Source organism: Heterocephalus glaber, unplaced genomic scaffold (genome assembly GCF_053883595.1).
Source record: "Heterocephalus glaber isolate CG9 unplaced genomic scaffold, H.glaber_assembly_v1.0 deba00001805, whole genome shotgun sequence".
Classification (NCBI taxonomy): Eukaryota; Metazoa; Chordata; class Mammalia; order Rodentia; family Bathyergidae; genus Heterocephalus; species Heterocephalus glaber.
Window position 1 is genome coordinate 1,317,134 of NW_028258480.1, and position 71,914 is coordinate 1,389,047.

Sequence of the window (71,914 nt, forward strand, 5' to 3'; positions counted from 1 at the left end):
TTTTAATCCACTTTTTAATCCATGACCTACTCACTCTATTGTGTCAATTCTAAAAGGCATATTTATTGCCTATTTTAATATTTGTGATATTAAGATTATCTTAAAATTTGCATGTCCATGTATAGGACAATGAAAATGGTCATGAAATTGATGGTGAATCTTTCAGTCTTTGTATCAATCAATCTACCTATAGCCACCCAATAAATATAGTGAAGACAAGACATTATTAAAAGCTCAGAACCAGCATTCTCTATAATATAATTCTGAAAGTACATTTTCAAAGAAGAGAGCTGGCTAAATGCTTCTCTAAAGGTAATTAGAGATCCCAGAGAAGAGAGTAGACTACCTAAAGTACAGTCAGCCCTTGGTATCTAGAGATTCAGCCAACCATAGGTCAAAAATATCTGGAAAGGTTGCACCTGTATTGAGCAGGTATAGACTATTTTGTCCTTATTCCCTAAACAATGTAGCATCACAATTATGTACATCGCATTTACGCTGGGTTAGAGTGTTGTAAGTGTTACAGAGGTGATTGAAAGTTTACAAGATGAGGTGCGGGTCATATGCAAATACTACACCATGCTAAATAAAAGGCTTGAACAACCATAAATTCTGGTGTCTGCACAGAGTCCTGTAACTAATCCCCCATGGATAGAGCAACTGTACTTATGAGAAAAGAATATCTTCAGATACTGAATGCAATAGAATATTTTACAAAAATAATGTCCTATTTAGTCATCACTACAAATGTTTTTTAAACTTCTGCTGGGATCCATGTTATGTAGCTTGTTCTTTAGTTGTGTTGTTTAGCTTGTTATTTGCAATTATTGTGGATTAAAACATCTTTATTTCTTTAAAAAGTGGCTGATGAGTCAGGCTGGCCAGTTCACACAATCTACTTGTTTTGATGAATTCTAGTCCTTGAAAACACATATTGATGTCATTATTTACTAACTTCTGTGTGAGTCAACATTCTCCCCTGCCAAAGGGAAATGTCTGTAAATACTTTCTGGAATCTCAGCTCATGTTTACCCAAAACGTGGAAGTGAATTCCGGATGTAGAGCTTCGGTTCCGAGCACAGCTGATCACCCCATCCCTGACCACAGTATCCTTGTGGCCTCGAAATTTCCTTGGCTTTCCTCACATACATGTGTAATGGTTTAAATACTAAATTTCCTCCAAGAATTCATGAATCCGACAGTGACATTCAGAGGAGGGGTCATGAGGAGTTTAACTTCCTGGGTGGATTAACCCAGAACAGGTAATAATTTGATGGCATCATTGGGAGTGATGGATACAGCCATGGGCCTAGTTGAAGAGAGTGGGTCATGGAGCTTGTCCTGGGGACTCTCTCTTGTCCCTGGCCCCTTCTTCTGACTCTCTTACTCTCTGTTTCTGCCACCATACCCTTCCACCATGATGTTTCTGCCTCACCACACCCTACAAGTAAAGGAGCTGCTGATCATGGACTGAACCCTCTGAAACTGTGCCCCAAAATAAAACCTTCCTCCTTTAAGTTGATTTTAGCCACTGTTTTGCCACCAAAAGGGTAACAAAACATGCGTGTCTCCAAATCTCCATTTTATAATGCTATCAGTCACAAGGAATTAGGGCACTCTCTTCTGATCTTATTTTAATTCTGTTATCTCTTCAAAGACCTGTATGGCAAATAAAGTCACAGGCTGACAGACTGATGGTTAAGACTCCAGCACTGGAATTTTTGTCAAGGATACAATCGACCCCCTGATACTGTCTATACTAAAGACTGTTCAACTGTTCAGGACCCCAAGAACATTGTAAATATCTAGATCTAAGCAAATCCATGTCAATTCTTTACTCCCTTTTCCTCTCCCTGAGAACTGAGCTCTTACAAATTCTCAGTGGAATTACCTGAACATGGGGAAGATTATAGGAGGCAAGAGCCCATTGCTATAAAACACAGCTTCAGGTTAACCTCAGTGTCCAGCAGCACCAAGTCTGCAATATAAAATCCTACAATAATATCCTATAAAAGTGATAACTATAGTAAACATTTATTGAGCATTTATGATGTCCTTGGAATAGGGACTTCATGTGTATGATTTTATTTAATCCTCACTGTCACTGTACAAGGTTGATACTTTAAATATGGTAAGCAGAGCACTAAACACAGACTCGATGTGTATTTAAGGATACAAAGCTAATATTCTTCCCCAGTTTACACATCAGAGTGCTAAGCTTCAGAAACTCCTAGAGCTGTGGTGGGAATGAAAGGTGGAGCCTACGTTTGAACCTAGGTTACGTTAGACTCCAGAGTTTGTGGTCTTATCAAGTGAAAAACGCCACAGCCCATTTTTATTCCAGTGCCACAGAAGGCCACGATTATGTAAAGCCTGACAACAGCCATCACATGCTCTGTCTTTCCTGAGTCACTGAAGCCTTTTATAGATGCCCCTGTTTAGTCTCCAGAGCTTGCTATGCACAAGCACTTTTTCAGGATTAGCATAGAACTTCAGAAATAGGACTTGTGACTTTCGTCTTTTTCTAAGCCTCTTTCTCCCCAGATTGTTCCAAGATCTCTTTGAACGTCACCAGGAATGGTCCCGGCTGTCTTTCTAGAGCCTGTGTCACTCTATAGCCAAGGGTTCAATGGTTGGTGAAAGTAGACTGTTAGGGTTTAGACCTAGAATGTCCCTCAGAAATCTCACATGTTCAGAGGTGGTCTTTTGGGTCATGTGGATGCTATGCTCATCAGAAGACTGGCTCATCGATGAGTCAGTCCCCAGCTAATGTTCTGTTAGGAGCTGGGGCTTGGGGCGTGTCTTTGAAGGTATGTCTCCCTTCCCAGCTCCTCCTCCTCTCACTCCACTTCTTAGCTCCATGAGGTGAGCAGCTCTCCTCCACCACGCCCTTCCACCATGCCACTTCTGCTTTGCTGCTAGCCAAGCATGAACTGAATCCCCACAAAACATGAGCCAAATTAAACCTCTCCTGTAAGTAGTGGGTGCCAGGTATTGTGTCTCAGCAATGAGACATTGATCCAAAAGAAACCCAAAAGCTATTTCAGCTGTATCGTTTGCATATATTCCAGCAGTCAGCAGTGTAGAAGTCTCCAAATCTGGGGGCCACAGATCTGCACCCTGTGTTGGCCCTGTGTGCTTGTTTTTCTGAACTCGTGATAAACAACAGCTGTCCCTGGTGTCTTCAGAATTAGCTCATTTGGGGTTCTTCAGGTTGAGAGGAATCTCAGCCAGGTTCCTCCAGTCAGGAAATCCAGGGGCCTTACCTCCCCATCCCAAGCAGCTCAACAAAACTGACACACAATGGTACACTGTGGCCTGCTTAATGCAGCAGAAGAAACTTTCAGAGCTACATGCTCTTTGTTAAAACCTCAAGATCCCTTAATAAATCAGAATTAAGTAATTGAGGATGGACCCTTTACTTGCTTCCAAATCAAATGGCTCTCCTCCAATTCACATTAAACCAAACAGTTGCTTTTCTCAATTTCTGTACCAGAAATATGGAGTATGCCCAGAAAATGAAAAGTGGTTTTATATACATTGTTTGATCCTCACAGCAATTCTATAAGTCCTCTCTGTATCATTATCCCTTTTTACTAATAAGGAAAATGGTGGGGGTCAAATGGTTTCCCTACGTCCCTCAGCCAGGGGACGGGGTTTCCAATTGGTTTACTTGTCTTTCTGACTTCTTTCTACTGTACCCCCACAGTACCCCTGACTCTCAGTGTCGTTACTCAACTCTAACGTCTGGCATCACTGGCTCAACCAGTCTAGAATTTGATCAAAGATGCCAAAGATGCAGTACCAAAAGAGCTACTCCAAAACAGAGGATAAAAGTCCTTTCATAAGGAAAACTGAAGTCAGAGTTTAATTCCTGGAAGAACCCATTAGGAAGATTCTTGCGTGCTTGGAGAGGTGACTGAAAAGGCTAAAGTGAGCCAGGCTAAAGAGGACACCGCGCCTTCTGTCTGCAGCAGCTGAATGTGTGATGACCGGCTCGTTAGAACATTTTAATCTTTCCTTTCCACATGAAAAATCGCAGACTGAGCCAAACAGAGTTGCAGCTGGGGTCTGTGTTTTTATAACAACTTTATTCACAGCGCCATGAAAGCCAGAGCCAGTCTGACTAATAGGGCTAAATCACTATCTATGCTGCACAGTAGAGCTGGATCAGTGTCTACGGTCCGTGTCACACATCCCTAAATCTCACAGGGCCTTCATGTTCTCATCTGGAATACAGGGCTAGCATAACTATCTAAAGTGGTCATGAGGAGAATTGTCTGAGCAAAGGCAGTCAAATGTGCTATGAAATCTAAGGATAGAGCCCCTCTTGGATGCCCTTTGTTATGGTTTGTGCTTAGATGCCCCTCAAAGCCTCAAGCAGTCATAGGTGGGGCTTTTTTGGGTCTATAGTGTGTGATGCTGGAATTGATCCACGGTGCAATGCTAGGCCCAAGGGCACTAGGATTAAGGGTGTGAGTGCTACCCACCCTAAATAGTCTGAATAAAATAAAAGGAGCAGAAAGACAGTTAAGGCCCCTTGCTTGTTTTGCTACCTTCTGGCTGCCATGGACTGTTTCTCCTCTGCAATGCCCCTCTGCCATGTGCCACCTGCCTTGGAAGCAGCTGACTATGGACTGAAACCACTATAAACTGTGAGTCAAATAAACCTTTCCTCCTTTAACTTTGGGCATCAGGTATTTTGTCTCAACAACAAGAAAAGTAACTAAGACACCTGTTTTAAGGTTTTCTTAGGAAGGAAGTGTTGCCATTTTTGGACTAATGAGAAAATTCTCCTAACTGCTTTGAAAAAATAGGGTTTGCCCTTGCAAGAGTCCATTCTTCATGGAAGAGTCACTCTAATTAGCACATTTCGTTTTGCACATTTCAGGCCAGTATTGTTTGTTTGTGTCTAAGACCAGAGTAGCTGAAGTCACCCAAACACACAGGCATCACACTAAGCTGTGTGGCTGAGTGTGTTCTCCATCCATCATCCTCCACATTCCCCTTCATCCCTTAGGGCTGTGGTTTGGACAGGGTTTGAGGTCCCACCAAGGGCTCATGTGTCAGAAGCTTGGACCTCAGTGGGGCAACGTTGGAGGTGGTGGCACCTTGTGAGGTGCAGCTGAATGCAGTCATGAGGTCCCTGGGGAGGCCACACTCAGAAGGGATTAATGCAGTGCCATGGGACTCTAGTGAGTTCCCACAAGATAGTTTGTGTTAAAGAGAACACAAGCTCTTCCCTCTCCCTGGCTTTCTGCCTGTCTCACTATATGTTCTCTGTCCCATACATATGACCCTGTGCCATGATGTCTACACCATGTGACATAGCCACGGGGCCCTCACCAGAGCTGGACCATGCTATTTGCACATTCAGCCTCTAAACTGTGATCTGGGTGAGCCCTTTTTCTTTATAAGCTTCTTGGCCCCAGTTATTTTGTCATAACAATAGAAAACCAACTTGTATTAATAGAATCCCAGAGTCTGAGTTGGATCTCTGACCCCCGACTTAATGACCACATCCCCTAACCTCCTGTATAGTCACCTGTGGTCATGTGTGTAAATTATGGCCTGTGATATGTGAGCATAGTGTCCAAGAAAAGATGAATGCACCCTTCACTTTGTATTCACACCTTCCCCCAGGCTGGAACAAAGATGCAGTAAAAGGAACTATAGGAACCAACTTAGACCACAGGAGGGAGACATGTGTCTGGGTTGGACAGGGACAGGAGAGGAACAGGAAGCCCTGCCACCAGGGAATTGCTGTTTTCATAAAAGAATGTTTATCTTCCACCTATCATATGACAGGAAAACACCTCTTGTTACTCTTGTTCTGTTTGAGGAAGATTTCTGTCATTTTAGTCTTTCTTCAGGAGGTAAACCTGAATTTTGACTTCTACAGAATTTCTAGCTGCCATATCAAACCTAAATGTGGGACAGTGGCAGGCTGTCAACAGGCAGAAAGGTTGTACATACTAAAAGCCAAATAGGAATCTGGTGACTTCTCTCCTACCATAGCAAAATGTTTTCTTAAAGCCTTACCTACAAATCATGTGCTTACAGAACTTGTAGTTCTAATGAACGTGTTAGGAAATTTTTTAGTGTTTTTGTATATTATGTGCTTCTTGCTGCTCTTACTAAATTCTAGAGAAAAATAATTCATGTTGGTGAAGGGAGGTGGTCATCCTTTCTCCACATCTCCCTTACACACTTCTCAGATGATCGTGGGAGCCACCTCATGCCTAAGGAGCTTTACTTTCACCTTGACATCCTGTTTTCAATGGTCTTAAGATAATTATCAAAAATTGCCAAGGAGTAGGGGGTAGATCAGTGGTACAATACTTTTCTAGAATGTTTGAAGATATGGGTTCAATCTCAGCACTGCAGTAATAATAATGATGATGATGATGATGATGTCAATTTGTGTGTGCATTCCATTGCCAATAAAAGCCAGGCTTAACACCTAGGTCTAGATAAGACCTTTTGTTATCAAAATTGACACATAACAAAGTAGAAGTAAAATATCTCGAAGCCTACTTCATCTAGCACACAATTTCACATTTCAACATTTCTAAAATTTGGATGCATCCTCTAATTAATGTGATAAAGCACCATGTCAAACATATAATTAGAGATCTTTTTCTTTCTTAGTGATATGTAAAACAGTAATGTGGAATCAATGCCATATTAAATTCAGTGCAACGCAGCTAGGTGTTGAAGTAATGTTGTTGTTGCCAAAGAAACTACAGCCTGGCCCATTGTTTGAGTCACTTTCCCACTGCTGGGAAAAAACACCCAACACTCAAAACTCACAGAGGGAAAAGTTTATTTTGGATCCCAGTTTGGGTCCATGGCTGGCTGGCTCAAAGGCAGAAGCATGGCCGACCGGCATGGTGGGAGCCTGGAACCAGAGGGAGAAGGGAGGAGCCAGGGACAGGAATCTGGGTCACTCCCCACTGATCTCTCCAACCGAACCCACCTCCTAGCAGCACATTCAGCTGTGAGCTCGTCAAGGGATGGATCCACTAATGAGTGTGAACCGCTCCCCCAAACCAATTACCTTTCAGACACATGGGACTTTTGGGGACCTTTCAGATCTGAATGATAACACCTCTGTAGACCAGAGGAATCCCAGAAATGCAGACGAATTTCATGCAGTGGGCCGCAAGAACGCAGTTTCTCTAATGCCAAGTTCAGGTATAGCCCAGAGAGGACAACAGACTTGCAATAACAGCATAGAGCAGGAAACGCGAAGAGCAGTGTATAAAGGACTGCCTGCCAGAGAGCAGGACCAGGAGCTTTTTGCACATAACAATATCATTGCACACTCAGTGGCTTAAATAGTATACATTTACTAGCTGACAGCTTCTGTGCATCTGGGTTCTGGGCACACCTTAGAGAGACTTCTGCTTCACAGACTCATATAAGGATGCAACCAGGGTGCGGAGCAGGGCTGTGGTTTCATCTCAAGGCCCAGCTGGGGCAGAGCCTCACGGGACTGTTGGCAAAATTCAGTTTCTTGCAGCTGAAGCCCGAGGCCTCTGTGTCTACTATGGGTGGTGTCACGTCCAGCCACCCTCATTCCTGGCCACTGGAGCTTCCCAACCCAGCTTCATCAAAGCCAACAAGGGCCAGAGCCAGGCAGCAAGAAGGACATCACCATCCTGTGCAGCACAACCCCAGAAATGGAGCCACCCTTCTCTATTCTATTAGGTGAAAGCAAGTCTCAAGTCCCACACACACACAAGGCGAAGGTGTTCTACAGCCTCCTGAATATCAGGGGCCCCAGCTACCACGGGGACCAAACAAGGCACTCAACCCACTGCCAATACACCTCAGGTCTGCTCTTTTCAGATCGCACCCTTCTCAGGTCTCCACTGCAGGGAAGAAGGTTCAGGTGTCCCAGCCCGGAAGGCTGAGAGTCTCGTGGGAGGAAAGGATCCACATGGATAAGTGGGTAGCCCATGATGGGGATGCAGTAGCAGCTCATTGCCTGGCAAGCACTGGCCCCCTCTCCTCTGTGAACACAACCCCTGCATTCTGGCTAGAGAGTTGGCCATCTGAAGGCCGAATTTTCCAAACACCTCTGTGTGGCCTTCCACCAAGTGCCAGCCCATGAGCTGTCAAAAACAGGATCCACCCAGCTTCCAGGCCATGCCCTTAAAGGGAGGGACTTTACCTTCCTCTCTGTCCTCGCCATACAGGAGAGCTACCTTTGTGAGCTGATGACCACAGATGGAGGATGACAGCAAGGTGGGGGAATCTTCGCCAACACAGTGGACCCTCAGCTGCCTGTGCTCCAAGCCAGGAGTGACTCTGTGTCCTAGAAGCCCCTGTAGGTGGCTTGGCTGTGCTCACTGAGCCTGTGCCCTACTCAGCAGAGATGTTAGCTAAGCTATTCGGTAAAGTAAATCCGCCACATTCTTTGCAGAAGTGTGCTCGCAAACACGTTTCCTTACAGAAAGTTTTGTCCCATTTACTGTATGATCATAAATTATATTGTTACTGGGAAAGGCATCTATGTGTATTTTTCCAGGAATTTTCTCCCCGGAACCAGCAGCCTGAGGGTTTTTGTTTTTCTTTACCCTCATGAAGGCAGCAGATTCAGTTAAGGAACTGCATTTGGCACCACGCAATCTATTTTTTATTTTTTCAGCCTTCCACCTGGGGTCTTCCTTCAAATTCATAGTCACAAGTATGAAAAGTGTACGGTTTGGGCCACTGTGACTGTTTTCGCTGAGTCACGGGAATTAGCAACACCTAGGACGTTCTTTAGGAGGGGATGGAAAACCTCACTGTCAAACACCTAAAATCAAACAGAAAACGGGCCTCTCTGAGATGGAGCAGGAAAAACGAATTTGTTTTCTCCCCAGCACCCAAATGGCGGAGGTACTCCGAGGCGGGGCGGGGCGGGGGGGGGGGGGGCACCTGCCCTGACCCAGAAGCTGAGCGGGCGCCAGGTAGGGAGCAGCAGGCCCGGCCCACCCTGAGGTCGGACTGGGATCAGCGGGACCCGAGAGCAGCCAGCGTCCGCAGTCCCGCGTGGGGCTCTGTGCTGCCACTGCCCCTGACGGTTAGTTTCCTGTGGCGACTCGACGGCCCTAAGGGACGCTCAGACAGCCCTCGCCGCCTTGGCCCTGGGAGCGACTGTGAGGAAGCTTCCAGGAGACAGGAGCGCGGAGTCAGCAGCCCGAGCAGAGGAGGAGGCAATGGGCGATGCTGATCTGTTAGACGCCTGAGGAGAACAAGGGAGGCAGAGCAAGGTAAATGCCCTCTCTCCTTAGGCTGGGAAATCCAATTTCCCCTCTTGCATACTGGCACTTCCGGTTTGCACAGCGTCCAGACCCAGACCTTGAGCTCCTGAACTCCCAGATCCTGTGGTTTGGACCAGAACCACACCGCTGGCTTCCTGGGCCTCCAGTTTGCAGGTGGCCCCATAACCTCCTGAGAAATCCCTCAGGATAAATCCCTTCCTGTATTTTAGGTATTTTATATATCCTCTTGGTTCTGTTTCTCTGGAGATCTCTTACTGATGCAATCTCTTCAGCACCAGTCCCAGTCGTTCGTTTAATTAACAAATAATTATGTTTATGTGCTTGGGAGACACAGAGAACCAAACTGACAAAGATCCCTGCCCTTTGGAAGTTGAACAGAGCAGAAAGAAGCAGCCAGTAAACACCGCAGGTAATGAGCAAATAAAATACATTAAGGCTGTATTTCCATAATTTAAAAAGAGGATGAAGGGGGGGGAGTGGCTTGCAAGAGTAAATAGCCGTTTAGGTAAACTGCCTTGAGAAGCTGACCTCCGAGCGGAGTTGAACCATGCGAGGCTTCTGAAGGAAAATAATTCCAGACGGAAGAAGCAATGAGACAAATGGGCCAGGCAGGAGCATTTCATGGTTTTTCGGAAACACGAAGAAGCCACTGTGGCCAGACAGGAATGAGCAACAGGATGGATTGACACAGACCCTTGCAGGTCCCAAGACCTCTGGTTTTTCTCGGAGTCTTACAAGGAGTTACTCAAGGTCTTGAGCAGATAAGTAGCATGGTCTGGTTCGTGTTTAGCAGGATCATTCGAGGTTATTGGCTCAATTAGGCAAACGCTCCATGGACTGAAACTGGCTTCACTAAGTTTGGTCCAAAGGCTCAAATAACATTATCCAGGCTTCGCTGCTGTGCTCTGCTCAGCCCTTCCTCCTCCGTGTGCTGTCCTTGGATGGTCCAACAGCACATGGCCCGAGCAACTGAAAGCCTTGCACAACCAAATCCATAGAGGAAAGCAGCACTTCCTTTCCACAAGTCCCAGGGAGTACCGCTTTGGAGCTCAGTGATTCTGCTTCGCTTGTGTGCCCCTTTTAGAAGCCATGGCAACAGCCCACGTCCCTGAGTCCGAAAGTGGGACCAGCCCTACCCAACACAAAACTGGGGGACAGAGCAGGTGTCCTGGGGGAAATGTGGGTACTGTTACCCTAAGGAGGGAAGTTGAACATAGGGCCACAATGTACTCCAGTTCTCTCTGGAGGCCCTGGTTCCACCACCAACCTGTCACGCCACGTGTGCCAGCATTTCTCCAGAGTTCCTCACCTCGAAATGGAAATGGTGGGCTTGAGCTCTGGCCCTTCCACCTCCGGTCCATGATAACCGTGCACCCTGAATGGGTGGTGCAGCCGATGCTCTCTTCACAGGGTTCGCTCTGATCCCTGACACCAACCAGCCACTGACTGGCCCACCCTCTCCCAGCCACGTGATAAAGGAACTTTCAGCATGAGATAATGATTTGCATTTTGACAGAAGCCCTCGGTTTATTAGAGAGACGGAAATTTAGGTACTTTGTTTTTCATCGAGTTACGTGGGGGCCCCTCCAAAAACATCCTATGAACTTGGATACCTTTGTATACAAGTAGTAGAATAAGAAAAAAACAGACTTGAGGAACCAAACTTTCAGACTTTAATAGCCATATAATGGATTATGCTTTGAATATATTGAAGATTTTTGTACAATATTTGCCATTCTTCTCTGGTATAGGGGCTCCGAGTTAGCTCTGGTTATTTCCCTGAAAAGGCCTCAGACACTTAACTGTGTAGAATATCCAGGTTGTGCTTCCAAAGTGAGACTGGTCTGGTATGAATTCAGGAAGACATGAAGGAACATTGGAAGGGATGGGGTGGGTCCCCTCATCCAACACATTGTTATAATAGCTCTTTGATTCTGGCATTGACCTTCGACTGAAGCTACTCAAGACCTGCTCTAACCTCCCTTCCTCTGGGCCTCTATCCACACTGTTTTTCCTTTGACCTGTCCTTTCCTCCCATCCTGGTCCCCTCTCTCCATTGCTCTCTTGTTCAAATCCTGCTTTGCATGTTATCTTCTCTTGGAAGTCTCTCCCATTCTCTGTGCTGGAAATGACTTGAACCATTCCGAGTGTCCACGGCACTCCAGCTCCATCTCTGTGCTGCCAGTGGCCAGAAAGTACCCTGCTAAAGGAAATCACTGCTCAGCCCTGCCTGCTCATGGGAGGGCTCGGGTGCTGGGTGACTCCAAGCCTTGACAGTGACCTTGATGAGGACTGGGCCTTGTGAATACCCACCCAAATGACGCAACACCATGATCACGTCAACCCCAGCAGAACTGCTCAATCCCATGCTGTGCCTGTGGGTGGCACCTGCTGAGATGACCCCAGGGAGTCCAGCTCCTGGTGCAGTGCCCATGGAGCCCCTGCCCTGGACACCTTAAGTGAAAGTAGAATTTGGGGAGTGGCTCCCTTATGGTGACGAGAACACTGGAAAAGTTGTGGGATGTGTTATGGTTTACGTCCAGATGTCCCGTAAGAGCTTCATGCATTCATTCACAAGCAGGGCTTTAGGAAGAGGATTAGACCTTACCATTGCTGTAGCAGACTTGCTGTTAGGAGCTGAGGCCTTCCTTCCGAGGGAGGTAGATTGCTGGGTTCTTGCCCTAGAAGCGTGTATCTCCCTCCCCTGCTCCTGGCCACCATGACTTGAGTAGCTTTTCCTCCACTGTGCCCCTTGGCCTCAGCCGTGCCATCCTGCATTAGAACCAGCCCACTGTGGACTGACAATGTGAGCCAAAATAAAACTCTCCTCTTTTAAGTCGTAGGTGTCAGGTATTGTGTCTCAGCAACTGAGAAAAGTGGCTAAGATGCCACTTCCAATCCAAATTAGCAAGATTAACATGTAAAAGAACTCTGACACCCATCCCCTCTCTCTCTGCGTCTCTCTCTGTGTCTCTCCCTCAATCTCTCTCTCCCACTCCTTCCTTCTGAGTGAAGCCAGATGCCCTGTTGTTGTAAGTTCCCCTATGCCCATGTGGCAGAGAACTGACAGATGTCTACATGGTGTCCGCAGCCAGCATTCCTCAAGGAATCTCAGCAGGAGTCGTATGTGGGAAGCTGGAACAAAAACTCTCCCCCAGGAGAGTCTGGGGATGACTTGATGACCCAGCAGTTCCTAGACAGCAGCCTGCAAGAGACCTGAGGCAGAAGCACTCAGCTAAGCCACACTTGAAGTGCTGACCCACAGAAGATAATACATCCTCCTTTCTTTCAGCCATTGTGCTTTTGTATAATTTATTACATGGTGATAGATAACTAATAGAGTAACCAATGAAAACGCTGTCTAGATTTCAAATATTTTTAGAAGGATCTTGTTTCTTTTTCCCCTGTGTCTGTCCTTCATGTAATATAGATCTGTTTTTGGCATTTGTTAGTCTCAGCTATCTACTTTTTTTAGGTAATGTGCTGGGGTAGAGAATTAAGCTCAGAATTTGATGATTCTGTGAATCATGGATTTCTTTTCGAACAAATTGTGTCAATATCCACATTTCAGATAAGTTTTTACCATTACAATATAATCCTTAAGAAATTGAGATTTTTTTTGTATTTTAATTTATTTAATACCCACATGGTTCTATATGCTGACCCCAACTTCAGATAAATGCCTGTCTCATATTCATGAGATTGGACAATGAGAAGAACAAAGTCTGTCCAAGTCAATTAAAATGTCCTAAAATAGCTAGGGATTAAGCTTGTTATGAAGCCAGAAAACTTCCAAGAGAGTCATTGGAGGACATTAGCTGACATTTTCCACATTCTTTTCACCTATTCATCAAATCCTTTCACAGGTCCCAGCATGACCACCACCCTCGCTGAGTCGCTCAGTTGCTGGGAAGCAGGGGGTCCTCCCTAGAGGAATTGCCCTTATGGTGACTTAACTCTTAAAGGTCACAGCTGCTGCTGGAGAGGAACTGCTATTGTACCTGACAGTGACAATATCAATATTTCATCAGAGTCCTGCGGGCCTTCCTTCTGTGTCTGAATTCTTTATTGATTTGCCTTCGCATTAGGTCAATTCACTCCAGCCCTCAAATTCCTAAAAATTAACCAAGGGATCATCTTATTCAAATTGACACCGAAAGTCCCTGTCTTAAAGGCTTGGTGGGAGACAGGGAAAAGGGAAAAACAAAAAGAGGACTAAAACGGGAGACGGTTCTCACAAATTCAGAATCTACACAGCCCTGAAAAAAGAAGCTTCAGCAGTGATTGTTTGCTGTGGTCTGAATGTGTCCCCCAAAACACGGGTTGGCAGTTGAGCCCCAGTGGTGGGAGAGTGTAAGGAGGTTGACCCTAGCGGAAGGTGTGAGGGTCACAGGGTGGCTTAGTGGGTCGATGGCAAAGATAAAAGGGCTTGAAGCTGCAAGCTCAGTCTTTGGCTATCTTGTGACCACTGCTTTTTTTGCCCTCCACCTGCCACCATGGACAGATACAGCAAGAAAGTCCTCGGCAGATATAAGCTCCTCAACCTTGGCCTTCCCAGCTGCCTGAACTGGAAGAAACAATTCTGTGCTTTATGAATTTTCCAGTTTGGTTATTCTGCTAACGTGCTCAGTTTGGCAGCACATATACTAAAATTGGTTATTCTGCTATCACAGCACAAAACAGACTAAGATATAATTGAAAACCCCCAAAGAGCACTGGAGTAGAAGACTGAAAGCCCCCATAGCTGACTCCACTCAGTCTCTTGCTTGACAAGGTGTACCTCTTGGCCTAGACCAGACCGCTCATCAGTGCAGCAGGAGGACTGAGAGCATCAGGCAGAAGGAAGTCTGCACCGGCCTCCGAGACTGTGACCTGAGGTTCACAAGCTCTGCCATCCCCTCCCCATGGGGGGATTTTGCTTAGGGTTTATTATGTTGCAGAAGTGAAGGTATTTGGGGAGATGTGATTACAGTTTCAGATTAGTTGACTTCGAGTTAAAAGGGATATTTTCTGACTTCATCAGATGAAAGCCTTAAAAGAGGGGCAGAGGACTTCCTGAAAGGACAGACACACACTCGCCCGGAAGGGTTAGGGCCACCATGCAGTTAGGGAGCCCAGCCGAGGATGATAAACCCAAGGGCCTCAGTCCCACAACTGATGAATTCTCCCAACGACTACCTAGCTTGAGTAAGGACCAGAGTCCCCGAAAGGAACATCTTCGTGGCAATCTTAAGCCACACCAGAGCCTGGCCCATAGGAGCAATGAGATGTGTGGATATTGTTCAGAGGGATTATATTTGTGCTACTCTGTTCCACACGTGGTAATATAAAACTAATATAGAGTCTACATGTGTGGTTCCATCTTGGCTGGCTCTGTCTCTCCCCCGTCTCCCTCTCTCCTTCCCTTCTGAGACAGGGTTGCCGCTAAGTTAATTAATAAGTCTAGTCTGGACTCAAATTTTCAATCCTCCTGCCTCAGCCTCCCACAGAGTGCCGAGATGGCTGGAGTGTCTCGCCATACCTGCCTGCTTTCTCATCCTGATGGTTGCTAATGTCTCCCTGGAGCACTGTGTTAAACAGGGTTCTAAATCTGCACCAAGGTTTAGCGGGAAAGAGCATTGTAAATGATTAATCATATCTTCCAAGGGTATTTATCAATTAGGACGCCTCTGACTGCAAGCGACAGAAAATGTTACCTAAATTGACTTAAGAGAAGAGAAAGAATTGTTAGAGCTGGCATTTACTGAGCGAACTTCCTGAACCACTGCCAAGAGCTGAGCCCTGCCCTGAACAAGGTCCTTGCCCTCGTACAGCTCACATTTAGGGTCTGATGCAAATGGAAAGTCCAGAGGTACAGTGGGTAATAGCTTGATCCAGGAGTTTAATGTATGATTTCCATGTTATAAACCCATTAGACTCCACTTTACATACTCTGTGCTCCATATCTTTTGGAAAAGGTTCTTTTTTAACCTGGTTTCTCAAGTAGTAAAGAGGACTCCTGTCTCTCCTGGTGCTAACTTCCGCCCACCATGTTGGTCTGGGTTGGGCTAAACCTAGACTCCTTGGTGGGGAGAGGAGGGCAGAGAACCAGGCTCTTGGAGAGAGACTCAGCGATGGCGAGGACATGGGGAACATCGCACATCGTGAGAGAACACGCCTGGGACCCCTGCCAGATGCCGGTCAGTTCCCCCAGAATTTACAGAATCCAGGTGCCAGGAGCTGAGGCCCAGAGCGCCCTCTCTGGTGGCCGTGTGGTGTGACAGGAGGAGCAGGGAAAGTCAGCTCGGCCATTCATTCTGTTCTTGGCTCTGCCACTACTTAATTGTGAGCTTAACTCCAAGGACTTTGTCATATTCCTTGGAGTCCCATCTCTGCAGTAATGAGGCCCACCTACAAGGTTCCGGGTGATCGGGTGAGGCGAGAGCACTCGTGGCAGTATCTGATGGGTCCCTGGAAGAGAACAAAGAATAGAGGCTGAGTCTGCACCATGCATGGGAAGCAGACTAGGCTGGGAGCTGTGAGTGCTGGGCACCAGCGACTCCCTGCTCTCAGGCAGCCTTGGCGTGAGTCCCAACTTCAGCACTTACTGCATGAGTAGCTTGCATCGTATACGTTTCATGAACTTTAAAGTTACTCGAACATTCCGTATCCCAGTTTCCCTCTCTGTAAAATAGCAACGATGATGACACCCGACTCAGGGTTACTGTGAGAACCAAATGAGATGGACAGACCTTAGGCACTTAGAGTAGTGTCTGACACATAGTTTGCACTCAATAAATGGTTGCTATTACAATTTATTATTCATTCATCCAACTTGTTGAGAATATGTGTGTCACAGTATGTTAAATGCTACAATTATGCAGATGTGTCTGTGCATGCATACATCTAGATGTGTATACACATAGAGCAATGTGTGTGCTTCTTCCATAGAGTGCAACACAAACAGATAAGCCGTTTTTATTCATTGCAAAATAAGACCATGATTACAAAGCCAGAATCATGAACAAATGCAGTGGAAGCCCAGAAGAGGGAGCCTTACATCGGAAGGAGGAGAGACTTTAGCGTGAAGGGAGATTTCAACTGTGCCTTGTGTTGTTAAGCCATGAAAACAAGATGGGCAAAGGGAATCTGGGCAAGGGAATAAAGCAATATAAAATTTAAAATAGCTATATCTTGGAAACATTATGCCAAGTGAAGAAATATCAAAATGCTACAGCACTGTACAGTTTCTGCAACCTAAAGGATTGCACAAAGAACAACTTACATTCTGCAAAAATACCTACCCTTAAACAATGCTTATGAAACACCCTAAATAGAGTGGGAAACCAGGATAGAAAAGTATAAATGGGAGAGAGAGGGGAGAAAGAGAGAGAGAGAACACCCAATGGCACGAACTGAAAGAGAGGGAGAGAGAGAGAGACCAGGAGAGGAGAAGGTAGGGACAAAGGCAAACAGACTCTGTGAGGATTTGCCCCAGTGAACTTCACCTGCAGGGCTGGAAGGGCCAGATCACTACTGGTAGAAGGAGGCATCAGCATAGTTGATCTGAATTTTTAAAAGTAACGATAAACCCAGTCTACAAATGCTCACATGCATACACACACACACGTATGGACACACACGTTAACCATGCAGGGCCATCAGGAAAGGCTGTGAGTCAGGTCTACACTTACCTCTCTGGAGCCCAGCAGAAGCAGTTAGAAACAGGAGCCTCCTCACCTGCTTAGGCTCACCTGCAGCAGGTACACACCCCAGCACGCTGAGCGCCACGTGCGGGACCCCATGCAGGATGCAGCAGGAATCCTCAGGCACAGTCTTGCTGTGGTCCTTCCCTCTCATCAAGCTGAACATCGCTAAACCACAAACAGAAAGAGGATGCATGGCCCAGAAGGTGCAGACGCCAGCGCCTCCCCTGTGGGCATAGCCAAGGTCCCCGAGCCTCAGAGCGAGAAGTGGCCGACCTCATCCCAAGCTGTCAGCTGGTGAAGCAGGACAGTGTCCCGTCCTCTTCACATGGAAGCTCTCAGTGCTGCTGCAGGCCTGGCCGGGTCCACAGGACTCTTCAGCCTCCAAGTCTCTTCCTCTGGCCAAGACAATTTGACCAAACTTTGCCTTCCTTTCCTTGCCCTAGGGTCTCGCTCAGAAGTTACACCAGGAGTTCTCAACATTGAAGAATGAGTGAAAGACACGAACGTGCAGCAGAGGTGGCGAGGGAAGTGGAGGGTGGAATTCGAGGGATTCAGGGGAGCAGGCAACTGGAAGAGCTAAAGAACAAACGCTGACCACCGTGGTGCCTGCGAAGTTCACTGTGACAGCCGTGCACGGTACCCGGGCGAGGGCCTTTGCAGCCCAGGGTGCATGGGGTTTTCCCACAACCCTGGAGAATTGGTATGGAGATCGTGAATAGCGCTAAAGGAAGACTTACATCTCGAGGGGACCCGGGCCAGGAGACCAAGGACTTTTAACCAGAAAGGGTACAGTAGGCAAAGCCACGGGGTTCTGAGGGTCACAGATTTTGTAGCCACATGGGACTAGGTTCTAGCTGGCCAGAGGAGCTTAAACAAATACCATTGTAAGTTCATTTCCTCATTTACAAAATAGAATTCAAGAATAATGATCACATTAAAGGGTTACTCTGAGGGGCAAATATTTACAAAGTGCTTAGCAAATGCCTATCACATAGTAAGTGCTCAATAAATAGAAGCCACTATTCATTTGTGTGTTCAATAAACATTCCTGGGTGCTTTGTTTGAGTCAGCCATGGTCCAAGCCCAGGGGTACAATGTTCTGCAAAAAACAGGCACAGCATTTGTCTTCATGAAGCACTGGCCCAGTGGCATACATAAGCAATGATGAAATCATTGCCTAAATAAATATAATTGTGAATTATTCTGTGTACGATAAAATTACACAATGCCAAAGGAGTGTAAAACTGAGTTTGTCTGGGGAAATGTAGTCTAGGGGTTCAGGAAATAATTACCAGTCATTGAAAAGTTTGAACTAAGATCAGGAAAATGAAAAGAGATAACAAATTGGAAAATAATCTAAGGAGAAGGCTCTGTATGTGTAAATGCCCAGTGGTAGGAAAGGGTGTGGTCCAATCTAAGGGCTAAAGGATGAGTGTGGCGGACACATACAGGTAGAGAGAAAGAAGAGTCCCCGGTGACACTGGGGTAAAGAGGGATGAGGAGGAGCCAGGGGCAGCACCTTCCAGGCCATCATAGGAATCAGTGAGAAGCCACCAAGGGAGGAGATTTTCATTCTGCTGGGTTTGACACATCGGGGACTTGAGGAAGTGGAATAACATGCTCACAAAGGGCTCAAAATAGGCCTTTGCCACTGGTGTGGAGAAGGAGTGAGAAGGAAAACTGGTCTGCAGACTACAGCTGAATGGGCCAGAGATGAGGATGGCTTAGCATGGAAGCAGAGGGATGCACAAAGGACTAAGGACTTGGAGGTCTGGAGGACAGTCTGAGTATGAGAGTAAGGAACAGGAGAGAGTCAAGGTGCCTCGAAGGCTCTGGAAGTACCAGCCACTTGAAGATGTCCCAGTGTGAGGGCGACACTACACCCATGTCTTTGTAGCTAGGTTGACGCTAAGGTGTCTGGGATGCCCAGGGGGAAATGGCAGGCAAACAGCCGTCTGCGGAGCTCGGAGAGGTCTAGGTTGTAGCCTGTGTTTAATCTTCGCTGGTTTAATAGTCCCTGGTTATCGGTGGCATCGGTGAGGTCTTGTAGCATGAGAATATAGATTTTTTTTTCAATGAGAGGGCTTAAGGGCCCAAGACCAAGCCCTAAGGAATTCCAACATCATGATTAGGTAGTGCGGGATAAGCCAGAAAAGAAAGGCAGGAAAGGAGTGTTTCAAAATCTAAATAAAACCCAGGAAATGCAGCGTTAACAGAAACCAAGGTAAGAGAGTTCGGAGGAGTCGCTGTGTATTAAAAGCTGCTGAAATTTATGTAAACGGAGTGTCATAAATCACAGGTCTATTTGTTATTCAACAGCTTCAAATTGCACACCTTTCATCAAAATGAAAAAAACAACTTTAAAGGCTTCAAATGCGAAATCATCGGCCTGGCTCTGTGCAGTGTGAAGGAGGCGGCAGGGCTGTAAAGCTGTCACCAGGCAGGCTCTCGGGGCACGGCCGCCACCCCACGGTGGAGCCTGGCACTGTCGCCATGAAACTGGAGGCCCCGACACCGGAAGCCTCCTCGTCCCCCATGCCACAGAGGCGGTGAAGAGGGCCGCTGTCCAGGCCACTGGGGGCAGAGGGAAGGGCTGCAGAGAGTACCATGGAGAAGTCTGTAAAAGGTAGGAGTCCATTCCACAGAACTCAACTCAAAGACGGCCCTGTCAGGCAGGATGCAGTCACCACCCTGAGTCAGCACCATGGTCCCTACTGCGGCCCCTACCCAACTTAGCATTTTCCTTTATTCCAGTGCTCACAATTTCTCTCTCAGTCCCTACCTTGGGACCATGAAGAGCATCTTAGGGTGGCCTTTGTCTGCATGTCTGTCACCTCCTGAAGCCTAGGACACCTAGCGGATCCCTGATGGCCGTCAGTGCAGCATCGTCGCATTTCATGAGTGTGTCTTCCCTCCTTCGCCCCATTCCTCAAGCCGGTCCCGACTCTGGACTCAGGCTCCCAGCCAGTGAGCTTCCTGTGTCTTCAAGCTCTTCCAGCAGGATTCCCTCCACTCCCGTTCTCACCGAAAGCTGCTCCTCCTTGAGGACACTGTAGCGTCACAAGCTTGGGCCCTATCGTCCCTGCTCTTCCCATGACCCTGGAACTGCTTCAGTGGTGATTTAAGACCATTTCTCCCTCCCTCCTCACCAAAAACTCAAAGGCTTGACTCTCACGCCATCAAGCTACATGTCCCACATCTCCTCGTGTGCTGTTGCTGTTATTCCACCCCCTCCAAGGCTAAGTCACCACCTCTCGGTCCTTAAAGCTATGGCCGCGGACTGCAGTGCTTCTGTTCAGCACAACTCACAGCACCAGTCTTGGAAGATGATGTGCCCGTAGGAATTCTGGCTCGGGTTCTGGGCCCTGTGTATTTTGGCCTCCTCTGCCCACGAATCTTGTTCTGTTCTGTCCTGCTCCAGGGCCTGGTGTCCTCTGTGGCCGCCATGTCCGCGTCTCCACAAATCCATGTTACCCTCTGACAACATCCAGGCCTCTCCAGTCTTTGGCTGCACCTGGGCCTTCAGTCCGTTTATCCTTCCCCCGCTCGCTGTCCCTCACATCCAGTTTTCTTCCTCCTTGGGTCAAACCCCACGGACACTCATGGTGGCCAACCCCTCACACGCCCCCACTCGCTGGCCTCTCCTGCTTTGTTACTTTCACTCAGCCGAGTCACCATTCCAGTGGGATCCGTCCCGCCGGCCCCTTCGCGAAGGCTCCCACCGGCCAGCAGGAAAACCTCACTGCCACCTGGGTGGCGTCACTTCTCCCCTCAGGAGCCCAGGCCGCGGTCGCTGTGGGTGAACTTCCGCTCTGGTCTGTCTACTCCCCAGCCACCAGCACCACCCCGACCCTCTGCTCCTTAAGCTCCTAACACTGCTGCTCCAGCCTCCCCCACAGCTGATAAGCTTGGTTTTTTATTTCACAGGCAAATTTCAAAAGTACTTCCATCACTTTCCTGCACCGCATCTCCACACCTGCCTGACCCAGCCCCGTCCTCCCACCTCCTTTCTACCCTTGTGTTCCTGTTTCAGGCCAACTCCCCTCTTTGTGTACTGAGTCACACCCCTATTTGCCCATTCGGGATCCCCACTCCCAGTTTCCTCCTCTTTCTGACATTTTCACCCTCCTCCTTCCCACTGGATAATCCGTGTCAGAATGCAAATATGTTGTTCTTTCTCCCACTGCAGTGCAACAGCCCTGAAAAGTCCTCTCCGGCTCATTCATTCGGGCTCTTTACAGAATAAGAGTAGTTGATGGGAAGAGTTGTCCGAACTCATCATATCTAAATCTTCTCCTGCCACAGTCCTTCCAATGACAACTTTCTCTCTTGAATCCACTCCAGTTAGGCTCGTGTCAAGGGCCCATCAGAGTCACCAGTGACCTCTCCGCGCTAATGCCCGTGGCCAGCGCTCAGCCCTGCTCTCACTCCACCTCTCGCTCATACCTGATGCGCCTCTCATGAGGACTGCTTTTGCCTTTGTTCCCTTTGCTCTGCCCTCTAGGATGCTATGTTCACCTCCTTTTCTCTGACTTCCCTTGCCCCTCTTTCTCAACCTGCTTCTTTGGTCCCTCCAGAAGCTCCAAATCTCTACATGGAGGAGGGTTGGGGCTCGGACTTTATCCCTCTACTCTCCCGGCTTTGATGTGCATGAATTTAGCTCAGCCCCTCCTCTGCAGTCCAGAGCCTTCCACCCCACATCTCCACTGGCATGCCCGTGAGACTCCGGCTTCGCACAGCCATCACCAGTGCCCTGAGGGCCCCCAGAGCACGCTCCTCTGACGCCTTTGCCCCTCTCGGTGGATGTGCATCACCCCCCATGGCCAGGTCCAGCACTCCGGAGTCACTACAGGCCCTGTCTCAGCTCACATCCACTCTGCCCACAAACCCTTTCAGACAGATAGATCTCCTTCCACCACCTGCACCTTTGAAATGTATCCAGAATTCTTCTTCTTTTCCCCATTTCCACGCCTAAGACCCTTCTTCAAGCCAAGCTCTCATGGCCTCTCCCCGACAGCATGGCAGCAGCTTCCTAGCTGGTTTTCCTGCCTCTGTCCCTGACCTCCTGCAGGAGACTCCTACAGGAAAAGGGGTCGCATCAGACAAAGGCTTGGGTTCAAGCCAAAGCCAAAGGATCCTGTTAAACAGAGTCAAGTCCTGTCTCCCTCTGATGAAAACTGTGATGAGCACTAAGCCAGGCTCCTTACCACATGCACCAGGGCTCTGCTGACCCAGCACCCACGCTCTTCCTAACTACTCCGGGAGCCTGGCTTCCTGCCATTTCTCTAAGAGGCCAAACATGCTTCTGCTCCAGAGCTTCATTCCGTCAGCCTGTCCTCTGCCTAGAACTATCTTCCCCCAGATACCGGCCACCTGCACACCCTCTCTTCTCCGGATTTTACTCAAATGCTGACTTCTCACAGAAGCTGCCCAGGACACCCCACTTGAGAGTCACCTCCTACACAAACACTTCTTATCCCTTCTTTTGGGCTTTGAGCTATAGAAACCTTGAGCTTCATGAAGACAGGGATTTCTGTGTCTTTCCTCTGTTATCATCTCTGCAGACCCTAGACCAGGCTCTCGTGCACAATAAGGCTTAGTAAATGTAGTAAGTGAATGAATGAGGGAGGGAAGTGAGTCTACGGGAGATTCAGTCATTTCCCCCTCATTGTCAGTCAGGTAGCTAGCAAATGTCACATCCAGAACTGAAACCTCTTTCCAGCACCCCGTGCTTCCAAGCCACAAGGGCCCCAACCGTGTTTAGAGGAGGCTTTCCCGGTGCCTCTTCTCATGAAACATCCGTAATCACACATAAAATAAGATTCCCCAGGACCATTTGCCTCTCATTTAGACAAGCAAACGGGACAGAAAAGGAGCTGCTGAGTGATGGATGGAGAACCGAGAACAGCTCCCTAAGTTCCAGTTGCAATTAGCATGCCCGAGAGCAGAAGGAATTTAGATCAGCTGAGATGAAGGTGGTCATCTCTGGGAAGCCACAATTCCAGGGCTGCTGGGAAACAAAGGTCCATTCAAGGGAATCGACTTGCTGTCCCCTGCTCTTCAGGGCACAGTTACCTAGAAATCCAGGGCCCTGCTTAGGCTGGACATTTTGTATTCAAAAGCATAGACTTTACACACCTGCTGAGCACTAAACTGTGTTCAAGGTACTCGCTTTAGGTGAGAGATAAATATGAAGAGGAAAATAACACCACTTCCAAGCACATGTAATTATTGGACTTGAATCAATGTCCTCACAACCAGGTGCATCGTCATTCTCACAGCAGCTGTGCCACAGCGTCATGTGTCATGGCTGAGAACACCCAGCTGGCTCATCTTCCTGGGGCCCTAAGACTAATAAATATCACAGTGGAAATTTCATTCCAAGTCCCTCTGGCTCCAAAGTTCCAATTTGTCAAACCACTTTCAGTCAACAAGATGACTCAGTCTGACTTCTCGGCTCCAGGAGTTCAGATCTCGCCAGAAAAACTGGACAAACACCTACCTTGGGCTTTCAAGAACAAATTCTCATCCTGTCCTGAGGGATGCTAGTTAGGGATCAACCATTCCGAGGAGTTTGCTCAGAGCCCTCTCTGCATGAGGCAGCCGAATTGTGTTTGAATTAATGGAAGGCTGAAGAGGTTGATACAGGGACAGGGAATTCCAGGGGGAAGAGATTTTACTTGGAAAAAGACAAAATATTGCAGGAATGAAAGTGCCGATCTTCATTAAGCACCAGACTGGAGTTCCCTTCACATCTCTGTCCTCCAGAGAAGAGCATTAGCTCTGCTCCAACAGGAGCTCAGAACCTAACTCCCACACATCTCGCCTGTCTGGAATTGTGGAAGGAATGCAGAAAGACATCCCTCTCGGCAGCTGCTCTCCATCCACGTGGCGTTCGGTCCTCCCTCTCCTCATCTTAATGTGGACCTGAACGCCTGCCAGAAGCGTCCTTCGTCAAGGGCCTAACAACCTGCTTCTCAAGCTAAAAGCCCCTAAGAAAATTTCGATCTATAAAGCACGACTCATTCAGTATTGATTCACTCCCTGGGCTGCTTCCTAACCCAGTTGAAAGCAAGCATCTGATGCACAGGGTATTAATGTGGAGAGAGGACGGGCGGAGGAGGAAGGAGTAATTCCAACCCCAGGTGGAGCCCAGGTCCAGGTCTGAGTGGAGTCTCCCGTGGGGCCGCATTAACCTGTGGCCTGGACGCACGGAGACCCAGGGAGAAGTGAGTCCAAGGGAAAGGTGTGAGCCCTACGGGGACAGAAACTGATCAGACAGAGGCTGCAGGTGAGGGGACCCACTGGGTCCTGGCTTCGCCGTCTAATCTGCTGACCTCAGATCTAGGCTCCAGACCTTACTCACCGTGGGACCTCGAGTGAATTGCTTAACTTCTCTGGGCCTTGTTCCCTCATTTAGCAGAGGTGTGGTGAGAATCATGCCTACCTCCTAGGTTCTGCCCCTCCGAGGACATGTGGAAGCCCTCACCCCCGTGTCTGGGAATGCAATCTTATTTGGAGGTAGGACGTTTACCATTGTAATTAGTTAAAACAGGTCAGAGTGAAGTAGACAGGGCCTTGAATCCCTTACTACCCACCGGGACTAAAGAGGCAGACAGACATTCCAGGGAGAAGAGAACAGAGAGCGGCCGGCTGAGGGACAGCAGAGATTTGAGGGCTACTGCTGTAACATTTTCTCCTTTCTCTATTTTATTAGCACCTGATTGCAGTACTTGAAGTTTACTTTCACCTTAGGGAGTAAGTGCATGACCATAACACAGCGTGATTCTTTTTTTAATCCTCTTCCCCGCCACTCCCACGACCCTCCCTCCAGCTGTAAATCCCTTTTGCCTGTTTTCATTCTTATTGTTATTAGTATTGTTTTTGATTTGTGTTTACCATATGCAATGTGGGTGTCAGGTACAGGTACCTGACACATCTGAAATCTTTTCACACCCCTTCCCCTCCCCCTCCACCCGTGCCCCATCTCCTGGACTCCTTCTTATTTGCAAAAGATCTCTGCTTGCTTTCTTCTATCAAACCTTTATTTTTCTCTTTATTGGTACTTTGTCTTACTCAAATGAGAGACACCATACAGTATTTAAGCTTGTTTGTCTGACTTATTTCACTTAATATTATATTTTCCAGGTTTGTCCATTTTCCTACAAATGTCTCAAAATTATCCTTCTTTGGGCGGGGGATTTAGCTCAGTGGTGCCGCTGCCTTGCAAGCTCAAGGTCCTGAGTTTGATCCCCGGTATTATAAAAAAAAAGTATCCTTCTTTATAGCTGAGTAGTATTCCATGCTGTGTAGACACTGAATTTTCTTTATCCGTTTGTCTGCTGATGGGCACACAGGCTGCTTCCAGGATGTAGCTGTTATGAACTGTGCTGCTATAACACTGGTACGCATGTATTACTGTGGCATGGTGTCTTTAGCTCTTTGCAGAAGGTACCTAGAAGGAGACTAGCTGGGGCAAATGGAATTTCTCATTTTAGTTCTTGAGAATGCACGGAGCATCTGGGGCTCCCAGAAGCCAGAAGAGTCAGGGAAGGGTTCCGGCCCACAGGCCTAGAGGGAGTCGGTCTGTCTGTCTGGGCCACCATAACAAAATTCCGCTCAACGTGAAGAGTAGAAATGCACTTTCTCTCAGCTCTAGAGGCTAAACGTCCACATGAAATTTGATTTCCGGTGACAGCTCACTTCCTGGCTTGTGGATGGCAGGAGAGGGGGTTCTCTGGGGACTCTTCTGGTCAGGACCCTGAGCCTGTCAGATGAGAATCCACCTTTACGGCCTCAGTTAGCCTCCCTGGTTATAGATCCTGTTTCCACAGACAGTCACATGAAGGGTTAGGACCCCAGAGTATGAGCTGAGGGAAGGACACAACTCCATCCACCGTGGGAAGCATAGCCCCGCCCACACCCTGAACCTGGGCACCCAGCCCCACAAGTACAAAACAGTAAGTTTCCGTTCTTTTAAGCCAGCTAGCTTGTGACACTTGTGCTATTGAAGCCCTAGGAAACATGCAACCTGAGAAATGCTGGCTGCAGTTTTTCATACGTGGTAACCACGTCAGACACATCAGGCGTCATGGTTAGTACTCCGGCACAATTCAATCCAGGTCCTCAAACAATGTCATCAGGAAGTTCTCTGCCCCTCTCAGTTTTGCTTTCTTCTGTATTCTCTGCGCTTTCCGCTCAGTGGTCCTGCCGCGGACCCTGGGAACTCCATTTTTATACGCTACCAACAAGCTCAGCAGCCCTAGCCAGACTAACATATCTCTTTCACAGTAGTTCAAGTAAATTTCTTAGGCTGAATCCCATTGGCCCGCATCTGCTCACATGTCCATCCCTAAGCCAATCATGGTAGGCCGAGAGATGCAGTGCGCCGAACAAACACCCCTACCCCGCAGCCATGATTGGAGTCAACTCTAGTGGAACCACATGGACTGAGAATACTGATGGGGTGGCTCAGGAAAAGGGAAACTGACTGCTCGTACCAGAAAGGACACCAGAATGCTGGGGGGGGGGGGGGGCTGAATAAACATGAGACTTCCGCCCAGTAAAGTTATGAACATCTGTGGAGTTCCTACTATGTGCATGACACTGTAGTAGTAAGAATTACTGGTTAATCAGGGTAAAGCGGGGCTGATTAAAAGAGAAAATAAGTTTTATGAAGAGTCTCAAGTTACAAAGGGAAAGGAAGTCCAGAAATCAGACTGGATCAGGAAGAGCCATGATTGCTTGGCCAAGACTTTGCCTGGGTTTTACCAGGTGGAAGGCGGGGAACGTGGATCTTCATGCCCCACCCTCTTATCTTGGCCAGAGATGGGACCCCCTACTGGGCTCTCCCCAGAAGAGTAGGATGTGTGGGTGAAGATGCACTGCAGTCTTCCACTACTGACTGGAGAGAAGCTTGGGCACAGAACAGCCCACCATTGAGGTGAGGAGGGACTTCCTTTGAGCTGCCCCACCCTCAAGGCAGAGCAGGAAACCCAGCCCATCTGGACTCATTCCCTTTGCCTTAGGAAATCAGGGAAGGTTCCTCAGTACAGCCGGAGCAGAGTGATTTCCACAGGAGCAGAAGAGCAACAATTCAGGGCGCAAGTGACAACATGGACAAAGGCATGTAGAAAAATAAAACCAGGCAAGGAAAACAAGGAAGGGTTCTTTCAACTCAAGGAATTTGTTTTCTCAGCAACATCTCAGGGCCTGAAAGAGTATCTTTAAAAACAGCTGTTACCCAACAACTACTTAAGGCTTGAAATAAAGGAAAACATTCCCACGCCAGCTCTGCACTCTAAATAGCTGAAAAGACACAAAAATACCGAGGCCACTATGGCAGCCTGACTTGAAGCTTTTTATGGAACAAAAAGCTCTGTGGGCTGCTGAAGGCCTCCCTCCTCCTCACTATTGTTCTGCTACTCCTGAGCACCGACAGAGCTGCAGCCAAGCCTGGCAGCCATCTGGAGCCGACTGTGCCACACCGGGCCGCCTGGCTCTTCCCAGGGACAGCGACAGGAATAAGATCAAGCGTTGAAAATGGCCAGACCTATTCTAAGGGCTTCACACAGGTTAAATCCTTTACAACAACCATGAAGTAGACGCAGCTCTGTTCTCCAGTTGCTCCATGGAGCAACTGAGGCAGAGAGAGGTTAACTGAAGAGAATAGTTGTGGAGAGCTCTGCTGCATTTTAGGGCTGGTGAAGCAGAGGGTGGGGAGGGAGCTGATAAAAGAACTGCTGATAAAAGAACTGTCTGCTCTTAAATAGGTGCCAAGATTTTGCTAAACTTTCTACAGATCCTAGAAAATCAAAACAAAACAAACCTAGTAGAAAAGTGTGCCATAATGCTAGTGAGCTGTACATTCTTAAATGGTTAAAATGATGGATTCTGTTATGCATATTTTAATATAATAAACAAGTTCATCCAGTAGCACTATGCAGCAGGCTGATGCTCCACAAGCATCAGTTTATTTCAATCTTCTTGGCAGCCTTGTGCAGCAAGTGAAGAAATCGAAATGGGGCTCCAGTAGGTTAGGAAATTCACTTAAGATCCCACACGTGAGACCGGCCTGCAGCTAGTGCCAGTAGCATAATAACACTGAGGCAGGAGTCAGGCCAAGGAAGCCGTGGGGCACAAATGGAAAGGCCAAACAGCAAGAGTGGCCAACAGGAAAAGATCGCCCTGTGCCCTCAAGACCCCCAACATGAGCAAAACCAAAAGTGCACATCCCTGGCCTATGTCCGAAAACACTTGGCACGCTGGCACACACACACACACACACACACACACACACACATGGGCTTTGGATGGCATGAAACTTCCTCTCTAAACCTCCTAGTCTTGAAAACTCCCCTTCTTCACAGGTGGCTGAGCAGGTAGCCCCCTGGGCCGGGACTCCTGTCCATCCCCACCTGCAGGTCCTCCCACTACCCCAAGGCCTTAAGAGACCCGGTTTCTTGAGAGACCTCTTCTCACCGGACCACTCCCACCCACCCTGTGGAGTGCACTCGGTCTTCTTTCTTTTTTTTTTTTTGTACCAGGGATCAAACTCGGGGTCCTTGCACTTACGAGATAGGCGGTGGAACCACTGAGCTAAATTCCCCACTGGCTTCTTTCATTTTTAATGAATCTAACTCTTCCTACTTTCTGAGAGCTCTACACAATTCTTTTTGGTACCGGGGATCGAACTCGGATCCTTCCGCTTGCGAGGCAGGTGGCAGAACCACTGAGCTAAATCCCCGGCTCTACACAATTGTTTATCTGAGATACTAAGAACCTGGAAACAACTCTCTGGGACTCTCCATCCAATAACAAGACTACTTGTGTTAATTAGTGTTATTAGTAATTGATGATAATATTGTTATTAGAAATAACATTATAGCTAGCAATATCGTTAGCATTATTGAGGCTTTAGAGGCGGCCAGTGTTCCTTGGAATTGGAGCTGCAGCATCTAGCTGTGTCTCTGCTCGGTCATTGCACTGAGGTAATCATGGTGCTTCTTTCATGAGTTTCCCAAGAGGATTAAAATGAGAACATCAATTATAGATGCAATACCTGGCAAAGAGTAATTGTTAAATAAAATACTACGACTACTACCAAGCGTTTTCAAGAAGGGAACTAAGCTAATGGTGCTGTGCACCCACACAAGTAAAGGAAAAGTGGAGACTCTCAAGCTGGTGCTGGCCAAGGTGGAAGAAGGTGGGTGTCACAGGGGACAGGAGAAGGACACCATCAGACTTCAGAGGTCTGTGTCAGGCGTCTGGCGAGGTCTTAGATGTGGAGGTTCGGACGTCTCCCCAGATGAGGATCTTTTGATAAAGCTATAGAAGATTGAAGCCATCCACATTCTCACCAGAAAAGTGTACATGTATAAATGACAAAAAAGTTACCCCAAAAGTTTCCTCAGCATTTGGAAACCCTGAGCTTTTCCCTCCCAATCCAGAGCCTCCTGGGAAGATCTATCTTGGACAAACTCACTCCCATGTTTCCAATTCAGAAGGAAAACTCCCAAAGAGGCTATCAGGTCTAGTGTGGGGCACAGAAATACAAATTTTTATCAGGCTTCCCAGGAGATTATCATACTAGCAGGATCCTGGAAATCACGGGTTTATGGAACTTCCTCAAGATCATCCATGTAAAAGAAGATGAACAGGGCATTGGTCTGAAAATATCCTCCACCTGAGGAGTCCAGACTCCCGTGAATTCTGCTTGCATCTTTCACACAATCTAAAAATGCTTCCACATGATTAAAATTTTAAGACTTCAAAAGAGCTATGGAATGAAAGCGATTCCACAGAGAGAAGGCACTTAGTAGTAGTGGGTAGGATGGAAAGATGGAACTGTCATCTTTTTCTCCCCATTTATCTACTTTTTTATATTTTCTAACTCTTAAAATAAATATGTATCCTATATAATAACCTATCTTTAGAAGTAAGACTTACATTTAGGATAGCTGTTGTCATATTTCAGTACTGAATTTAGGACATGCACCCACGTAATTTATATTTTTTCTGACTTCTAGAGATGAATGAGTGAACTGAAATAAATGTATTTGAAAGTGAACCGGAGTCAAAATATAAATGTTCTGTTTGATGAGCAAATCAGTGAAGAATTACAAATGTAGACCTAGGATTTCTGGACTACTCCATTACCCCTGAAGAGAGAAAGAAAGAGCACAGCTGCAGATGTCTTAATAAGGCGTATGTTTTTGGATCTCTGGTGGTTTTATAAGAAGGCCATTAGGAAGAAGAAGGTCAGGAAGGCAGAAGATGCCTGCATCCTGGGAGTGTGATAACAAAAGAATAATGATCCGGCCTTGCAGCTGGCCAGCTCTGACCCACTTTCAAAACCCATTTATAATAATTAGCAATTGGAAGAGACCCAAATGGGCAACAATACGGGGATGGCTAAACAAACAGTGGTCAATTAACTCAAACGGGGTACTTCATAAAGGGAAACAATGGCAAACTCCAGACTGAGTCGATTCTGCAAAGGCTTATATGACCTCATGTTAACTAAGAAAAAGTGAAATAGAAATTAGTGCCTGGGGACTTCAACAAGGCATCTCTACAAAGCCTATCACATTAGCTTCTCGGGGAAGACGGAACAATGAGAACTTCATTGTTTGTTACAGAAAGAGCTGATGTCAACTTCTGGCTTCTCCAGAAAGTAGCTAAAGAGAATTAAAGAGGTTAAAGGACATCCTCCCTTTATGTTGATCATGCATTTCTCTCCTCAAAAAAGTTTTGAAGCCTGAGGACGATTCTTTTATCAGAGAGGATAAAAACATGTAAAAGCCCTAATGTATCTTGCTTTCTTGAGGTATCTTTTTGGATCTACTTGTGGCAATTCATTTCAGATTTCATTTTATTCTTTTCTTTCCAATCAAACCTGAAGTGTTAAGGCTTTGACTCTAAAGAGTTCATACCTTTGGCATTCCCAGGAAGTTTCATTTAATCACAACTTGCATTGAGTGTTGAACATTGAGTTCATTATCACCAATATAGGAGCTCCAATTTTTTCCCCTTTCCTTACAAATCTAATAAGTCATGAGTCAGGCATTGTGTTAGGTGCATTCGCACCAGCAGTCTTGGCTTTGTTCTGTATAAAATTTCTATTTCAGATGTCTAGTGAAGAGTAAACTCGACTATGTGTAAATTTTCTCAGCACGATGCCTGATCCATATTTTGATTGCAATAGGTGTTTTCTAAATATTATTTTGCTTGCTGGCACCCAGAAACAAGCGAATAATGTTATACACAGAAAACTATTTTTATACATAAAGCTGATTGAAAAACAATGGTTACTCACAAGGAGTCCTCTACGATCAAGCAGCAGGGCTCCTGGCTTTCCTAGTCCTGAGATTTTTATCCCGGCCTCAAGTGGTGACACCAAAGGGTCAGACCATCAAACTGTGCTTAGCAAAAAGCCAAAGAGGAGACTAAATATCTTGGATGATGGGACCAAAAAAGAAAACCATTCTGTCAAGTTTTAAGTTATGGTTTAAATCGCAGTGAAAGTTAATAACGGAAGACACAAGACTTTCAACTTCTATCCCAAAAGACTAAATACCCAAAGATAAGTTGGAGAAGATAGAACTTGCCCTAGCGTGATTAGAAGAGACGTAGGAATTTGGTTAGCAGATGTGCACTGTCAGTCAATATTATAAATTTACTCTGTACAAATCTAAGGATGCTGGGATGCCTTTATAGAATGATGGTGTTTGGAATTCAGGACAAGGACTCATTTGGAGTTTGGGGATTAGTTCTGCTCAGGTTACTTTAAGAAATATCTAAGCAGGGTAGGGTATGTGTTTGGAAAAGAGTGACAGGGATAACGCATGAGAGGAATCTCAACACGTAGGATTTTTGGAGGAGCTGGCCAAAGTCTCCAGGAGTTTCTGGGGAGTACAACCCCCTACTTCAAGTTCCTCTAGCTATAGATGAAGAGTTAACATTTGCAGTGTGGACTACCAACTAAGAGCAATGGGGAGAAGGCAAAGCAAGATGGGTCAACACATAAAACTTTTCTAATCATCAGAACTTTTCAGAGATGAATCGCATTGATAGAAAATTCACACTCTGTGGAAGTGTTTGAGCATAAAGTAGGAAAATCACTTGGTGGAGAATAATAGAAAATTCACAAACACGAAGTAATGAGATAGCAGGGTGCCCTTAATATCCTTTCTAATCCCTTTCCCTATTCCAGTCTTGTGTCTGTGCCATCTTGAATCTGCATATGTGCAAATAAGTATCCTGCGCAAGACTGAAGCTGGAAGCACGTACGGGAAGACCGGAAGAACTGAGAGGCTTGTGTGCACTTGCTTTCTGTACTCATTCACACGCCCTTGCACCAGGTGTGTGTGCATGTGTGTGTAAATAATAACCTAGAAGAAAGAACACACAGATTAGAAAAGCTCATTTCTGAGATCCGAGAGTCAAAACACTGCATTCAAATGCAGGTCACCTGAGGTTCTGAGAAATGACTGACAGAACCGTGAATGTGGCCCTGAACTTCCTATTGCCAAGCGGATGAGAGGGCTGCCGTCAGCCACATGGTGCTCAACGCTCAAGAGAAGAAAACATTTAGATCGCAAGGAAAACGAGCCTTTTCCTGGCGCTTGGCCCCCAAAGGAACTGCTCTCTTGTGGGGACTGATCAATGTCCTGTGCAGGGCCCTGGACAAAATTCTTGAAGCAAACATGATGCATCCAGTGGGCCTTGAAGCTGGTTCTTGACCGTGTTCCTGGGAGAGGCTGTGCAGGGAACATGGCAAAGTAACAACACCTGTCTCCACATCAAGGAAATGGGATGTGAATTGTTTTATTGTCTAAGTGTATCTAAAAAGTAATACCTCAACTATATTTTGTAAATTAAGTGGTTGTCCTGGGATTCAGACAATCCTCTATGAATATTCTTTCCCTTTGCCAGTTGGAGAGCTTGAGCTATGCCCTCTAAGAAGGAGCTTGCTTTCCTACCATTGGTGAGAGTTCTCCTTCTGCCTGCAATGCCCAGCAGGTTTGCGGGGCTCCCTGCCTAACACAGAGTGGCTCTCAGCTCCACGGGCTGTCACCTACAGCCTCTGTCTGCAGCCCGCCTTTCTCTTCGTGGTGCTAGGCAGTTTGTATGACATGTATCCTCCCACTGGGAACTAAATTAAGACATCAAAATCTTGTCACATCAGGCACCTAATAATGACTAGTTGTTTGCTAGCACTGTTCATTTGGGATGAATTCAAAATCCTGATACTGAAACAAAGCTGCCAGCTTCCATTAACTGCCACGATCAATTCAAAAACCTTGACAGGGAGCTGAGCATAGATGGCTAAAAGAATGAAGGGTTAGTGGGGTGGGAAAGAGGCCATGTCACATCCCTTTGGGGTCCTACTGACCCCTGGGGTGAGCCCAGTGAAACATAAGACCCAGGTGGGTGACGGGTCCATTGTAGTCTAGAAGACGCTATTCGATGTGAGCTCAACCGTGGCCCGGACCTGTCATCCTCTCCCAGGGACCCTTCCCCATCCAGCTGCCTTCCTCTTCTTACTGTTTACCATCTGCCTCCTGCAATGAGAATGCAAGCTCTCCGAGTGCGTGGGCCTTGTCTATCTCATCTCTGGGTCCCGCACAAAGTCTGGCACTGAATAGAGTATGTGTCGGGCCGGCTGCATGAGGAGCTGGGCAGCTCTGGCATTTCTCAGCTGCCTTGATGGTGGGAGTGAATCATTTTTCCCCTATGGGCTTTTGTTTTCTCCTCTTTAAAAGGAGGCGTCTGGCCACTGAGGCATAGCTTGCTGACTGTCCACCAAAATATGTTCTCCCTTCCGAGGGGAGAGAGCACTACCTGAGCACGCGCCTGCCCGCACTCGGGTGTCCGGGGTTGGGTTCTTACCAGTCCTACGTGAGTGGAGGTCCTGTGACTCTGGGCTGGAGGTCTTAAGACGGCAGATGTGCCTCCTTGGGCTCTCTGTTCTCCTTCCCTGCCACCAAGTGCAACAGTCACAGAGGGGTGAGGACATGCAGGAGGATGCCAGAGTCCGCCGGGATGACTGCAGGGGAGGAGCACATCTCCTCGTCCTGAGCAGAACAACCCATTGCCTCTCAGGGTCTCTCCGTTATGGCAGTGCCATCCCCGCCTCTGCTCCTCCCATGAACACAACCAGGCCGTCTCCCAGCCCAGCGGCCCGCTGAGAGGAGCTTCATTGGTGATTGCTATCATCACGTACAGTCACTTCATGTGAGAAACTTACATTCTCGGGGACTCTCATCAGGCTAAAAGGGTACACTCAGCCTTTCATCTGTTCTGAATATTTTTCTCCATATCTGTGGATACATGCCTCCTGGAGATAAAATGAAGTGTGCACTTCTACAGTAATCACTTATGTCAGCCGGATGGAACAAGGACTGAATGCTTGGCTCTTTTATTAGTCACAAAAAGTACAGTACTAATAGTCCTATAAATCACTATCATCTCTTCGTGTTCTGGCGTGGTTTAGAGTATGATAGCACCTTGTGCTTCCAAAAGTGCAGCAAGCAAAGCAAGCATGCAGATGAGATGTTTCAGGTGGGACACAAACCTGTAGTTGAATAGCTACATATAATTTTAATGTGAATTTAATGTACCGTCAAGACAAATGGTGCCACCTCTCAATTAATCAGGTAATATGGGTTGAGCATGTATCATGCTGGTTGTGTTACAGCACTGGTAAAAGACAGACTTTCTGGGCTTTAGTGATCTCAGACCTGGGCTCAGAATCTAGGTCTGTCATTCATAACCTGTAAGACCCAGAACAGGCCATTTGTTTATGTCAACAGAAACTGGCTCAGCGCCTGTGACATGACAGGCATAGGTCTAAGTGCTTGGACTACATTGGGGACAGCAGAGCAAAGGCACCCGCCTTCTGGTGGCAGGGACTGCCATGGGCTCAGTGCTTGATGTCTCCCCAGGAGTCACTTGTTCAAACCTAACCCCCTCGAAATCATGTTAGGAGGTGAGGCCCTTGACAGGTAACGAAGGCGGACGGCTCTACCCTCAGAAACAGGATCTGTGCTCTTAGACTCAGTGAGTTGCGCAGCCCCTTCTACTCGTGATAAATCAGCAAGGAGACACCTTGTAGGGACCCGAAGACAGCCCCGAGGAGACACCAAATCTCCTAGCATCTTGATCTTACAATTCCCAAGCTCTAGAACTGTGAGATACAAAATTCTGTGGTTTCTAAGTAACCCAGTCTGCGGTAAATCGCTGTATCAGCCCGAATGGACTATGACAGAGACACACAGTGAACATGAGTACATTATAGAATACTTCAGAAGATGAGAAGTACTCTGTTTAAAAATAGTAAAGATGGGGAGGGGTCAGGGATGTAGCTCAGCGGCAGCGTGCCTGCCTTGGAAGCACGAGGTCCTGAGTTTGATTTCTGGTAGGAAAAAAAATGGGGAAAGGAGAAAGGAAGAGTGTAGAATGATAAGGGTGGGTTTTAAGCGGGAGATGACGCAGGATATAGACTCAAAAGAGGTTAGGACATGAGCCAAGTGGGTGTCTGGAGAGAAAGATTCCAGCAGAGAGGCCAACCTAACCCTTCCTGAAGCCAAAGTGCACCTGGTGTGTCCAGAGAACTGGAATGAGGCTGGTATGGTTGCAGCCGAATGAGCAAGGAAAAATGTAGCAGGAAATGGGTTCAATCAGGGGGGACAGAGTGCAGCTCCCATAGGCCTTGCAGGCTGCCAAATAACGATGTCTTACCCTACAGGAAATGTCTACAGCAGGATTTGCACACAAGGGTGACAGGAAGTAACTCGTGTCTTCAGCAGATGACCCTGGCTGCTCTGTTAAGCCTAGAATTTGGGGTCCAAGGTGGGAGCAGACATTTCCTTTAGGAGACTAGTTCATTCATCTGCATCAGTGATGCAGGGCAGGACCCTGGATGGGTCAAGGGTAGACCCACGGGAATCTAGAACGAGGGACAGAGAGAGAGAAGTCACGGATGACTCGAGGCTTTTAGCTGAACAATGGGAGAAAGAGAGTGACAATAGACAGTTCTGGGGAATAACATCAGGCTTCAGTCTGTATTTATGCACACATTTGCCATTTCCAGTGCTGGTAATTTCTGGGTGTAGACCCCTACTTCCAATCTGTGTTGTTTTTGTTCTCCCTGTTAAAGGGATTCCACATTTCTTTAACAATAAGAAAACATGAGAGGAATTCTTTTAACCTGTCCTATAGTACACTTCTACTGGTGATTAATTCCTTCAGTGTTTTGTCTTTTAATATATTTATTTTGTCTTGATTTTTGAAAAATATTTCCAATGGGTACAGAATTTTAGTTTGGCAGACTTTTTGTTTAGTATTTTAAAGACGTTCCATGCCTTCGGGCTGCATTAGTCCCAGTGATAAGTGAGCTGTCTTATTTTTATCCCTCTGTAGAATGCATCTCTCTTTTTAATCTGTCATTGCTTTTAAGAATTTCTCTTTATCACTGGCTTTGAGTGATTTGATTATTATGTATCTTGATGTCATTTTCCTGATATTTTTCTTGTTGTTTGCTGAGACATTATTAGGCTGTTTGGATTACCTCTAATGCTCTCTTTGCTTGTTTTGAATAATTTTTTTCTATATGTTTCACTTTAGTTTTTAGTGCTATATGTTCAAATTTTAGATTTTCTTATTTGGTGTTTCATCTGCTTGCTCTTAATCGTGTCCAATATATTTTTAATTTCAGACATTATATATTTCATGTCTAAAGGTAATATTTGGGTTATATAAAAAGACTATGCTTCTCCTAACATATTATTGCTTCCTCTATTTTCCTGAATATATGATATATAGTTCTAGTAACTGTTGTAGAATATTTGTCTAATGATGCTATCATCTTTTCTTTCCTGGGTTTATTTGTATCAACGTATTTCACTCCGTATTCTGAGTCATATTTTTCCTACTTTTTTATTTTTCACTTACTGTGGTGAGTTTATTTAATAATTTTGATTGAATGGCAGAATTGTGACTTTGAGCTTTTGGAATGCTGCATATTTTTGCCTTTCTTTAAATATTCTTGAACTTTGTTTGGGATGCAGTCAAGTTATATAACCACAAATGGTTTAGCCTCATTGCCAGAAACTTGGGGAGGGTAGGAAGGAAGAGGGATGAGGAGAGGTTGGCCAGTAGGTCAGAGTTATCGAGTTAGGTGAGAGAAATAAATTCTGGGATTCTAGTCCACCGTGAAGTGCCTATAGTTAACAATGATGTGATACATACAAAATACCTAGAAGAGGGAATTTTAAATATTTTCCTCCACAATGGTTTGAGGCAATGGTTCTGCCAATAGCATAATGGGATGTTTATACAATGTACATATGTATCAAAAATGCACATTGTACCCCAGAAATATGTCTAAGGCAGCCTTTAGACAAGGACTAACTCTACCCTACAACTGAACTCTTGAAGTATTAGCCCCTTTCCCATCTCTAGGATAAAATACTCAACACCCACAACCTAAAGAAGAGGCTTATTTTGGCTGATGGTTTCACAGGTGCAGTCCATGTCTGGCTGGCTCCAAGGCAAAAATGGGTTGGTGGAAGGGCATGGTGGAGGAAAGCTCTTCAACTCATAGCATCCAGGAAGCAGAGTGAGAGGGCAAGGTGCAATTTACCTTCTGGGTCCTGCCCCCAGTGACCCACCCCTTAAAACCAGGCCTCAGCTCCTAACAGCACATTCAGCTATTCGGTGGACACCAATAACACCCCACACACACACCATGATCCTGTCACCTTCCAAATGCCCCACTTCTGAACATATGAGAACTTGGAAGGACACCTTAAATTAACCCATAATGCCCCATCCTGGCCCCCAAAAGGTTTATATCCATCTCATTATGCAAAATCCACTTAATCCCTAAGAATTGCCAAAGTCTTGACAACTCCAGCATTGCTTAGAGGTCCAAAGTCTCCTGTGAGACTCAAGGCTAACTCTTAACCATGAGTCTCTGTAAAAGTCAAAAAGGAAGTTAAACACCTCCAAGATACAATGCTAAAGGGTAAACATTCCCATTCCAAAAGAGAAGAACAGGGCAATAGAAAGGAATTGGGCCAAAGCAGGACCAAAACCCATCAAGGGAAACATAAAATCCCATAATTCCATGTCCAGCACTGAGGGGCAAGTTGTGGTGAGATAAGATCTCCAAAGGGCTTGGGCAGCCCTGCCCCTGAGGCATTTCTGGTTTCAGCCTGTGTGGCTTCTCTCTAAGAGTAGCTCTGTGTACTGTCCATGGCTTTTCTCAGCAGACATTCCAGATTCCTGATTTCTCCAACTCCCTGGGGTCTCCACTGCAATTCTGGCTTCATTTTCACAGCTTCATGCACTGCCCTCTCTGCGTACACTGCCTGGACTCCAAGACCTTCTTCTGAAACCTGGTAAAAGCCTCCATGACCCCATAACCTTTTCATTCTGCATAGGTGTAAAGCCACCAGCGCATGGGCAGTGCCAAGGTCTCTCCTGCCAGCTCAAGCAGGAGCCAGTCACCTCCAGTGGCCTCTGAGTACCTGGAGCACTTTGAAACAAACCCTGAGGAATTGATTTCCTAATTAGCTCTTCTCAAACAGGATTCCAAGGGCTCTCTTCCTAATGAAAGCTCAATGGTTTTGTACCTTGGAGTCTTTAAAGAGCGATTTCTTGCTGGTTCCCGAGACACCCTCAAGCCACCTTTTCTACTGTCCTAATGCAAAGTACTTGGCTTCTTTTTAATGCTGATTTTAATGCCCTCCATGGCCCCAACTTTATACACTCTTCCTTTCTGGCAAAACTGAAAACTTTTCAGGTGGGCTTTTTGCTCCTTTTTCTCAGTGTAGAGCTGACTAAAAGCCCCCAACCATACCCACACTGCAGCCTTGACATTTCCTTTACCAATTAATTAGTCTGTTGTCCTTAATCTCAGTCTCTCACAAAGTCTCAGGTCATGGACAAAATGTAGACAAATTTTCTGTCAAAGCATAACATACATGGCCTCTAGCCCAATTGTCAGTGGAGTCCTTGTTTCCATGTGAAACTTCATGAGTCTGGCCTTTACTCTCTGCATTTCTATCAGCATTCTGGTCTTCTGAGCTCTGACCAAAATCTTTCATTAAGCTCAGAGAACAACATTCTGGCTTCTCTAGCTGGCATCTTCAAACTTTTCCAAACTCCTCCCACAAACCAGTCCCAAAGGTTTCTGAACCACACAATCATGTGCAATCATGGTGAGAATCCCACTTTCCTGGTAACAAAATTTTTCTTAGTCATTTCCTACCACTACTTGACACCAGCAGTGTAAGGAGTAGAGACTCATGTTTGACTCGCAGCTTCAGAGGTCTAAGTCCATGCCCAGTCAGCTGGTTCCAAGGTCAAAACAGCATGTTGGGAGAGCCTGGTGGACTAAAGCTGCTCACATCATGGCTTCCAGGAATCAGAATGAAGGAAGGGCTCGTGGAGGGAGATGCACCCTTCCAGGTCATAGCCCAGTGACCCACTGTTTCTGACAAGGTCCCACATTTAGCTGTAAGCTCACTGGTGGGTTAACCCCCTGATGAGTTAGTTCCTTCGTCATCTGCACACTCTCCAGAAGCCCCAACTCTGAACGCCTGAGAGTCTGAGGACATAACAGCTTCTCGTGGAGGAATACCTAATTTCAGGGAAAACCAGCAGGGGAGATGATGAGGCAGACATTATCATGAGTCTCTCCACTCAACATTTACTCAAGCCAGCCCCACCTGAGCCTCTTGACCACTGATAATGAATCTGGATTGCCCAGATCTCAGATGATGGGAAACAAAAATAGAGATGGCTGCTCTTTTATTTCAAGCGTATGCACGACAATATAGATAATCCCTTTAAAGGGGAATTTTTAGACTGTGTGGGAAGACATGCCTCATACTCTGCTCCAATTTAAAACAAGCACTGGGATCCGAGAGGTGCCAAGGACTTTGACATTAATGGGGGAAGAAATGAGCACGTTCATTTCCCTCCGGGATGGACAGAGGGTGCGGGTGGCACTTGATAACCCTCTCACACACACAAGAGGAGAACTGAGGAAGGACAGCGTGTTCAACCACCAAAAAGCAGAAAGGCTTTGCTATTCGCATCCCCATTAGCAATTACATCATGAGTTTTGTTCCGATTCTTTACCCCCAGTTTTTCAAAAGAAAGAAGTGTGTATTTGGATAATGTAAAATTCTTTTGCTCAATTATCTGGAAAAGTCAAGTACAAGTTGGTGCTGTTTAAATGAGTTTTGCATTAGACTGTAGTGTGGCCTGGATTTTTAGGAGCTTACAGAAATCAAGTTTTAAACCTAAAAGATCCCTGAGTGAAGATTTCTCACTGTTGGGGTCTTTTGTATTTAAATATCACCTAGGCAACATTTTCTCTAGCTGCCATTACAAGTTTGTTAAGCATGCAAACTCATGTCTGGATTTTCCCATTTCTGCGAAACCCATTTAGGAACTGATTAATTTTTCAGATGTCCTGCACCAGCAGTTCAGTTGACTGACAACATCTTATTTAGTTGTCGAGCTACCTCACCCAAAGGGAGCTCATTCAGATGCTTTTATTTTCTAAAATGTGATGTATTATTTAGCTCTATTTTCCATTGGCTGAGTATAAAGAATTGTTTTGTTTAATATGAACACTTAAATGTTTAATAAACTCACCTAATTGATATAAATCTTAATATTTAATAAACTCAGCTGAAAGGGGTAGCTGAATGAAGATGCAGGCTCCAAATAAGAAGGCATAAACTAAAACTAACCTCAGTATTTCTTGTCTGCACAAACCTTGCAAATGCCCTTGCAGTCTGGCATCTCTTAATGTCTCTAGCTCCCACTTTTTTTCCCCCTCCCACCCATTTCTAGCTGTTTTGCTTTAAGTTTCTCAAACTGGCTTCCTCCTTTTCGGCCTAAGAACATGCTGTTCTCTCTGTCTGGAATACTCCTTCCCTTACTCACTCTGTTCATCCTTCAAGTCTTGATGTAATCTCATGTCCTCCTGAGTTCCTCCCTGAACCCTAGACTGGGCAGATGTCCTTGAAATGTGTCCTCCTCCAGCCCTGCAATTCACCACTTGGGTAATTATCTGTTTTTTCCACTAGGTAATAAGGCTCATGACATTTGTCTTGGCCACTATTACTTCTTCAGTAATTGCATGTTGTGCGTGTTCAATAAATATTAGCTGAATGAGTAGGCTGATAAATGAATCACCTGTTCCAAATTCCTGCTTGTAGTAAGATAGTGTTTCCTTTCATGTATAAATTAACCAAAGTCTGGTGAGCTTCAGAGGTTTACCCAACACCACGGTAACATTTTGACATCAGGACTAGTGCTGCAGCCAGGGCTAGTCCCCTTTTCCTGGAATCACAAACCTAATTCCTACACTACAGTGAGTTGCAGGTTTCTACTTCTGAGCTACCTCCGAATAGACCTGCCGGTGACCCGACAACCAGTACTTGGACAATTCATCATTTATCCAGCCGAGAAAAATGATTTCTTCAGAACAAAAAACTCAATAAGAGACAATTTTCTTTTCCCAGCAAGAGACACTCAGCTCTGCAATTGCTTTAGAATTGATCTACCCCCAACACATTAAGTTCAGTTCCCACACAGACTATGGTGACCCTTATGATCTCACAAAACAGAAACCAAAAACTCCACAACTGTGGAAAATCAAATTTTTTCCCATCGATTTGAAGATGTAAGACTGGTTTGTATTTCAGGGAGAAAGTGGTGCCAAAGTTTCTACATTCCTTCCTACTCCATTATGACTAATTGGCGTGTGGCACTGGAACTGTCACCTAGCACTCAGGAGGACGGGGCTCGCTGTCTGCCCCTTCCACCTGTGGCTGGGATCCAGGTCCAGAGCGACCTGCTTGGGGCCTCTGGGGCCTCTGTGTCCTCGGGGGTGGAATGGAAGCAGAGTTACCTCTCACAGGACTGCAGAGTAGCAGGGGCCAGGCAAGAAGCATGCAGAAGGGCTTTGCTGCCTGTTGTTCATGCACCTGAGTAAAGACCTGACAATCAGCAGGGCAAACTGGACTTCATTATTCCTATGAACTTCTAACAGGAATGCCTGGTCCCAGGATCCCTGCTCTGGACCTGAGCATGAGCCAAATGAACTGTAGTGGTCAGGATCAGAATTAACTCACAGAGACAAAATCCTCATTGTGGACTCTTGAATTTAGCAGTCTCATTTTCACCCAGTCACTTTCCTCTTCTTCTCATTCAAATACCAAGAAAAAGCTGTGGGTGCTCCCCATTACTGCTTCTTCACCAACTTCTCTGTCATTTCCCAAGAGCAAAAGCTCATGTCTGGGACACCTACAGGCGCCATTCCCTGTATTCACCTCTGGTCTTCATCTGACCCCCACATCCCAGCGAGCCAGTCAAAACCCCACAGTGGGGAAGTGACAGGACCAGGGTCTGGGATCTGAATGTGATTCCTCTGGCTCCAGCCCTGAGCATTTAGCTGTGATGCATTACTTCCCCCTCAAGCCACTGGGATCTAGTTTTCTCCCATAAATCCTTCATTCATTGATTCACCTCCTCACTTGATCATTCAACATTGCCATATTGAATGCCTAACATGGGCCAGATCCTCAGGAAGTTTACATTCCATGGGGGAGAGAAAGCAAAAAGTAAATACTGCAGAGCAAGCAAGCCTGTAATAAATGCTCAGAAGAAAAAATAAAGCATGTGTTTCGGGCTATGTTTGATTGTGTCAACTCGATTGGCTTCGGAGCCATCTAGGAGACTAAATCCCACTTCTGGGTGTGTCTGTGTGACAGGGAGGCATGACTTTGGGTTTATATCTCATCTCTGTCCCTTCCCCTCTGGCATTTGTTTCCCTGCTCTGCTTCCTGGCCACCATGCACTGAACATCTTTGCTCCACCACACCCTTCGAAGTGCCATGATGTTTCTGCCTTGGAGCCAGGTAACCACGGACTGAATCCTCTGAACCTGTGAGCCACATTAAACTTCTCCTCCTTTAAGTTGGGAGTGGTGGGTTTTGTATCCAGCAACAGGAAAGCTGACTAATACAGTAGTTAAGAGGGACATGCTTCAAGAGCAAGAAGGTGAGGCCAGAGGGAAGAATGTGGCATCTGCAGGTGGCTACTTCAGGGGTCAGGACCAGGCAGGAGTGCATGCAAACCAGTACTTCAAAGTGGGTACCGAGGAAAGAGACCCAACAATTATTAAACCCTAACTTTGTACCAAACACTACATGTGTGACATAGATTGTTTAACTTGCCTCCTCCCATCTTGTTTGTCTGAGATATTGTGATATCAGTTTAATAAACCAGAATTTATAATGAGTTCGCATGAGTATTAATTACACTAACATGGACCAGGCCAGGCTCTATGCCCTTTGGCTACACCTCATCCGAGTCTCTAAGACGGTGCTGGTGTCGCCTCTCACGGGTAATGAAAAGCTGAGTAGCCAGCTCAGTCAGAGTGCTCAACGAGCCCCACAAGGATTTACACACGGGCAGGACTTCAAAGCCAAATGTCTTTCTTCTAAACTAAAAGGCCACTTCAGAGTAGTCAGGAAACAGGACCCAGGCTGGAAAGCAATATCCAGGGACCTGGCGGCGGTGGCAGCAGGTGTCCTGGTCTGTTCTGGCTGTTATGTCAACAAGCTGTGGCCTGAACAACAGGACTTCATTTCTCATTATTCTGGAGGCCTGAAGACCGTGTTCCAGGAGCCTGAGGGCTGCTCCTCCTGCTGCCTTTCTCGTCTTGTCATTCTTCCAGGTGTTGTCTTCTCAGTGTGTCCCTCTCACGTGTCCTTGGCCAGTGTGTGTGCATCCCTGGTGTCCCTCCTCCCTCCCCTGAGGGTGGCTGTCTTATTGGATCGGTGCCCGACCCTTAGGATCTCAGTTAACTTTCACTGCCCTTTGTGGTCCTAACTCCAAATACAGTTACATTGGGACTGAGGGCTTCAACATCTGTGTTGGGGTGGGGGACACAACTCCTAACAGCAAGTGACAGAACTCCAGTTCCTTTGTGAGGAGGGGAGAGGTGATGGAGAAAGGTGAACAGCCGTATAACTGGGCGTGAGTTCTGGCCAGAGAGAAACTAGAGATGAGAGTGAGGCTGATTCTGAGTGGCCCAGCGTGTGACCAAGGCCCCTGCAGTGTGCTCAGCCTGTGGCATCGTTATAGGGGAAGGGAAATGGGCCCTGGAGCTCTGGGGTGAGGGGTGAGAAAGTCCAGACACCAGCATTTCTCTACCAGCCTGCAAGTCTCTATTCATCTGCCTTTTCCCTTCCATTAAATATCTGTGTGTGCATGTGTGTGTGTGTGTGTGTGTGTGTGCATGTGTGTGCACATGCGTGCATCTGAAAATGGTATTTCTTACCACCCAACACAGTTTGAATGTGTCCTCCCAAGTTTCAAGTGTTGCAAACTTGACTTCCAATCTCTTGTATTAATGGATCTGCAGGTGGGGCCTGGGGAGATAATTCGGGTTAGATGAGATCACTAAGCCAGGACACCTTGGTCACATTCTCATCTGTGAGACACACACAACTTAAAGCAGGAAAGATTTATTGGGGCTCACGGTTTTTGGAGCTTTCAGCCCATGGTCAGCTGGCTCCTAGGCAGAAACAGCATGATGGAAGAGTCTGGTGGAGAAAAGCTTCTCACAACACAGGCCCAGGAAGCAGCGAGAGAAGGGAGGAGCCAGGGAGAGAGAGAACCCCTCCTGGTCCCAGCCGATGACCCCTCTTCCCACCAGACCTGCCAGCTACAGTAAGTCAGTGACAGCCCCGGACGGTCATCCGATTGCCTTCCAAAGTCCCTGCTCGGATCACAGGAGTGTGGGGGTCATCCTTGGTCTAAGCCATAACACAGAGCTTCTGTAACCACATCAGTGGCTTTGTGGGGAGACAAGAGAGACCCCAGCTGGTGTGGCTGCTCTGGTTCACCTTGTGATGCCCTCTGCCCTGTTATGATACAGCAAAAAGACCTGGCCCAATGCCCGGATGTCAAAGCTACGCGCTTGGACTTCCCAGTCTCTGGAACTTCAGGAAATACATCTCTTTCTATAGGGAACAGGAAAGGGGATGTTACCAGAGCCCATGCAGTGGGCCCTGGTCTCCTGTGAGCCACAACAGCACAAGGCTAATTAGAGAACAAAGACAGGAAACAAGACTTACAGAAAAGGCTGAGTCTTGGGCCTGATCAGTGCTGCTCCAGACAGAAAGACAAAGGCACTCTGAGCTTGCCACTATTTATTGGGTTCATAGGGAGTAACAGATGACTCAGAGATGATAATCCTAAATTGATGAGGATCTTATAATTGGAGGAAGTATCAGATGACTCAGAGGGTGGCGGTAATCTGGTAATCCTATCACGGTGAGGATCTTGTGCTGATGAGGATCTCAGGTCCATGAGAAGCTTACGTTGATGAGGATGGTGAGATGAGCAAAACATTCTTACGACAGTAGCTGGAATGAGTTAAGCTGATAAGGAATCTGTCCCTCCCCAGGTTAGACCCTTCTCTTTTTGTATTACTACTTGGTTCTCAAAGAACCAGGAGGTCTTCAGCTGATGTAATCTTGCCCTTGAGCATCACAGCATCACGGGATCATCGAGGCCTCAAACAGCCCTGATCATAATTTAGTTGTGAAATGATTTTTCCCCAAAATTATGTAGAATGGCTCCTGACATCTTTCCTTTACAAATTAATCAGTCTCTGGTATTTTGTTATAGCAACAGAAAATGGATTAAGATAACACCCAAGCCTGGTGCTTCTATCCCCATCACCAATGAGCTCTGTTTAATCCTTATAATGCACATGCATGTGTGTACATGTGTCTACATATCTGGAAGAGGTCAGTGAAAGACAGAGAGAGAAACCGAGGGTGAAAGATGTGGAAGAAACCGAAGTGGGAAGAAAGTGACGTGAGGATTATGAGCAGAAGGAAGAAGGCAAGGGGTGTGCAGAGAATGCACTTTTGGGGGTGCCTTGCAGGGGTCCAGAGCCCTGCATGGTGATGGGGGGTCAGGATTGAGGCATCTTTGAGATGCTACACACCAGGCAGGCTCTGCTGTGTCATATGCTGGCCTGTGGTCATCTACTGTGGAAGAAGTCAAGGGTAGAGTTTCTCGGAGCAGCCAGGCTGAGCCTGAGCACCTCGAGCTCCCCAGGGTCGCCTCCCCCAGTGCTCAGTCTGGGGCACTGGCCCAGGACACCCCACTGATACTGTGCTTGCTATGCCCTGGGAAAGGTGGGAGACACTGCTTTAGGCTAACACTGTCCAGAGCACAAAAGAGGGTTCCAGGGTTGTTTTAGGAAAGGCTGTGTATTCTATGCCCCTTCATAAATGCAGGAGTGCAGGAAAGGCTGTGAGAAGCCCTAGTGTGGGGAATAAGGTGGGAGGTTTATAGCTTTGTTTAGGACTTCCAATACCAGACCACACAGCTGTTAACTCAGGTCATTAGATCCAATTAAACAAAACCAAGATCTGGGGCTGTGAAAATTCCCAGACAGGACACAGGCTCTTTCTCTGCAGGAGGTGTTAATTCTGCCAGGTGACCCGTTCCTGCCCGGAGACAGTCTCGGGATTGGATGGCAGCTTCCAAGCCAAGCAAGAGGTCCCTCACGGGTCAACCAGTGTGTCTTTGCTGGCCTGGTCTCCTGCCTGACAAACCAGCACCAGTTCAGCAGCTAGAAATACACTTGCAACTTGTAGGTTAGAGCTTGGACAATCACGGACTTAATTCTTAAGATTTAGAGCCACCACTCACGGGACAAAAAATTTAGAATTGATATTGTGGAAAACTAGGTGAGCCTATGGTATCTAGAGAGTGTGTGTGACTTAGGAACAGATTACAGATCTCTGATCGGGCATCAGTTTCCCCACCTGTGAAATAAAAGGGTCAGGTGTTGTGTTTACCCCAAAATCCATGTAGTAAAAGTCACACTTTTATTGTACCAAGGAAGGTGACTGTTTCAGACATAGGCTTTTTGAAAATGTAGCAAAAGTTAAAGGGCGTTTCGCGAGTGGACCCTAATCCAAAGTGACTGTTGTTCTTAGAAAAAGGAGGGGGTGATTCAGTCATAACCAACCCAGAGGAACGACCCTGTGAAGTCACAGGAGAAGGTGGAGTTCTCTGCCAGCCAAAGGCAGAAACTTCAGAAGTTTCTCCAGAAACATCTCGACTTCTAAGCCAGCAGGCTGTGTTGTTCAGTCCTGGCAGCCCGGAAGCTAACGCAGATGGACAAACTGCAGACAAGCCCTGGGGCACCTCCCCAGCATGCAGTCCCCCTGCCTTTCTTCCTAAAGAAGCAACTTCTTTTCCAACATCTCCCTCATGGAAGGCAGAGAAAGGGGCTCCCACCGCAGCTCACCGACCCAGTGTGAAGAGTTCACACACGCCTGCTCAGTGTGTTTCCCTCGCCAGCCCTGTGACCAAGTTCAGGCCAGGACACGGGAGCAGGACACACCGGGGAGCTTCTGGAAAAGTCTTCTCTGTTTTAATGCAGAGATGCGGCACACAGGGTCTGTGCCCAGATGGGATACCTGAGATTTCTGCAGCTATTTTGTGACCCTGCAGGGAGCCAGCCTGAAAGGAAAGATGATTTCCTGAGGACTGAAGAGGAGAGAAGTAATGACACCTCTCACTGCTATCTTAAGCAACCCTGCAGCACTTCCCACTTCAGGGCTTCCAGTGATGGTAGATTAAAATCTTCCTTTCTATTTAAGTCGGTCCCCAGGACTTTTCTGCTGCTGCAGCTGAAGATGTACAAACTGAGGCTCCTCTGTAGCCTGTGACTGTCTGGAAGTCACATTCCTAAGGCTTTGGCAAGAACCAACAAGTGAAGGGGAAGCTCGCAAATATTAGCCCACCACAGCTGATGAGGCAGGGCAATGCCATGGTATAACAAGAAATATGTATTTGGTCATTGTCCCCCATCCCTGACACAGAGCTCTTACAATGTCCTTAGGGATGGGGGTGCTAGGAGCATTTCTGGTTCTAATATTTGGTCATTGACTCTGAGCCTAAACCTCTTGGGGTCTCCTGGATCTTTTGTTCAATGGGCCCCTGGACGGGCCCTCTGGTTTCTACATAGATGTCCCCCTAAAGTGTCATGGGATCATAGGTGAGTGACTGGATTATAGGGGCATCATAGCTGACTTGCTGTTAGGAGCTGGGGCCTAGCCTGAGGGACACAGCACCGTGGGAGTGACCCAGAAGGTTATATCTCCTTCCCCAACTCCTCCCTTGACTCCGCTTCCTGTCTGCCATGCTATGAGCAGCTCCCTTCCGCCAGGCCCCTCTATGGTACCATTTCCCTGGGAGCAGGCCAGCTATGGATTGGAACAGGAGCCAAATAAACCTCTCCTTCCTTAAAGGGTGGGCATCGGCCATTTTGTCTCAGCACTGAGGGGAAAAACTCAGGCCCCTGGCCATGATTAGAAGCTTGGAACTTTGAGTCTCACCTCCCATCCCTGGGCAAAGGAGCAGTGCTGAAGAGTTCATCGATCATGCCTATGTGCTGAAGCCTCCACAAAAAACCTGAAGTATGGGGTGCAGAAAGCTTCTGGGTTGGGGAGCACAGCCCCTTGAGGGAGGTGGCACATGTCAACTGCACAGGGACAGAAGCCCCTGGATCCTTTATCATGAGCTTGACAATAATCCAATAAACGTGTTCCCCTGAATTCTGTGAGCCATGATAGAAAATTATCCAACCCAAGGAGGGGGCTAGAAGAGCACCCCATTTATAACAGGGCAGTTGGTAGTACAGGAGCCCCAGACTTGTGATTGGCATTTGAAGTGGGGCAGTTTGGGGGACTGAGGAATTAACTTGGGGATCTGGCACCAATTGCAGGTCCATAGTGTGGTAACCAAATGGAAGACAGTTGATATCCAGAGAGCAGGAGAATTGGTGGGTGTGGAAATAAAGCCCACACTTTCGGTATCAGAAATTCTGGAAGTATTGCACACTGTGTGAGGGCAGTGGAAAAACATGTGTTTTTCCTACACAAGTAGGGACTATTCTTTGGCCCCATTTACAGCAAGAGCAGAGAATAAAGAGCTTAAATAACCTGGTCAAAGCCATCCTGAGAAGAGGTCAGTATGTGAAACCTGTCTGACCTGTGATTCTTGCTCCTACTCCCCCTGCCAGAACCCTGAGGAGGCAGAAATTTTGCAATCAGTCAGGAAGTCCTGGCGGTCATAGGAAGAAAATCCTTGACTATTCAAAAAGCTTTGATTTGAGATATCTATCTTCTCAGGAGCTCTTAGACTCTTTCAGAGAGTTTGACTTCTAAATTGCTACAAAATGTTTAGAAAGAGCTGTTAAGCAACAAATCCAGTACTGTACAGTGGATTCTTCAACCATGCTGATAAATCCCCAGTTAATTTCTACCACCTTTCAAGAGTCGCACAGTTTTCCAAACAAAATTAAAGTACAGCCTATTTTTTTCAAAAGTCCAAAACCCTATCTCCCTCTCTCTCCTCCTCCTCCTCCTCCTCCTCCTCCTCCTCCTCCTCCTCCTTCTTTTTCTTCCTCTCTCTCTCTCTCTCTCTCTCTCTCTCTCTCTCTCTCTCTCTCTCTCTCTCTCTCTGAGCTAACTTTTGGGGATTCTAAGAAACTTTCTCTATTCAATAGAAAAAATTATCAATACCTACTACATACAAGTTACTTCAAAAAGAGGGCAGAATATAAAGAGGAAAACAGCCTATCATAGAATACAAGTAATTACCTTGAAATCCAAGACACTTGGACTGCTCATCAAGACAAACTTCCTAACCAGAAGGGTGTGTGATGTTGACAGGATCAGGATTAGGAAAGCTCGTGATGGAACAGTTTCCAAAAAAATAAGAGTTCTGCAAATCTTACGTGTAACTTTTCTTGATTGTGCATGAACAAGACAAACTGTTGTTTTTTTCAATTGTTTGGTCACAAAGAAGTCTTTCAAACTACCTGAAACAAAAGGAGTTTAGGGCCAGGGATTTAGCACAGCAGCACCAATCTTGCCTTGCAAGCACAAGGTCCTGAGTTTGATCCCCAGTGCCAAAAAAAAGGAGTTTACCAGAAGAATACAGGAGCATCATACAGAAGCCAAAAACAGCAATACCAAAGAGAAACTCATTCTGTCACTCTCCCTCTTTTTCTTCCTCCAGCCTCCCTTTCTTTTCATCTTTGCTTCTCCTCTATTTTTTCATTGTCTTTCCTTACACGATCGTTCTATCTCTTTTTAATCCACTCTCCCTGTAAGTGAGCTTTCCTCACATGCTCTTTACCCACAGCCCTTGTGACCCAAGCTGGCCCCTTGGACCTCAGTTCCACACCCTTGGAGTAACAACCCCGCAGCAAACTGGAAAATTCTCTATTACCTACTTCCACATTTTCTGGGGAAGCTATGACTGGTTCAGCCCAGTCTCTGAGCTGGTTTCCCTGTCTAAGGGGCCCACCACACACCCAATCACTCGTGACTGGAAAACCAAGACTTGGAATAAAACATGGCTGCTGAAGTCCACTCCCGGGGTGTGAATGGGAACCGCCAGGCAGGACAACTCTTCGCAGATAACATGGTGGGAGCCCTCCAAAAGCTTTCTCCTGCACATGATCCCGAGTGCTTTCTTCCACCATGAAATCCTCCAGGCAGCCTTAATGATGGCACTGTTTCACACTTCCCAACCCTTTCATTTCTCAAACACAAACACAACCACGCAGGAAAATGTCATGAGGGGTGGGCAGCACCTGGCCCTGGGCCTCAGTTAGGCAAGCTGGACCCAGGAGAGGCTTCCTCCCACAAGGAATAGGGGCGGGAGTGGAATATTATCTCCACTAGGCCAGGAAGCCCAGCCCCGCAGTTTCCTGGACATGCGTCCTCAGCTAACTAGCACTTTTGCCCACTGGTGTCAGCTCAGCCTCCAGTCAGCCCTTTACCTCAGTCCTCCTGGCTCAGGTTTCCGAAATCCTCCAACACACCAGAAAGGGGAAGGAGTGCCGCGGTGCTTTGCTCTGGCCACTGGCCTACATCCATCACTGTCTACAGAGAGACCCTGCGCCATGAGGAAGTCACGGTGATGCTTGCCTGCTCCACGCCCTTCGCCCCATCCCATGAACATACGACATGCGCCCTCAACAGCCACAAAAACCTCCGAGGCGTACACTCCGTGGCTGGCAGACACGACCCGCGTTCCTGCCATCAGGGATCCATTGGCAGGTCCTGTGGCACGTTCGTGGCCAACCACACCACACCTGTCCACCTGGGCCACCAGCACCCAAGCCCTGCCTCTGCAGGGCGCCATGACTCCAGGAGGGAGCTACTGAGGTCGTGTCCACCTCTTGTCACTGAGCCATTAACTCCTTAGAGATCAGGACTGTGCTTTCTCAGGGCATAGGTCTAGGGCCATGGCGGGTGTCTGGGACATCAAGAAATGTTTGAAGGAAGGACTTCAGGAAGAATGCAAGGGAGGGAGGGAGAGAGGAACAGGGAAGGAAGAAACCATCCCATTCCTTAGCAATGTTCCTGACTGGCTCAGCCCAGCTATTCCACTCCTAGGTTTCCTCCCAGAAGAGTTAAAGGAATCGTGTTACAGTGATCCACGCACACCCATGTGTATAGCAGCACAATTGTGGGAAGCAGCCTACATGCCCATCGACAGATAAATGGATGAAGAAAATGTGGTATTTACACACCATGGAGTACTACTCTGCCATAAAGAAGGATAAATTTGAGTCATTTTGCCCTTTGACACCACAAAGTTAGATGAAATAAATCAAGCACACCTGCTTAAATACACATGGTTTCTCTTATATGAGAAACCCACAGTATAAATAATTTTTAAAAACAAAATAAAAGCTAGACAATAGGAAACAGGGAGTAGACCGTTTGAGAATGGGAAAGGAACCCAGAGATAGAAAGAAGGGGCTGGAGGGGAGGGGAAGGGAAGGGAAAGACAGGGGCTGGAGCGGTTTGCATCCTGCACCAACCCCTAAGGTGAACGTAAACCTGCGTAGGGCAGACACACACAGGTCTACCAGGAGGCCTGCGAGGAGGAAGCCCTCTCCCACTTCCCTCCGGCGGGGCTGATCTCTTCCACCGCCCTGCACTTGCACACCGGAAATCCGTGAGCCGCGCCCACCGCCGCAGCTGAGCAGCGCTTGGCCCGTTTTACACTGAGCACAGACCCAGGGCAGAGGCTGAAGAGCCTGGGGCAGACACCCAGGGCTGTCCGATGCCAGCCAAGCGTCCCGGAGCCGGGCGGGCAGGCCATCTCGGGCCTGGACCAGGTCCACAGCACAAGCTCCGCTTTATTCCCCTGGCCCAGCAGCCTGACGCCAGCCCAGCTTCCTTCTGGCCCCTGTCTCTGTCCTACATCTGGGGCGACAGTGAATAATCCTTCCTTTCTTTCTGGAGCTTGTTGCCTTCAAGGTATTTATAGAGTGCTCCTGGCCCGCTGAGGCATCTATTCTCTCCGGTTTAAATTTAGCTGCCTCTGCCCTCCTCCCCTGTCTTATCTGCCTGCCGCCGCCGCCTGGGTTTCCTCTACCACCTTTGTTCTCCCGGTTGTTTGTTCCACATCTTCTTTCATCTGCTGAGCCGACACAATCTGGCCCGAGTTTCTCTGCAGCCTTATGTAACTCTCCCCACACGAGCAGCCTCGCAGGCCGCCTGGCCAGCAAGCTTTCCCTCGTGCTGTTGTCTTTTCCCGACCTGGCCCATTTGCAGAAAGGGAAGCCGAGCAAGGCCAACCTGCCCGAGCGCAGCCCGAACGGCCCACTTCCCGATCCTCGCTGGCCAAAGCCACTCTTACTTTTAAAAGCTCCTCATTTTGAAGCCCGCATCTGAAGTCCCGTGTCGCATATTTGTTTGCTCTCACTGGCTACAGAATAAGGGCGATCACTCTGGCGTCTTTGCTCCCCTTAGGCCCTGAAACTGACCACAAGACAACCTTAAGGCTGGGAAGAGCCACTGCTGTGAAGACGCAGGGCAGGAGCGTGCACTGCTTGCCTGAGAGCATTTGGTAGCTTTCAGGTACATGGAGATGAGGGTCCCAGGGCCAAACCGTACAGGGCTCGCTCTCAGGTTCCAGCGGTTGCAGGATCAGGCAGACAGAAACAGAAGAAGCTCGGCCTCGGGCCTCAGGGGCTGTGGCGGATGTGCTACCCAAAGGCAGCACCATGTGGCGCCACCCTGACCTCCGACTTACCCAGAGAAGACGGGGGTCTGGACTTTTTAATAGCGGCAATTCGTGCAAATGTTTAGAAATGGGTGTGATCACAGTAGAACACATGGCTCAGTTCTGCCCATCAAAACACACCCTGACCTTCAGCGGTGATCCTCGCCCACCACCACTTCCCTTGTGGTGGCTGACCAAGCACCCCTTCCGGTTCCACGTGGCCTCCCTACGACACTCGACACCATAGCTCCAGCTCTGGTCCTCTGCTCTTCTTAAAACTAGATCCTGAGTCAGAAACACCAGCTTTCTTTGCCTCCCCTGGAGCTCCCATTTCCTCCCTGTTCTCGCCTACGCTTGAGGAGAGTGATGCTCATTTTCAAACTGGTCTCTCAGAAGATCTTCAGTGACACGTCAAGCAGGGAGAGCTGGGGCAGAAAGAAGTGCCATTGAAATCCCAGCAGCTTACACGACAAAGATTCATCGCTCGCCTGCACTGTAAGTCTGCCGTGGTCCGAGCACCTCTGAGTCGAATAACAGAGAAAGGGTATGACAGACTGCACACCATCTCTCAAACTCTCTCCCCAGAAGTGACACTTAAATTCCTTCCACTCACAGCTTGCTTCCCCAAGCAGGTGACAGGGGCATGTGTAGTTTCAAAGCACAAGTGTTGGTGTAGCACGCACCTGGAAGGTGGAAAGAGAAGAATTTGTTAAACACTACCGAGTTCCTCCTGTGGTATTTCTACTTGGGGGAAGGCAAGTTACTTCTACTCCATGGTTCTGAGTTCACTCATTGGTCATTTAACAATCGTGACTAGCAAAGTCCCAGGGTGGGAAACATGGGTATAGGAATAAGAACTATTCTCTTCCTCCAAGCATCTATGGCTTGTCCAGGGAATGTCCAATTACAGATCTATGCAATAACTTGGAAACAGGCAAGGGCTGACAATGTGCTGAGCACAGAGAGGCAGCATCTAAACAAAGCCCTGGAGTAGGGGAAAGGTGAACACAAGCAGAAGGCCTTTTCACCTACATAGGTGGCCGCATGCCAGCCCAGGCTCAATCTCTCCACCCTGTTTTCTGTGACCTCGGTGGCAGATCCAAATGCCAAACAATACAACTTCCAGAGTACTAGTCCCGTGTCTGTGCATAGGATGTAGGCAAGGACAAATCCATGTCACATTCCAAGCCACTGTACCCCTGCCTATGGTTCCAAACTGGACAGGAGCCCATTGCTTGGATGCAAACTCAAGCTCCTCCTCTTACTTACTCTGTGACCATGGACAAGTTACTGAACTAGCCATGGCTATTTCTTCATCTGTAAAATGGAGGAAATAATAATGCCCGCCTCTGAGATGGATGTGAGCATCGAATGTGCTAATACAGGTACTATGACAAAGGAAAGTCAGTGAGCACACTGTGGACATCACCATGGCAACAGTAAGTTATAGCCAGCATCCACTTCCTGCTGGTTATAGTTTCGCTCTGACTGCTGTCTCCCTGTATGTTCGTGGCCACTGATTGGGACTGTTCTTCAGCATTCCTTGGGAGAACATTTCATCCATATGAAAGCCCAGGGCAGAGGGAAGGGGGCTCTAGTCCCTCAGGAGAGGGTCCACCTGGGCACAAGTCCACATTCCATCTCCACCTCACCACAGGTGAAGTTGTAAACCTGCTGTCATGCCACCTACCCCCCATACTCTGTGAACTGCCAGCCAGAGTCCCCTCTCCATGGGGCATGTCACGAATACCAGTCCCACAGGATGAACTGTCAGGCAACACAAGGCTTCAGTTGTAGGCTACACGTGGGAAACTTCCTCCTGTAGAAGAGAAGGCGCAGGCAAAACTGTTCCTCATTTTTTTGCATCCAGCATTTCCTGCGTTAAATTCTGACTATGATAACTTCACTTTGCATCTTACAGACTTTGAAAAAGATATTCTCCAGAGGCAAGAACTGTTTCTTATTCATCCACTTATCCACAGGAATGTGGGTAATGCCTGGCGAGAAATAGGCATGAGAAGAGAGTCAATAAATTGAATTGAATTTGTTATATAACCTTGGAAAAAAATCTTTCCTCCCAGGGCTTCACTTTTCACATTTTTAAAATGAGAGAATTGGACTAGAAAGTCTCTAAGATCCTCTCGATCCTCAGTGACTAGCCAATCTTCATCAGATGTTTTCTTTTCCTTGTCCTCTGCCTGCCTGTTATTAAGCTGCATTATTTGATTCAACATGGGCACAAAAGCAAAATGGCCAACTCTGAGAGCAGGAAGGCTGCAGAGTCAGGTCAAGGCTGACATTTACTGTGCACTAGCGGCCCTTCGAAGTGCTTCCCAGCAACTGCTCCACCTCAGCAAAACAAGACCAGCAGTAAGCACTGGTCTCAAAATCATTCCCATTTTACTAAAAAGACGTTGAGGCACAGAGAGAATGAGCTGTTGCTCAAATAGCTCTACCGGCTGTCAGAGATGGGGGTGGAGTCTGGGTCAGAGGGCTTCAAACCCCATGCTCTTAAGCTTTAGGCTTCAGGGTGGCCCTGGGGCACAGGAGCTGCAAGGATGCAGGGCCTGGCCCATGTCGTTTTATTGTTAAGAGAGAGTACGGAGCCCCCAAGGCGTCCTTAGCTTCTTCAGGCTGATGGATGTTGGCCGGTGTGATATTTCTCCAACCCTCAATTCCACCTTCATTTAGCCTCAGCTTTCACGAAGGACTGCATGGAACAGCCATAGTCCACACAACATTTTTATCATCATCATCATCATCATCATCATCATCATACATCATCTCCGGAGGCCCTTTCATAGCCATCATCTGAGGTTTTTCTCACACAAGTCCCCTGAGGCCTGCAGAGAAAAACTAATTGCCATGTTGACTCAACAGTCAAGGAAACTGAGGCTCCAAAGGGAGAATAAGTTTGCCTAAGACTCCATCCCAGGAATAACCCTTGGGCCCTGGACTTGAACCTCGTCTTGGACCTCAGCTCATCAATACTGAGGGACCCAACTCTGGCTCCCAAGTCACCAGACCGCAGGTGAGGGGTGGGAAGTGAGCAGCATCAGTGAAAACACAAGAGTGAACCCCGGGGAGATAGCCAGGCCAGGGAGGGGGCAGCCAGGAGGGGTACGGGAGGCCATCTGTCCTCCACAGAGCTGGAGTGGGGTTGGGCGCTTGTCAGCCCCTGCTCTGCTGTTGCTTCCTTCTTTCTAAACTTCCGCCTCTTAGTCTTGCTCTCCGCCTGCCATCTTAGCCACCTCCAAATCATGAACAGGGGATGGTTTGTGCTTTCACTCACCAACATGCAGAGGGTGCCTACCATTTGCCAGGCCACCAAATCAGGCCGCAGAGACAGAGATGGACGGACCACTGTGTGTTTCTGTAGGAGGACGGACACGGGCCAGAGTGAAGCCTGGAAGAGTATGTCCCAGGCTTGGATGGAGACTTTCTCGTGGAAGCACAGAATGCACAGAGGAGATGTGCCAAGAACTCAAACAGGACAGCAAGGTGTGGCCAGATCTCAGTGGGCCCTGGAGCCAGCTGAAGGCACAGGGCCCCGGCGCTCAGGCTGCGAGAGAGCTCCCGATGGTCACCCGGCTTCCCCTGTGTGCCAGGCATAGTTTGGAGCCCATCTCTGTTGACCTGTTCTTCTCAGACCAAGAACTCTGAAACTAATCCAGAAACTTTCACTGAAGTTAGAAAGGATCAAAGCAAAGATCAACGAAGAGAGACAAACTCTTTGTCAGAGGTGAGGGCCTGAGGAGGCTTCGAGCTCCCTTCCCGGCCCAGCCCCACACCCCGGGACAGCCGGCCACTGAGTGCTATGCGCAGGCTGGGCACAGGGAGGCAGTGTGGACCCGTGGCTAGCCTCAGCCCGCACACCCAGACACCAAGGCCTGGGGACCAAAGGAGGAAATGGTCCCAGGTGGCTAAAGTGGGAGGAAAGGGAGAGGAGTCGATGGAAAGTTCACAGAAATTGACTCTTAGTCAGCTGGGTCACCTAGTGAGTCCCCTCATCCGCAAATCCGATCCTCTTCACCCTGCAGCAAGCCCTGGACAAGCGAAAACCCACGGAGCCCTCAGTCCTTGCTCATTTCCTTGGACTGGAGCTAAATCCCCGCTGTTGTCACCCATGCCTCCTGCTCACCCGGTTCTCTCGTCCCTGCTCTCCGGCACATGCGGTACTCAGCCCACTCCCTCCTGTCCAGGCCCTTGCCTGTGCCTCTTCCCAGGGGGCTCTCTCCACCCCAGCAGCCTCTCCAGAAGGCCCTGCCCATGCCCAGCGTCACCAGCACCAGGAAGCCTTCTCTGATCCGACTCCACTACCCCTGCCGTGCAGAACGAAGCCAGTTCTCCCTTCCCGGTCTCTCCCTGGCCCCTCACTTCCAGAACATTTTCTTCTCCTCTCCACCACCTGCTGCCACCTACCTTACGTGTCCGTCATTTGTGGACATGGCCAGAAATTCCACCTGGGGCTTCCACAGACTCTCCTAGGTGTGCGCTCTGTCCACAGTGCACTCAACGCACAGACGAAAGAACACTGTGAGCTCCGCTGAGGGGTGGACAGGGCAGGGTGCTGCTCAGCTGAGCTTTAGTTTTCCAATATGGGAAAGCCTTAAGACAAAGGTGTGGACAAGCTGGGGACTGGCTACCTAAATCACGGTGTATCTATGCTGTAGAATACTACAGAGCTCTTTAGGAGAATGGGAAAGTCTATGTGTACAAGTACAGGAAGAGGCCTGAGATATATAATTTTTAAATAAATTTTCCAAATAAAAGACAAGCTACAACATAGTGAAATAGGACATCCCTTTAGGCAAAAAAAAAAAAATTACCACACATACAGTTGTGTAAGGAAGGAGATGCAAGAAACCCTAGCAGTGATTAACTCAGAGAAGAAGGAATAAGATAGGGAAGAGGAGGAGTATTATTTCTTTTTTATTTAAATTTGTACTTTTACCAAGATTTGTACTTTTACCAAGTGATTTTGTTCGACAAACATGTATTGAAAGCCCTGTGGAGCACTGGAGTTCTTAGCTATTGTTAATGGGCATTTATTCCTCCTATAACAACTAAAGTAGTTTAAACTACAAGATGAGCTGAGAATTTCAACTTTGCCTCCTGCCAACACAGTGATAAAACTGGGCAGAGGGCCAGGGATTTAGCTCAGTGGTTCTGCGCCTGCCTTGCAAGCACAAGGACCCGAGTTCGATCCCTGGTACCAAAAAAAAAAAAAAAGATCGGTGAAAACTGGGCAGAATATGTAAGATGATGTTTCAGGTACACACAGTGGGCATGCCAGGACAGGGACCCCAAGAGGGGAACCCACTGTCACGAGCCCCTGGACAGCACACATGTCCTTGGCGTGGTGGAGCCACCTCCCCATCGAGAGGCACAGGGCAGCTGGACCAGCTGGAACCAGCAGGGTGCTGTGCAGAGGGTCATCTGTGGGGATCTCACTGAGGTTTTTCGGTGGCTCTGAGCTGTATGTGCACAAGGAAAGACCCTGCAAAGCCTAGCAAAGATTGTGTAATGAGGGGCAGGGCTGGGTGGGAAAGAAAGTGGAAGAAACTTGCCAAACCATCAGGCATTCGTGAATGAGGAATTTTTCTTTTAAAATCCAGGCCTTAGGAATAAGAATCATGCCTTAGAGTTAGAGCTATCTTCAAAAATGAAAGAGACCCATCCAGAACTAAAAAGTAAAACCAAACCTGGAAAACCAAACAGATTCACTGCTTTCCATAAACTATCCTCCATTATAAAAACCAAGCCCCCAAGAGGAATTGACATGATATAGATTCTGTATAATATATCATCCAAAATGATGCCTATGTAACTTAAAAATGACTTTACATAAGGCCAGGGATTTAGCTCAGTTGTTCTGTTGCCTGCCTCCCAAGTTCGATCCCTGGTACCAAAAAAAAAATGACTTCATATAGGAAAAAGTAGGAATATGTGAAACATAATCAAGAAAAACAAATGGTTCAAGTGACCCGGATATTGATATTAACATATAAGCACTTATAAGAGCTATTGTAAATACATTCAAGAATTTAAAGGAAAAGATTATCATAATGAATGAAAATGAGAGAATTCTAGTAGAGAACTGAAAATTATTAAAATAGAAATTGTAGGACAGGAAAGTGTGCCATAAAAAGTGAACTGGAAAAAGAGAAGACACGGTTTTTTATTGTACAAAATCCCAATGACCTGCAGGAGTACATGTGTGTATATATTTGAGGAGAGAAAAAGATAGAGAGGAAAAAAGGTGTCAAAAAATAATGAGCAATGTTTTCCCAAATTTGAGTTTTTAAAAAAATCAACTTGAAAGCCAAATAATGCAGCCATCCCTACACAAGATCAATGCACAGAGAATCCATGGGAAATAAGAGATAAAAAGAAAAATCTTACAGTAGCCAAAGAAATAAAGGAAAACAAGTATGCATCAAGTGCTTTCAATAAACAATAGAAGCAAGAAAACAAGAGATTGGCAACTTTAAAATCCAGAAAGAAAAGGAAATGTTGGCCCAAATTATATAAGTAATGAAAATATCCTTAAAAATTGAGAGTGAAATAAAGTTATTTTTACATAACATGAGACAATTCACTGACAACAGAAGTGTAATAAATACTATGGCAAGTGATTCCAAGCTGAAGAAAAATTATACCACAGCAAAATTTGGAAATACCAAAAAAACCCATTTTATTGTGGGATACATTACACACATGTATTTAATCTATGTATTTAATCTATGTATTTAATCTAAGCACAGAAGCTGGCTTAGGATAAGCAGGATTTTACTGTTTACATTTCCTACATTTTACATGAAGTCATGAAGTATTAATTAAAGGTAGACAATAAATTGAAAGATATTCGTATTGCCCAGAACAGTACAAATAGTTATAGTATTTTAAAGTATTTATACTTACAAGTATATATAAAATATATTAAAGTATTTATATATAAGTATTTATATTTAAAAGTATAAAAAGTCAATGGAGAAATGAAAACAGACCACTGAAAAATATTTGATGAATCCAAAGAAGACAAGTAAGGAGGAAAAACAAGACAATAGGAAAAAATAAAAAACAAATTCCAAAAACATAGATGTAAGAGCAACAATAGTATTGGTTATCTGTGATTATTAATTGTTATTGTCAACTTGACTGGATTTAATGCCCCCTGCTACCCCTGCAGAGATGTCCTGGTCTCAGGACCTGTGCCCACGGTACCTTCTGGGACAGAGGGAAGTGCAGCTGTGACATAGCTGAGGACGTGGATGGAGTGAACATCTTAGACGGGCCAGAAGGTCTTGCTCTAACACACAGTTCCTTACAAGCCAGAACATTTCCAGCTGGGTCAGAGAGGTGGCAGGAGGAGGACTTGACCTACAAAGCTAGCTTCAAAGGTAGAGGGAGTGGGCCCTGAGCTATGAAGGGCTGATGCCAGAACCAGAACCAGAACCAGAACTGGAAGAAAATGGATTCTTCCTCCAGAGCCTCCAGAAAGAAACACAGCATTCCCATGATCGCCCCAGCAAAACTGGCCCCTCACTTCCAGCCTGCTGTACACTAATACATTTGTGTTATTTTGGGCCACTGTTTGTGGTAAATTTTTTTTTTTTGGTACCAGGGATGGAACTCGGAACCTTGCACTTGCGAGGCAGGAACCACTGAGCTAAATCCCCAGCATGTTTGTGGTAATTATTCATGGTAGCAACAACAACAAAAAAAAAACTAACACAAGTTATGTGAGCACTACCTGTGAGCAGAAGTTGGTTGATCCACTGAACTATGAAGAAAGTGAAGTAACCCTAAGAAGCCAGCCTTAAAATAAAACAGGAAACTTAAAAACCACAGTCATCAGAAGCCACATGCTTGCAAGGGAGACAGAATCCCAGGTTTATCCCAGACAAGCTAATCAATGAACAGACAGCAACAGCAGCACCAGGGAGAGATGGAACCCAGAGTTGCTGCACTGTATCTTCTAATTCTCCGGTTCTCAACAAAAAAAGTTATAAGAATGAACAGAAATAGGAAAGCATGAGCTAAATCCAGGGAAAAAATTCATTGCACTGGAAAGGTCTCTAAGTAAGCTGAGATGTTGGATTTTATAGCCAAAGTTTTTTAAACAAATAAATATATTCCAAGAACTTAAAGAAAAAAGTTTAAAGAAGTAAGAATAATATCATGGTAATGACTGGAAAAATAAAGACTCCTAATAAAGAGCTGGAAATCATCTAAAAGAACCAAATGGGATTGTAGCATCTCACACTTCCGGTGTGGACGTGGTCCTAGGTGGCACTGATGGGCTGCTAGGGCAGCCACGGCAAAGTACCACAGGTGACTTATAGCCCCAGAAGTGCATCTCAACGCTCTCAGAAGCTCAAAGTCTAAACTCAAGGTGTCCTCTTGTGAAGGCTGTGGGGGAGTCCTTCCTTGGCCCCTGTTGCTTCAGGGTCACAGGTAGCCTTGACTTCCCACTTCCTGTACAGCAGTTACGGGACAAGGACCCCCCCCAACCCACTCTGACCTCCTCTTGACTCGGTTTACATCTGCAAAAAGTCCTTCTCCCAGTAAGGTCACATTCTGAGTTTCCAGGAAAGCAAGAAGTTTGGAGATTCCCTACATCCTCAGTAGAGACATCAAGCATCTAACACACAGCCACGTCCATGGTCCATGAGGGCAGGAGCTCGATGTCCGAGGACCACGGCAGGGCTGTGCCTCTCCCGAAGGAACCACAGGAGGGGAGGAGAGGCGCAGATCAAAAATATTCCTATAAATGACAGACAAAACAGGATAAACAGAGCCAAGCAGGATAAACACAGTCACACCTGGAAGCAGCACTCTCAGATGGTTAAATGCCAAAGACAGGGAAAACCTAGAAAGCGGCAAGAGAAGTGATTTTACTCATTACACCCAGAGGGACAACAACACAATAATGACAAATGTCTGGCCAGAGAGAAGACACCAAAAGGCAGCAGACAGAGCACATTTTAATTCTTTCCATGCGTGCACCAACACCCAGAGATGAATGCACTCATGTGTACTGAGTACATAAAAATAAAAGCTACAAAGAGAAAAGAAAAAAGAAAGCTTAAAAAACAATAAATAAATAAAAGAAAATTCCCCTCAAAAACAAAACAAAACAAAACAAAAAAAACAAAGGGCAGTGGAAAAACAGCTGATAACCAATACTTCTACAACCAGGCAGGTCGAGTTTTTTCTTATCAAAGATAAAAACACTCCCTGATAAATAAACACTGAGGATTCCTTCCCAGGACACTTGTCTTATAAGAAATAGTAAAGATAGTCTTCTAGGCTGAAAAGAAGTGTAGGGACTCTACTAAAAATATCATGGGCAAGTATGGGATGCTAAATACGTAAGCAGGATCCAACAGACTGGCAGGGCTTAGCCAGCTAGGAGCGTTCCTTGGGATAAAGGCGTTCAGATTTCAGATTCCAAGGATGGCTGGACTTGAACCATCACACGGAGGGTGTGGACAGATTCTAGTCAGAAGGCACAACTTTAACCAAGTCACTCCAGAAGCGAGCCGAGCTCAGGGACGACCCCAAAGACAAGTGTGACTCGGGGTTCGCGTGTTAGCAGAGAATGAGGGATGACCCTGGGAAATTGGATCAGAATCTAATTTCAAAAGACTTTGCAGGCAGGCTGTGGTGACGGGCTTTATCTCGCGTCCTGGTGTGGACAGGAGAGAGAGGAGGCATCTCAGCAGACGTGGTTGGAGATACAGATTAAGGCCATGGCGGCAGCTCTGCTTGGGAAGTGGTATTGATGGATGGCAGGATCGGGACAAAGGAAGAAAGAAAGCAGGAGCCAGTTCCGAGATCACACAGCAGGCGACGGGAAGGGCCTGGGGAAGCATTCAGCATGGAAAGGACAGGGAGGAGGAGGCACCATGGAGCTCGCAGGACAGGGATTGGTGATTGATTGGATGTGACAGAGTTGCCCGAGATAACTCTGAGATTGAGCATGAGGGTCGGGGAAAATCGTGGTGCCAGGAAGCCAGATAAAGGACCTGAGGGAGGATCAGAAGGGGGGGAAATGAGGAGCGAGTTAAGGATTGATCGTGTTCCATTGGCAGTGTCAGGAGTTCAGTTTCCGAGCAGAAGTGATCAGTCCATGGGTGGACACTTTGATCCACACTCTGGAGTTGGATCCAACCTTGGGGTACAGATGCGGGAGTCCTTGACGCCCCAAGTGCCAGCTGTACATCAGGATCTGTGATAAACCTTTCACACGACTTGGGGCCGAAAGATACCATAAATGTTTAAACTTTTAAAATCTGTTCCAGTAAAAGATACATTGCCATGAATCCTCCTCAAAATCCTCCCACTTGCTTCAAACACACTTATCCCATGGTTCTTGCCACTTTCTGAAGCAGAGTCCTCCAGAGTCCTCTTTTCTGAGTGTCTTTAATTGTGCTGATCTGTCTGCCTAGCTGACCTGAATTGATTCAAAACATTTCCCTTTCGTGGTCATTTTGAGTTTGGGGAAGAGCCAGGAGTCACACGGTGTCAGGTCCAGTGAATAAGATGGATGGGGACACAGCCTCGTGTTTTTATGAGCTGCCTTTCCATTGGATGGCGCTTGGCAGCAGCACTCACTGTATTTTTTATCAGATCTCAAAAGACACTCATGAAAAAGGACTTCAGAGCTGCTTCAGAAAGTGCCAAGAAAGATGGGATAAGCGTGTTCGAAGCAAGGGAGAGGATTTTGAGGGAGATTCATGGCAATGTGTCTTTTACTGTAAATACATTTTTTAATTCAAACATTCATCCTATATTTTGATCATCCCTTATTATTATTATCTCATTCCTCCCCATAACAGCCTCAAGAAGTAAATACTATTACTGACATTTTATAAATGAGGGAGCCGAAGTTCAAAGAAGTTAAGCCCATTGCTCAAAGTTACATGTAAAGTATTGGCAGAGGCAAGACTCGAACTTGTGCAGCGGACCCTGCCCTCCATGGTAAAATCGGAGGAGAGACCGGGGCCCCTGGGCCACACCTCAGTGACTCTGGGCCCACACCCATGGAACATCGGGGCCGAGTGCGCTCGGAGGCCAGAGTCTCATGCTCCCAGCTCACACGCAGCAGGGCTCAAGCCCGGAGAGGGAGCGGCCTTACCGAAGGTCACAGCGTTTTAGCGGGACGCTCATAGGGCAGCCCAGGACTCCTGGCCACCACCGGCTCTTCCTGACATCCCAAGAGGCCTTCTCTCTGCACCTGGCAGAAACCGCGAACCCCAAGGTTCTGTGCACCCAGCCCCTCCACCGCAGCCCCGCTCAGCCTCTGTCTCTCTTGGCCACAGACACAGCCCCCTGCACCTCCCCATGGGCTCCGTGTTTGCCAGTCCCCCATGCGTGCTCCCAGAGTCCCAGGGCCACCTCCTTCGGGTCCGTAGGTCCCAGCTCAATGGTCGGCGCCTCTCCAGAGCCTGTGCCCACCAGCGAACCGAGAGGAACTGAGCCGCGCCCTGGCACTGACGGCAAGTCTGCGTTCACTGCAGAGCCGTGGTTATCTCAACCCTCTCTCTTTACCTGTTTGATTGTTCTGTTCGGTTTCTATCTACCAGAATGTCCAGTTCTGTCTCTGCAGAACCTGAAGTGGAAATTTGACTGAACTGAGGAAGGAAGGGAAGGAAGGAAGGGAGGGAGGGAGGGAGGAAGAGACCAAGGCCTCCTGTGGACAAAGCAGGAGGGAGGCCCCATCTCGGGCCTCATCCCTACCTCTCCCTGCTCTCCTGCATCTCCCACCCCAGAAGGCTTCTCCTTTCCACCCTGCACATCCCCTGTCTCGGCCCCGTGGCTTCCTCCGCCGGCTCTGCAGGCCCTTATCCAATGTCCTCTCTCCATCACCCCAGGGTTCCTTATCTACTCACCCCTTCCCCACACTGCTGCTCTGTCCCCTCTGGATGGAGGCCCGGGGCAGGCAGCAAACAGCATTCGTGTCCTGGCTCTGCTGAGCTTGCTGGGGAGACGGCCTCGCCAGGCCCCGCTCGCCGGGGGAGAGGAATTTCTGTAAGCAAAATCTCTGACTCCTCACACAAATCAGTATGCAGGATTCAAAACTGGCCCTAAAGAAGGATACGCTTGAGTCTTTTGTAGGAAAATGGATGCACCTTGAGACCATGATGTTATGTGAAATAAATCAGACACACGAGCTTCAATACCACATGGCTTCTCTTATGTGAGAAACCCCAAGTAGAAATAAAGAGCAAAAGGGAAGATAGATGATGGGAAGTAGGGAGATCAATGTTTTGCAAAAGAGAAGGGACCACAAGGTGGGGGGAGGGAGAAGGAGGGAGTGGGAAAGAATTTCGATGTGTCCTGTGGGAGGACTGACTCCCCCAGAGGAAGGGAGCAGCCCCCGATGAGGGCCACTGGGCCGGGACTGACAGAAGCCATGAATCCTCCCGCTCTCCCAGAAGTGCCGAGGCCCCACAGTGCCCTCAGAGGACAGAGCTGAGACACCGGCGGCGACCAGCTTCCCCACCGTCCAAGGTCTCCCCAGCCAGGCACAGCAGCTGTGTCCACACAGCAAGCAGCGCACACAGGGAGGGAGCCCCCGGCCCTCGCCCACACTCCGCCTGGACTCAATTCCCTGCCAGGGCAGCCCGAGGGGCCGGAACATCAGGGTCTCCAGGACAGGGAGGCACAGTGAGGACTGAGGCCCTGGAGGGGAGAAGATGGGTCCCACACATCCCACTGAGGTCTGGAAGCAGCTCAGCAGCTGTGTGGCCGCCTCCAGGTGCGAATCAGCTTCTCACACCCAAGGGCAATCAATCGATCGCAGCCACCTCGCAGGCCCTCGCCTGACTATAAAGAGTGACACGGGGGTGCTGCTGGGAGTGACGCTCCTGCCCCGAGGGACACTGGTGCCACCCGGTGTGACCTTGGTGCCCTGTGGGTGTCATCGCCCACAGGGAGCCGCTGCTACACTTTCATACCACGGTGGGTGGCTGGAGAGAAAAGGTCCTTGGGGACCAGCAGCTGCCCCCCAACTTGTGGAGTGACAAAATCAGACCCAGGAGGGGAAATGCCCTGCCGGACATCAGCAGGCCCTCATGAGCCACTTCCAAGTGTCCACTTCCGGCCCTCTGGGTACTTCTCAGAGCTGGCCCAAAGGCTGGGACACAGCTGATTGGCAGCACCGGCTCCCGTGGCCCGGAGGCGCCTCAGGAAGCTCATCCTGGCATTTCCTAGTCTCCAGGTCCTTTTTCAGTGTCCCCTCTGCCTCTCCTGCTCACCCTTCCAGGCCCACAAGTGCCACTGCCTCCAGAAGGGCAGCCAGGATTCCTCCTGCTAGGGCCACCTCTCAGTCCCTGACCCCCACAGCACCTTGAAGAGCTCAGGTTGCCCCAGACCCGGAGGCTACCTAACCCGAGGTCAGGTGTGCGGGCTCTGGAGTCTGCAGGCCTGAGATCAAATCCCAGCCCCGTACCTCCTATGGTGGGACTTTGAACAGCTGTTTAACTCTCTAAGCCGTGTTTACTCTGTCTCTAAAATGGGGTGGAGGGTGGGCACAGGGGCTGCCTCTGAGGATTGCTATGAAAATGTCATTAGTTCCTCCGTATGGAGCGCTGGATGCCAACTCTGATGCACAGCAATGTGCAAGAGATGTCACAGACATTCCTGCTTGGAAGAATGAGTCCCTGACTACACAACGGGCTCCTCCCAAAAGGACTCTGCAGCCCCAACCGCTGTCACTGTCCCCAAAGCCCAGCCCTGCAGTCGCAGGCATTCTGCAGGGGCAGCAGATCGGAAGTGGCGGAGCAAAGCTTCGTCATCAGCCCAGGCCGCAGTGGCAGGCATCGAGAGGGGAGCGCCTTCATGTCCAGCCTCGCTGGGGCTGTAGGAGGGCAGCAGTTTCCCTGGCAATTTCCCACCAGCGGTGTAGGAAGCTGGCTCCTCCCCACAGCCTCCCGGGAGGTTTTTACTGAGTCCTTGATAACAGCCACTGTTGCTGGAGAAACGTGGAAGCTCAGTGCTGTACTGATTTGCATTTCTCTGCTGGCCCAAGATTTGCGTGTCTTTTTTTGGCCATTTTCACTTCCTTTCCCGGGAAGCACCGACTTTCTACAGGTGACAGAACTGGGACAGGGACAGCAGAGTTGCCACGCCGCCAGTGGGCAGAGCTGGGACCTGAACCCTGGCCATGACTCCAGAGCCCACAGGGAGGCCACCACACCACAGGCCCCAGCCACCCTGCGCCCTTGACACAGTGGAGGGCTACCAAAGTGTGTGTGCGTGTTTATGTTTTTTAAAAAAATATTGCAGGAAGAGGCACACTGCCACAAACCCTCCCAAAACCCTCTCCCTTGGCCGGGATTTAGCTCAGTGGTTTCGCCGCCTGCTGTGCAAGCTCAAGGACCTGAGTTCGATCCCCGGTACCAAACAAAGCCCCTCTCCCTCGTTGCACTCCCTTGGACAGCTCCAGATCCCTCTTTCCCAAGTGTCTGTATGAGGTGAGAGCAAAAATACAGTGCCTGCTGCTGCCATCCACGGAAAGGCAGCTCGGAAGAACATGATGATCCACCTTAGTCACCGGATCTGGCACCATGCGACTGCCGGCTCTTCCACAAGGTGGAAATAACCTTGAACGGGAAATGTTTCTACTCCACTCAGGACACAGAGGCCGCCAGGACAGTGCAGCTAGAGACCCTCAGGAGCGAGGACCCCAGAGCTGCTGCAGGAAGCGGCGAGGGCAATGGGATGAGTGTGTTGGGAGCGAGGCACGTATTTTTGCGGGGGATCCATGGCAATGAGTCTTTTATCACAATGAATTTTTAAAATTTAAACTTTTACCATATATTTTACTCTCGCTGAGCAGGCACCAGGACCCAGAGGCCCTGCGTACTCTGCAGAGGGCAAAGAGGGGGGGGCGGACGTGGAGAAAGGTGAAGAGGGGGGAAGAAGGGGGACTGGAGCCGTCAGAGAGGTGCAGGTGGGCAGGAGGAGCAGCCTGCTCAGCTATGTCAGGCGCTGCAGAGCGCTGACTTACAGCTCACCGCTCTGCACACTGAGGTCAGAGGCCAGGTGAGAAGCAGTGGGAAGTCATTAGTGCACTTTCCTTCCGGAGGCCTCTGCAGGCTCCCAGTGCCCGTTCTGCCCACGTGGAGGAAGGGAGGGAAGGTCAGGGCAGGACCCGTCCACCTGCAGCCAGAGTGTGCCTGCAGGGGACAGGGAGCGGGACCCGAGCTGGTGCTCAGTCCCGGGCAGGGACTGAGTTTGGGCCTAGCTCTCCTCATCCACAGAAGGAGGGAGGGGCTGGGGCTCAGGACGAGCGAAACTCTCAGGACCAGAACATCTCACTCCCTGAATGAATGCACAGAAGACACTGCTGTCCACAGAGGCTTGGAGGGAAACCGCCAGCCAGGGGTCTCCGGGCCTCCCTGGTGCTGAGCTGAGGCTGCAAAGCAGAGCGGGAGGGGAGGGGAGGGGAGGGAGGAGCATCCCGGGCTCACTGGTCACTGCCTCCTGCTGCTGCTGTCCCCCCACCCAGCCCAGGGGCCCGGCTGGACTTGGTGGAGTTGCCCGCCCATAGCCTCGGCATCAGGGCAGCGCTGGGATTTGAATCCACAGTGGACCACATCTGTGGGTCACAGTGCCCGCTGCTCAGCACAGACTGGGCCGGGTAACTCAGCCAGGAAGAGTGGCACCCTCGGAGGGGCACGGGGGGGGGGGAAGAACTCCCTCCGAGCCCCGTTCTTTCTCCCCCAACACCCGCTCCTCCATTCACTTGGCGCAAACCAGTTTTGGAGGGTCCTCGGGGCTCCCCGGTACCTGGAAACCTTCAGCACACACAGCTTTGATTTGCAATTCCATGCACACCCAGAACGCTCCATGGTGGACTGGCATGACTCACAGTCACTCGAGTCTAGCTCCCCAGAGACAGGCTGCTCACGGCCCTCAGGTGGCCTCCTCATGCACATGCATGTGACCTGGAGGGACAGGGACAGGGATCAACAGGAGGATCAGCAGCCAGGAGACTGTCATGGACAGCAAGTGTGTGTGTGTGTGCGCGCGCGCACATATGCATGGGAGTCTGTGTGTATGTGTGTGATACTGGGGCTTGAACCCATGTCCTTCCCTCTAAGCTACATCCCTCGTCCCTCTCTGGATTCTTAAGGGGCTCACTCTGAAAGCCAGGGCAGTAAAAGGTGGGGTAACAGTGCCTGAATCCAAACTCAGATGAAGCGGAGATGGGACAGTGGTGACAGAAGAGGCTCAACCCAGGGAGAAGGCCGCCCAGGTGGAATGACCGGAAGTCACCCAGTCCGGGCTGGCACAGTCCCTCCTGCTGCCTGTCTCCCACCCTGAGCGCCCACCATTCGAGGTCCCTGTGGAACTGGCCCAGCCACTTAGCCTCCCCCTATGCAAGAAGCAGACAGGGTGACAGGAGCTCGCCTGCTGAGACAGCAGCGGTTACTCTGCAAGAGTCAGCAGGCTGCTGCTGTCTCCTTCCTGCATAAACAAAGGCTTTATCTGCTCATGTGACCACCCAGGAAGTGCTATCTTCCCCTGTCTCTGTGCCACGCCAAGCTGAGGCTGCCAGTCAGGCCCTTGGATGAGAAGGCGCCTGGGCTCCTTTCTCAGGCTCCCAGAGGGGCTGCGTGGTAGCAGACGCAAAATCAGCCGTCTGAGCCCCAAGACAGATGGACCATGGTTCTCGAGGGGGCCAGGGAGGCACCCAGGGCCAGAGTCACCGTGTCACCCTGGCGGGGACACTCCCAGGCTCACCCAAGCAAGGCAAACTTGCTTCCTGCAGGCTGGCAGAGTTGGCTCTTAGCACTGGGCCTCAAAAGGTGCCCTTGAGTTCCTTTCCATGGTGTTTGGTGAGCACGGGGCGGTGGCCTCCAAGCGAGGGAGGGACAACTGGCCAGGAATCAAGGGACAGCTCCATCTGGCTCAGAGCCCCACCCGCAGAGGCCTGCTGCCTCCCTGTGATGCTTCTACTTTGATCCCAAATCAAGATCCACAGCCTAATGACGGATCTGGGCCATTTGACAACAAGAAGCATTCTAGGGTTCCGGTGTGGATGGTAAAATGTTAGTAGGTAAGGAACATTTCAATCTGAAGGAAGAATACGAGGGTCTTCGATGCCAGGTTATGCTTAAAAACCCACGGTGTACATCGCTTGCCACCCACACAGGCCCAACTGCATTCCTTAATCTCTCACCCCACCACCTCCTGTGTTTAAGACAAACTCCAACCCAACTTCGGCCCAGTAGAAAGTGGCCCGAGGGAGAGGCCAGCCAGCGGAAAGCCCTGCCTGGACCTCATTCAGGGATTGCAGGCTTCCATCTTCCCGCAGGAGCTCTGGGCCACCTCCAAACTCAGGCACAGAAAGGAAGTGAATGCCTGGCTGGGCCTCCCCAGGAGTGCACTCCTGGCCTCCCTGAGGCTGGAAAGAGAAGTCCTTGGTCCTCCCTGGCTCCCCAGGAGTCAGGGGTGAGCAGTGGGAATCATCCAATGAAGATCTTGAAAGCGACCTTCACCACTTCAAGCATGAAGATCTTGGAAGTGATCCCAGGAAAGCAATGAATTCCAAGCAGTCGGTCTGAGGAAAGCAACCAGAAGATAGATCCCACCTCACCCTTCCCAAACTATAAAAAAAGAGCAAAGAGAGAAGACACCTGGGAGTGTCCTTTCCCGTGAAGAGGTTAGCACCAGCGGCTCCTCTGATTTTCCAGCAAGGCCTGGGACTCAAGGAACGTGGACCCCCGTGGGAACACAAGTCATGGGAGATGGCACCTGAAGGCGACCTCACTTGACCGGAGGAATAATGACACATGTTATTATTATTGTAGCTGAGACATGTTATTGCCTGGCGCAATATTCCGTTCCTGGGCATTTTCTCCTTTAGTCTTCTCAGGGCTCTGAGTTAGGTAACGTGATTATCCCTGATTTGCAGATGCGGAGACTGACACGAAGCGCATGGCCAACGTCACACAGCGAGAAACAGCAGGGCCAGCCCGCCTCCGGCGTGGAGGGGCAGCTCTGGCTTCTGTAGCAATGTGCAGGAGGCTCACTGTGTCCCTCAGCCATGGTTTAGAGGATGCCAGCGTCAAGGGGAAGGGACACAAGACATCCCGGAAAGGACAGGGACGGGGCGCACAGCCTGGCTGTCGAGGCAGTGGCTGGTGCTCAGGAAACTCCTCCTCGTTTGTTTGAGGGGTTCTTTTTTGCTGTTTTTGTGAGGGTTTACTGCGGATTGAACCCAGCACCTTTGCACTGCGCTACATCCCCAACCCAGGGCTTAAACTCGCAATCCTCCTGCCTCAGCTTCCCAAGGCCCTGGGTAGCCCGCGCCCCTTGACGGCAGCTTGGATGGCTCCAAGCAAGGCTGGCTGGCTAGTGTGAGACCTGACCTTCCTGCCCCGTCCCTTAGGTGCTCAGTGCGAGGCCCCAGGCTCCCAGGGGTCTTGCAGGCCTTCTTAAAGGAGCAGTCACTCTGCTGCAGGCGGGCTGGTGTGCTTTAAGTGTGCCTGGTCTCTCTTCCTTAGGCTGTCACGGTCTGCTACAGTGCTGCTCTGGATGTGCTCAGGTTGCAGATAACCATCCTGTCATCCTGCTCTGCTGTCTCTTTCCTTTCCACCATGTCCTCGAAGGGCACACATTTCAGACAGAAAAGAGCAAAAAAGTTTTTAAAAGTCCCAGTCTCCTGGGAATAAGACTGAAATGAGAAAGAAACCTTCACTGTGCTAAGCCCCTGAGGACTCAGGGTTGCTTTGTCCTTGCAGCTTTGCCCTACTGGGCACAGCTGTG

At 48.1% G+C, this 71,914-nt stretch overlaps 1 long non-coding RNA gene across 2 annotated transcripts; it reads right to left on the reverse strand.

Annotated features, from left to right (window-relative positions):
- Positions 1 to 8,998: 8,998 nt before the first annotated feature.
- LOC147820740 (uncharacterized) lies at positions 8,999 to 34,280 on the reverse strand. Of its 2 annotated transcripts, XR_015448246.1 has the most exons (4): positions 33,857 to 34,280; positions 16,949 to 17,128; positions 15,863 to 15,978; positions 8,999 to 15,725 (listed from the first exon to the last, which is right to left on the reverse strand). It is a non-coding gene; the product is annotated as an uncharacterized LOC147820740 (long non-coding RNA). The 2 variants fall into 2 exon arrangements; XR_015448247.1 differs by lacking the exon at positions 15,863 to 15,978 and having other exon boundaries at positions 33,857 to 34,277.
- Between the last annotated feature and the right edge of the window lie 37,634 nt (positions 34,281 to 71,914).